Here is a 72,089-nt window from a genome sequence, read left to right on the forward strand (position 1 = left end):
ACCCGTTCTCACTCCCAACTCATCAAATACCGCCGTTTGGTCAGTGCCCTTTGGCATTGGAAATTGACACGCGGAGGCACCCTAGTATCAGTCAGTATGTGACGAACCGGGCTTTCAACTAACTCCAATGTAAACCCACTCGCGGCTTTATTCAATGGTCAGAGCAATTGGCGTAGTATTAAAAGCGTCACAGTGCGGTAAGGGCGGGCGGGAGGGTATGGTGGATGGGTCAAACAAATAAGACTTTCATCCAGGAGACTGGTGTTCATGTCCCGTGTGAAACTAAAAGTAATATTGACTTATTTTGTCACGTTAGTCATTAGTCACGTGATCAGCAGTCCCGTGAGTCACGTGAGTCATTCAGTGAAGTTAACGTCAACCATGACCGTTTCCTAAGCCTACCTAATAATAAGTGGTTGTGTTGCCTGTGAAAGCAGAAGTTTATTTTGAAAGGACACTATGCATGTAACGAGCGTATATTGACACGCCGTCCCTGGTCCGTCCAAAAGTAACTTCATCGGCTTATGTTACGATGAACGCGTGGCAAGTCAGTCTGCATCTTCACATCGCGTCCAGTGCCCTGTGCCCTGGGGGAGAGGAAGAGACAGGCCCGGTTCCAGCATACAAAATATGCTCAAATCATAACATGGTAAACTGCAGCCCAGCAGGCAACAACAGCTGTCAGTGTGTCAGTGTGTTGACTTGACTATGACTTGCCCCAAACTGCATGTGATTATCATAAAGTTGGTATGTCTGTTAAGGGGAGACTCGTGGGTACCCATAGAACCCATTTTCATTCACATATCTTGAGGGTCAGAGGTCAAGGGACCCCTTTGAAAATGGCCACGCCAGTTTTTCCTCACCAAAATTTAGCATAAGTTTGGAGCGTTATTTAACCTCTTTCGCGACAAGCTAGTATGACATGGTTGGTACCAATGAATTCCTTAGGTTTTCTAGTTTCATATGATGTCAGTTGGCTTGAAAACTGAATCCGCTACAACCTCCAAAAAATTTATTGCGTTAACGCGTTAAAGAAATTAGTGGCGTTTAGAAGAATTTGCGTTAACGCGTTATTATCTCGTTAACTTTGACAGCCCTAATTACTATATTATTGTCACCTCTTTGCTTTTCTTCAATACTACTTTCATCCCTTTTCTTTGTCTCGTTCCGTCGTAACATATCAACACAGTGCTCCCTTTTTTACTTTCCCCCAATTTGCTTCTTCATTGTTGCTCCCTCTTTCCTCCCCTCCCGTCTTCTGTCTCTCCTTTCATCTCTCTCTCGTCTTTCCTTTCAGTGGCTCTTTTTCATCAAAGACTTATCTGATTTGATCAGGTTTGTTTTTACTGCGTCTTTTAACTTTTGGTGTCTCTGCATGAATCCCGGCCTCGGGACGGTCTTCAGAGGATGACGCAAGCATCATTTTCACTGAGAAAATATTGCCATTGCTTAATTATCGCTCTCTGAAAACTTCAAAAGACTCATAATATAGCGCCAGTTCTTCTCAGGGTTATATTTTATTTTGTCAACAGGTTACGACCCCAATGAGAAACTATACGCTGTTGAATGATTGCAATTACTGGAGTGATTTAAACACTCCCTCCCTTCATTATGAACCACTGATTCATGTTACGTCTCTGTCATTTTAAAGGCGAGTGGGCATCCCACCTCCCCTCCTCCGGGTCCTGCATGCGACAGCCCACAGAGCAGAGAGACAGGAAATGGAGCAGAGAGACGCGACAGCCCAGCACGAGACTGGAACCAAACCCACACACACGAACACATCTGCACCGATGCAACAAAACCACCAGGAAGCCCCGTTTGTTTTCTAACTTGTCGCCCCCAGAGATGATTTTCTGCTATGCTCACAACTGTCCAACATGCTGGGATACAGTTTTAGATAAGCTATAAATGATTTGGATCCCACATCAGGAAATATTTTGATCTCTAACTCTGTAGTCAACCCGATGGGAAGGCATATAAATACCACGACATTACAAAGATATTCTGCGTGTCGTGAGGGTGCAATTTAGGTTTTTTGCACATCATTTTTACGGTGATATCTGCAGTTAGGTTTAGTCAACAAAACCACTTAGTAAGATTTAGGAAAAACATCATGGTTGGGCTTAAAATAAGTACTTAAACTAAGTGAAGTATGTACCGAAACAACGTAACATAAGTAGTGAAAACACATCACTAACGTAACTTACAAAAACAAAAAAACGGTCTCCTGGTTGAAAGTCCTGTGTTTGTTACCATTACCATAATAACACTACTTTAGGAGCAACGGGAGTCAGACGGCGGCTGGCGGTACCACGGTTTTGCACTCTGCGGCTCACGTTACCGCAGTTTTATAAGCGTGTTGGAGAACTACAATGGCATTAAGGTAACGTAAAAACACTAAAGTCTCTCTCTAGAGCCAGTGTTTGGTTTGTCCGTTCTGGGCTACTGTAGAAACATGGTGGACTCCATGAAGAGGACCCGCTCCCTATGTAGATATGAAGGACTCATTCTAAGCAAACAAAAACACAACGATTCTTAGTTTCAGGTGATTATACACTAATGAAAACATAGTTATGAATACTATATTCCATTTCTGCTAACAAATCCCACAAAATGTCACACATTGTTCCTTTAAATATATTTCTCCAACACTGCGTCACTCCACCTTGAGACACTGCCAACCCACCTGAAAGAATCTCATTAGTATTGGTTTCAGCTTAGACTTGTCTGATGTGTGACAGTCTACACGCTGCTTCAGAGGCTTCTCAATGCCGACTATTTGGGGGGAAACAGTGCTGTGCAGGTACTAACAGGATCAGCATGGATTTTAACTCCACAAAAATAGCCCCGTCTAAATGAATCCAAGCTATTTCTGCCTCGCTTGTTAAATCTAGACAAAATGTGTCACTAAACTGCCATGCATGAACTTCATCAAAAGCTGCAGTATAGACACAGGTACTGCCCCTGAAACCTAAATCAGACCCCAGAACTGGATCACTAACCTCGGTCACTCACAGATTACTATACTATAGCTGGCCGGGGCTGACTGTGCACTGCATCCAGAACAAAGCGGAGAGACAGCGATAAAAGACAGAGAGGATAAAAGAGCAAGAGAGAAACCCGATTTTGAAAAAAAAACCTTCTAGTCATCGGCTCTGTGGAGCTGAAATCCCCTCTCTCAGCTCTCTGGCTGGTGAACAAGCAGGGAGCTACAATGGCCAGCAGATTCCCCCGGATTTGGAGCACAAAGGGTGGGCAGTCGTCCACCCAATAACCCTCAAAACCCCCACCGCCCTGCCACATGCATCCCTCCTCTTATCGCTCCATGCTCCATCCATCCATCCATCCATCCGCATGGCCTTCCATTCTATCTGACCGTCGGTGGCTGCTGTACTAACTGGCCAACTGAAACAATACATGTGTGAATGTGTGAGTGCACACTTACCCAATAAATCCTGGAGATTTTAGCCAGCTGTCACTGTCCTGCCAAACAAGTATGTCATAGTTGTGGTAATTGGAGTTTTGCTCCAGGCACAAACACACATTGTATTACTATGGTTGTGAGGACAATAACGGTGCCTGTCTTTATTCCTAAATCCTGATTCTAATTTTAACCATGAATTCACCCTAAATTACTTCACTTTGCAGAACTGTATATAAGGGTATTGATAAACACACTGGCTTTCCATTAGCTCTGAATATGTGTTTATAAAGTTTAAGTTCGGCCCTTGTACCGGGCTCATTAAAAGTTACCTGCTCTCGTCACACCTGGACCCAGCAGAGGAGCGCCCTTGACCCATTTCCAGTCCCCACCCTTAGCTTAAGAAACTCTTCACGTTTATTGCAGCCAGGTGTTTAGTGCACTTGAGTTTGGCATAATCATTAGGATGGTCTCAGACAATTAAACAATGAGACAATTAAGCTCAATTAATGACTAATGTCTAATGTCTCAGGCGCTGTTATGTTCCTGCCTGAAGCGAAGGTACGGACGCGGCAGCAGGTGGCTGAGTGTAGCACAGCGATGGAGCATCCACTTAGCCAAGTTACAACTACCAATTGTGTGTGTGTGTGTGTGTCTGTGCGTGTGTGTGTGTGTCTGCATTTCCATGAGACTCTAATCACCAGGAGTGTGCCACTGTCTGCCATGACAGTGATAGTAATTGCAGCAGCATTTTGGCTCCAGTGTTAATAGAAGTGTGATGAGCAGCCGGGCGGCCGTTGGGACTGATCGCCTCTTGAGAAATGGACATCAGCAGGCGTTTAATACGACTCAGCAGTGAAAAAACAATACGTAATTGGAGTTTTCATGTTTTATTTTTCTTACTTGCGATGAAAGCTCATCTGTGAGGAAAAGGTGGAGGAGGGCAACGGGTTTCCAAGAAGACAATGTGATGGATATATATAAAGGCAGAGGGACTACTGGTGCTTTGAGATGAAACTCGTGAGCTCGTGTTTACAACATGGGAAGTCGTGTACACAATATGCTTGACGTTCAAGTGGTCAACATTTTCCTCAGACATATTATAAAATTTTGAAGAAAAACAATATACAACTAAAATTACAATACAGTATATTAACTTATTATGTACCAAAAAATGAGCTTCCTTGGCCTCTGCCATTTCTGACAACGTCAACAAACACGTCACAAGTCGTAAACTTTCGAATTACGAGGTTGTGAATACCACAAGAGGGGGACGTTCATATGGACTCTTCTCGTGAACACGGTAAACACGACCCCATTTGAAGGCACCATATGTCTAATGCAGAAGAGCTTTTATTCAAGATAGAATCACAAAGCTGTGTTAGGAAGAGTGCATAATTTATAAATGAGAAAGGTAATCGGAGAGCTCAGAACTCCGTCAAAGCCGTTTCCATAAGTGAAAAATAATGTATGTAACCACCTAGCCCGGACGCACTGAAAGGCATATGAATGCTTCTGGTGTGTCATTTGTACGCCATGTAGTCTGTACTGACTGCAATGTAAATATGCTACGCTCAGAGCTAGTGACGTAGAATAAAAAGCGAGAAAGACGGTGGGCGGTAGGGCAGGTGGACGGGTTCAACAAACACAGGACTTTCAACCAGGTAACCATGTTCGTGTTATGTTGAAGTTACCTGACGTTGGTGACGTGTTTTCCGTACTTCTATTACGTTGTTTCCGTACATATTTTACTTAGTTTACGTACTTATTTTAAGCCCAACCATGATGTTTTTCCTAAACCTAACTAAGTGGAGCTTTGGGTAGTGACCGAAAGAATGAGATCGCGGATACAAGCTCCGGGAGCTCGGAGTAGAGCCGCTGCTCCTTTGCATCGAAAGGGGCCAGCTGAGGTGGTTCGGGCATCAGATCAGAATGCATCCTGGATGCTTCCCTTTAGAGGTTTTCTGGGCACTTACAACTGGGTAGACCCAGAACACGCTGGAGAGATTATATATCTCGTCTGGCCTGGGAAAACCACCAGGAAGAGCTGGAAAACGTTGCCGGGGAGAGTTACGTCTGGAATTCCCTGCTAAGCCTGTTACCGTAGTTTTGTTGGGTGGCGTAAAACTTACACATGAAAAGGCTAAAATGCGTCCTCATGACACCTCATGTCCTTGTAATGTCGTGCTATTTATTTGCCTTCCCATGAGATCACGTTGATCCGCCACATGATTGGGCTCCGCCCCAAAATTTAATGGGTTCTTCTGTGTCCCACGCTACTCCCTTCCACCACCAAGTTTCTTGAGAATCAGGCCAGTAGTTTTTCTGTAATCCTGACAAAAAGAGAAACCAACAAACCAAATTGAAAGTATAACCTCCATGGTGGAGGTAATGAATCACCCATAGAGTTACAAACAACACTTTATTTTGGGCTTTAAAGGACCATACTGCCCAACTGAGCTTCCCCGTAGGCTGGGGTCACCCTTAGAGACAGGATTAATGACTCAGAACAACTGAAAAGAACCAGTGTATGTACTGTAGATTAGACATCTAATCAGGATGGACCCTATCAGGTTTAACTGGGAAGAGATTTTGGGCTCAACCCAGAGTATCCTCTCAGGATGCCCCTGGAGGAGCTGCAGGACGTGGCGCAGTAGAGGGACATCTGGGCTGCTTTGCTTAGTCACAGTGATGGAAGATGGATAAATATATCGGAGGATGATTGCTGTGGTTTTGTATCTTTTAGCCCATTAAATATGAATCTATGGAGAACGGAACGTGCCAAAATAAAAAATAAATAATTGACAATAAGTATGCCATTAAAAGTACCAAAAATAATATTAAAATAAATGTAGGCATTAATTAATTGATAAAATGTGACTTAAATTGATATTTCTGTTTTAATTTACTTATTTATTTATTAACTTGTATGTTAATTCCTCTATCTATCTCCTCTATGTAATTTTCTCATTTATTTATTTATTTTTGCATACAGAATTAAATAACTACAGTACATACAATTTAATAATGAATAAATACATTTAAAAATAAATTTTAAATAAAAGCAAAAATAAATTAGTTAATTTAAAAATAAATTTTAAATAAATGCAAAAATAAATATATTTAAAAGTTAATAAAAAAATAAAAATAAATAAAAGACAAAATTAAATAGAAGAGTAGATAGATAGGGGAATGATGCAAAGGTGAATATATAAAGAAGCAAATTAAAACAGAAATATCAATTTATGTCACATTTTATCAATTAATTAATGTCTATATTTATTTTGATATTATTTTTGGTACATTTGATGGCATATTTATTTATTTATTTATTTTTCATTTTGGCAGGTTCCGTCCACTATGAATCATGTATAAAATACATCAAAAACAAACAAAAACAAATCACAAATTACAGGTGTTGAACGACCTTGGAGTTAGCCATTTGCTTCCATTTATTCCAGTAAACTATGAAAATCGTGTTTGTGTACATTGACAATGTGGTTTGTTTGTTTTGTTAGAGCTTTCAATCATATCATGCAATCTTCCTCAGCAGATGGAGCTTTCCATTTAAACGCTCCACCAAAGAATAGTATTCAGAGCAGTCTGTGAGCACAACTGCATTGTCACACAGAACCTGATAAAACTGTATTATTCGATTTTTAAGATACTTCGTAGATCATTTTTGCTGATACATGTTGTTTTTACCTGAGCGTCACGCAGCACTGATCCAGGAAATATTTTCACTGCTCACTCTTTGCTCAGAGATTTTATATAAACTAGTTTCATGCGGCTCCAAACATTCAATCAGTCCTAAACCCACCGGTTAACTCCGGCACGTCACACAATCTGTTATTACTCCAGTATTATAAATCAAAAAGTCGAAGGGTTCAAGCTGTTTATAGACATTTTTTACAATCAATCCCAACTTGTGTTTTTTACAACAGTTCTTTTCAAGGCTGTCTAAGTGGCGACGAGCTGCCCGACCTCTCATTCTCCTCCGTTGAGACGGCGTAAAGAGGATCAGCTGACCCACAAAAGGTTAAAAATCCGATTTTCTGCTCTCTTGTAAATGTAACTAGTGACTCACACCAGACTGCCTTCAAAGCTGGCTCCCACTTCCAAACAGTTTCTGGGCAAATGACCAATGCTATCAAAGAAAAAAGCTTTGATTCCCATGGCATATTTATTGATCATAACACTGCCTTTTGATATGTGCTGCTAGAAGGGGAGCGCTCCCCTGAATATCAATGAAGTCCCACTGACAGGCAGATAGAGTGGGAATATCATCAAGGGCCTTTTCATATTACGTATTTTTCTATTGCAGCCTGTTCTCTTCTGTTGTGTTCAATTCTGCCTCGCACTATTCGTTTTCTGCTCTGTTTTTCTCTCTCGCCTATTTCAATCTTTTCTCACCTTCGCTTCTTACCCCACTAATGTTTTGTGTGTAATCACAGAGCGTGCCACAGTCGAAGCAAAGGCAGCCAGAGTTTGTAGGAAACATAAAAACCTAATTCTCCCTGTTCTTTATTCAAAGGTTCAAATGCCTAAAGCCAAAAGACGCATCCTTTCTTTTTATCTTTGCATTATCATTCTGGTCTTCCACTAGATGTAAATGTAATATATGAAACTTACAGCCTTAGCAGGATCCCACTTGTATAATTACAGACACTTTTATCAAAATATATCTTTCTAAAGAGGTGATTCGACCTCCCTCTCCTTCTCTGAGGATCACTTTGTAAGATTACTTGAAGAGAAAAATCTATATACCTTTACAGTACATCGTGTTTCTCTGCTAAGATGTGGGAGTATTTTTCTTTGCAGATGCTGAGAAATTAAAATTCCCATCATTCCCAGGCTGACTGCTACATGTTTGATTACAGCTGTAAAATCTCGGTTATGCTTCAGCGCTGCCTGATGCATCGCATCCATATTCACAGTACAGAGCAGCCTCCTGCACATTATGGCCTTTTTACTACTGTTGCCAGTGCTTGTGTGCCAACTAATAAGTCTTGTTCAGGGTCAAATGCGTTTAGAAACTCAAAACAAAAGAAATAAGAGAAATAATGCTTTATACTGTACATATTTGATCCCTCAGATTGTTTGGCTTAAAGTGGCAATCCTAAGATTTTTTTTTATTTGCCACCCTATCAGCATGGCTCCAGAGGATGGCAATGTCAGACTTTGGTCCAGACTGAAATATCTCAACAACTGCGTGATGGATTGCCATGAAATTTGGTACAAACATTTATGGTCCCCCGAGGATGAGGCGTAATAACTTTGGTGATCCCCTGACTTTTCCTCTAGCGCCACCAGAAAGTCAAAGTTTTCACCTATGCTGGGAAATATCCCAACATCTACTTGATGGATTGCCACAAAGTTTTGTACAGACATTCGTGGTTCCCAGATAACAAGTCCTCCAAACTAAATTTCAAAATAGGCTACATTGTTTGTCCAGACACTCTAGAAAGACACACACGTAAGCGTTTTCTGATCTGGCGCCACTATCGTCTGTGCCCTCCTAAACTTTTACAAATCAGTGTTGGCAAATAAATAATTTTTTTTTGGTGTGACAATGCGATGGTTAAAGGAACACGGTGTTACATTTTGGGGATCTATTAGCAGAAATAGAATATAATGTGAATATAGTAGAATATAAACATGTTGCTCCGCCATGTTTCTACAGCAGCCCAGATTGGACAAACCAAACTCTGGCTCTAAAGAGGGACTGACTTCCGTTGCCCCTAAAGTAGTGTTATTATGGTAAGGATGGCCTCTGAGCGAGTCGAACGGCGTTACCGTGGTTTTGCACTTGGCGGCTCACATTACCGCAGTCTTGGAAAGGGAAGAGTGAGCGGAGGGGTACCCGGTTGGTTGCAATCTGCAACCACACCACTAGATGCCACCAAATCCTACACACTGTACCTTTAAGGTTTGGTTTGGTTAGGTTTAGGGCAAAAAAAAAACACTTGATTAGGTTCTGGTAAAAGCTCATGGTTTGGGTTAAAATAAGTACTTCGTTAAGATTAGTTAGTTTGGTTTATGACCAGATCAGCGTCAGCTAGAGGCCTACTTTGTTTTTAATGCTATTAGCAAATGTAAGCATGCCAACATGCTAAACTGAGATGATGGAAATGGTAAACAATATACATCAACATTGTCATCATTATATTTGTATGCTGACGTTAGCCTTTAGCTCAAAGCACCACTGTGTCTAAGCTTCCCAGAGCTGCTAACATGACTGCAGACTCTTGTTTTATTGTGTCTCCTTTAAGCTGACATTGTTGTGATGTTTTCTGCACTGCCCTCTCCAAAGATCACCTGTCAACTTCTTCCTTGGATTTTCTTTGTTTCTGCTGTATTTTCCTTTCTCTGTTGATCAATGTTTGCAATCGCTGCTCATGCTAACTTCCCACTTCTTATTCCAAACAAGCTGCTGTTGTTGTTGTTTCCTTAAACATGAAATTCTTCACTTGCTGTGCACCACAAAATATTATCCAGAAACACCTTCCTGATCCCAGGCCTTTAAATGTAAACGCTTGTATTACTGTGATCAGCTGCTGGTATCATCACAAACACCTGTTTGATATTACAAATAACCAGGATGGACTGTTACTGTGACTGATATCTTATATGTTCCTCCTATTTGCACTTGATGTTTGAAGGGCAACTTGGCTATTTGTTGTGATGAGCCGAGGCAAAGGGCCCTCCAACGTGTCCATTACTGCTGTAAAGTGATGTTTAAGATGTGAAAGAAATGGAATCTGTCTGCAGCCTTTCAGCAGTTTGATTTGTTGTTGTGTGCATACATACCTCTGCTTGTAACAGCAACTGGGAAATCAAATCTGTTGCAGTTTGTTCACCAATTCAGCGCTGAATGTGTCAGAAGGTTATTGTATTTTTAATTTAGGAATATCCTTGGTATTTGGTGGTTTAACACAGCATCAGTACCATAACTGTGAGTGTTTAATGTTAAGGGCTAAGCAATGCATTTTGTCCTCACTGGGTCCTAAAGGCGTACAAACCTGTGGGTGTGTTTGTGGTATGAAATAAGATCTGGGTAGTAGCATCGTTTGACATTTGGATCTGAGTGGCTGTCGTCAACATGAGGAAACTCATCTGATCTTGTCTTCACACACCTGCTTCCCCTTTTATTCAACGCTCTTCGTCTTTATCCGAGGATTTACTCTCCTGTACTTTCTCTTTCTCTATCCTCTTTGCCTTTTTCCACTTATCTTGTCTTTCCTTCCTCTACACAGTCTCTTTTACCATCAGAGCGATGTGTCAATTAGACCACATTGTTGTTAAACACAGGCGGCAACCTCTGGATCTGAAAAGTGAAGCCAATGCTGAAGTGTCTTAAACTTGCATTCTTTCTAATAGCCAGCAGGGGGCGACTCCGCTGGTTGCAAAAAGAAGTCTGATTGTATAGAAGTCTATGAGAAAATGAGCCTACTTCTCACTTGATTTATTACCTCAGTAAACATTGTAAACATGAGTTTATTATCTCGCTAGTTTCAAGTCTTCTTCAATACAGCATGATGTTCATTTAGTAAATTATGGTCCCATTTAGAGTCAAATAGACCATAAAGCAGGGTATTCTTTAGGGCGTGGCTACCTTGTGATTGACAGGACGCTACCACGGCGTTGTTCAGTCTGTGAGTTGTCCGTGTTTTCGTTTTAGAACTTTAACCCTTTCACAGTGTGTTTTCAATTCATGAAAGTTAATTGTAACATTTTGGTTGCCAAAAAACGTCTTATTCAGCATTCAGTTGTACTTAGCTCCACCCTCTTGTGTCACTTCTGGTTGCAAAAAAAACAAGATGGTGACGGCCGAAATGCCAAACTCAAGGCTTCAAAACAGCAGCAAAGAGACGAAACGCATGTGTTTTTTTGACAACAGTTTGGAATGAAAACGCTTATTATATTTATAATATTTTATTAGAAGGATATTGTTTTACTTTTGTACGGCACTTTTGTACGTCTGGTAGTCGCTTTCAGTCCATAATGGCGGAAGCATAGCTCTGCTGCTGGGTGCTGATGTTGCAATGGAACGAACAATTGACTTCTTGGCAATATACTGTACGTTCTTTGATGGCAGTCCACAAACAAATGGGTGACGCCACAGTGACTACGTACACTTCTTATATACAGTCTATGGTAAATCATCATATGTCAGCTACTGTACCTTAAGGAGCTATTAATATTATTATTATTTTGTCTAGTTTTAAAGGGAGTTTTAGTGTCATGTTGTGGTCTAAATGCTGTTTTAGAGGCTTGCCAGCTCTGAAAAGAAATAAGTTATAGCGAAACCTGAATACTTGTTATTTTTTGTGGCACAAACATCATAAACGTTAAAGTCAGTGAAAAATATAGGTATCAGTATTGGCCTTCAAAACCCAGTTGAGTTGACCTTTAACCTCGTCTCATATAATCCCTTCTCATCTCCCCCACTCTTCTCACGGGTGGATCAATAAATGCTATTTGCAATAATCCTGTTTGCTGCTCTACCAGATAGAAGGTTTACCACATTACCATCCTCACCAGAAGCACACAACATCCATGAATGCTAAATCTAGTCTGTCCTTAATTAGTCATTGAGGTGTAAGTCTGTATTTTTGTATACAGTAGCTCGTCGGGGATGGACAGTCTGACACATCCTCATGTTTACTTTGTGAAAACATCCTGTTTCTGTTTGTGTATGCTGGAGAGCCGAGAGCTGTTACTTGTGAGTCCCAATCAGAGTTGATTTCATCCTCAAGGCTTTTTACCAACATGGAAGCTGCTTCTCCTGTTGAAAACAGTCTATTGTTCTCAGAGCAGACTGTGTCCATTTCCTTACGCAGTTCACTTAAGATGGTTTCAGTCTTGTTGTCATTGGACAGTAAAGCTGCCACAGCACTGTCAATTATTCTGTCATCTTATTGGTCTACATCAAAGCAGCAACATCCGGTTGCGGTGAGGTTTCTAAGAGCTCAGTCTCTGACTTTTTGTGTGGCTTTAGGGCCATTTTTCCATCAAGAGTCTTCAGTCTGCAGGTTTTCATCCAGCTGATCACCTCTGCAGCTGATTTCACTGCTTAGTTATCTTCTACTTGAAGGAGTGCTTGTGTGTTTGGTTGGAATACCGACTATTGATCCTCAGTAGCACACAGTGGACAACCTTCTGGTCTGAAAAGTGAAGCCAATGCTGAAGTGTCTTAAACTTGCATTCTTTCTAATAGCCAGCAGGGGGCGACTCCTCTGGTTGCGAAAATAAGTCTGATTGTATAGAAGTCTATGAGACCCTACTTCTCACTTGATTTATTACCTCAGTAAACATTGTAAACATGAGTTTATGGTCTCAATTGCTAGTTTCAAGTCTTCTTCAATACAGCATGATGTTCATTTAGTAAATTATGGTCCCATTTAGAGTCAAATAGACCATAAAGCAGGGTATGTTTTAGGGCGTGGCTACCTTGTGATTGACAGGTCGCTACCACGGCGTTGTCCGGTCTGGGAGTTGTCCGCATTTTCATCTTACAAATTTAACCCTCTCACAGTGTGTTTTCAGTTCATGAAAGTAATTATAACCATTTTGGTCGCTTAAAAATGTCTTATTCAGCGTTCAGTTGTACTTAGATCCACCCTCTCATAGCTGGTGTGCAAATAACGAAAATGTCGATGGCCAAAATGCAGAATTTGAGGCTTCAAAATATCTATCTATCTATCTAGATATCTATCTATCTATCTAGATATAGATAATTGGTGCACGTCCCACCTGTCTGGTATTGGAAACATTTTGTCAGAACTTTCCGAATGCTTTGTGTGCTGTGTCACCTCAGTCTTTATTCTCATATCCATCGTTCTCTTTCACTCTATTTAACTCTAGTTTATTGAACTTTATTAAACCAGGCAGTTCAGAACAAACCCATCTGACTTTAATGGCCTCAAGAGAAGCAAATGATCCTTAACAGTGATTTTACTTTTTAATTTGATTATAATATGGAATGAGGACTGGGGAAAGGGATGGTGGAGTTACGACTTCACTTCATTTTCTGTCTTTCTTTTGCATCTCCTCCTCCTATTTCTTCCTCCCACACATAGTCGCTCCTCCTTTTTCTCACCCCTCTGCATCCTTCCCTCCCTACTCTTGTTCTCTTTTATATCTTGGCCTTTTCTCTCCTCCTCTTCATCCCCTTATCCTTTCCCCTCTTCTCCCTCTTGTGTCCTCTGTCACCTCCTTCGCCTCCTCTCACTTTTCCCCTTGTGTTTCCTTCCTCTTCTTCTTCTTCTTAACCATTTTACCATCAATCCTGTCTTCCACTCCTCCTCTCCCCCCTCGTAGGATCCCACCTTCACCTCCTCCTCATGCCTCCCTCCTCCTCCTCCTCCTCCTCCTCCTCCTCCTCCTCTACCTCCTCCTCCTCTGCCCGGCATGACGTGGGACCAGATCAAGGAACTGTGTTGCCGGGAGTAACGGGGATTGAGAGCGACGCGTTGGAATGCAACTCCAGCTGAGCCCCTGAGAACAGGAGGAGGAGGAGGAGGAGGAAGAAGAGGAGGAGGAAGGGGAGATTGAGAGCAAGTATTTCCACTTTATCCCTGTGAAGTGTTTCTCCCAAATCCCCTCTCTTATTCTCTCCTTTTCTTGTCCTATTCACCTCTTTATGTTTTCCCCTTCATCTCGTGTCTTTATGTCTTGTCTCTAGACGTTTTGGGCTGCGTCCCCTTTTGTTTACCCTCCTCTTGTCTCTGAAAAGAGGACTGTTTATTCTCCATCTTTTTTGCACCTCTGTCTATCTCCTCTCACACTTGTTCACCATGTCTCTCTCTCCTCATCTTTTAACCTTTATATTACATGCCTACAACTTCATTTTTCCTTTTCTTTACCAATCTCTACTTTCTTGTCTGACTTTGGAGCTCCTGTTTATCGGCCGTACACCCAGCCAGCCAGTCTGTTTGTCTGGCTGCTCGCAGTGTAAATGCCAGTGAAAGAGACAGAGGGAGAGCGAGGGCAAACACATGGAGATGCAGATGGACACACACTCAAACACACACACATTCCCTCGCTCCACCGTGCCACCGTACACACTCTCTCTCTCTCTCTCTCTCTCTCTCTCTCTCTCTACTTTATCAGCAGAATGAAAGTGCTTTCTGGCGGTATTTGAATGAGACAGAAAAGAGCCTTATTCAGCCCCTCTGCCCGGCTTTTATTAACACTGCGCGTCACTGAGGCAACATAAGCCTCCCCTCCCTCACACCCTCTGTCTGTCTACACACACACACACACACAGAGAGAGAAACAGAGGGAGGTCTCCTGTTCAGGTATGATGATGCCCCCTCCTTGCTTTCTCCCTCTCATCCCTCTTTCTCGTTGGCTCCTCCTCACTCAGGGGGCTTTTGTTACCTCATCCCCTCCTCTTCCTCCTCCTCCTCCTCCTCCTCCTCCTCTCCTTTTCCACCACACCTCCCTCCCTCCCCTCACTCTCTCTCCCTCTCCCTCGCTCTGTCTGTGTTTGCCTCTGCTGCTGAATGGAAATACGCACAGATGCGTAAAGGGGCGACCAAACTCCACACATCCACCGGTGGCAGCAGCAGCAGCATCACCACAGACCCCCTTCTCTCTCTTTTTTCTTTTTGGACAAGAGAACAGAGCAGGGGACACACTACTATTCTGGACAAATTGTTCAGAAGCGACCAGAAGCCCCAGCAGAATCCCGGATGAGCCCACCTGTTTGAAGCCGGATCCTGTTTGCTCGGATCACCCGGAGCTGGAGGACGCAGGGAGCTGGAGGGGGTTAACAGGAGGACCTGCGCGGTGTCCCGGCTCGGATGCATGGATGCTCCCTTCTTCTTCCTCTTCTTCATTTTTTTTTTCTCTCTCCACAAGCTGCAGTTGTTCGTCTGTGTGGCAATCCAGAAATAGCAGCAGCCCGTCTAGAGGTTGTGTGAGGAAGCGTCTGATGAGGTTTATTTGCGGTAGTTCTTATGTTTTCAGCCACGAATTTGCCCGGTTTTTGTGTGATTTCTTTTCTTTCTTTTCTGTCTCTTTTTCTCGTCGCCTCTATTTTGAGTTTTCCTGCTTTGATGCCACTTAGTCTGCCGGAGTCGCACTAATTAGCGTCCTGATTGACAGCTCGGTAATTGGATTTATTTCATATCCGCTCCTTGAAGTTGTGAAGCCTCTTAAGGCGCGACAGGAATGAGTTTTTCCCAGGCTTTATTCCTGTAGAAAAACAATAATAACATAACCTACTCGAGACTTGTAAAGATTTTATTTTAGTTTTAATGCAATCACTTGCCAAATACTCAATCTCCTTTATCCAAGTTATTCCTGGAGCTATATGAGGCCCCCAGAATGCAGCAGAGCAGAGCAGGATGTGTGTTTCAAGCAGATGAGAGGGATTATTTTATATTTCACAAATATATTGCACAAAACATAACCTTCACTCCCTTTTATTTGGTCTCTAATCAGTCTTAAAATCGACTTTTTTATGAAACAAGTGACCATATGTGGCAGAATGAGGAGGTTGTGACTCTCTCTGAAAGATTGGTTTGATAAAAATGTGTTTAATCTGGTTGAGTTTGCAGCATGTGGTTCCCATCCAAGAGGACAACAGGTGCCACAGAGCTCATTGGTGGAAGAGTTGACCCCTCCTCTTAAAGAGAGAAGAAAAAAATCCTAACAGTTGGATTTATACTGATACTAAACTTTGTGGCACAGGTTTGATCTTTTCACAGGAAAATAAAAGTTACGGCTGCTTTAAGACATTCAAACACTTTCGTTCTAATGCACAAGAAATGTTTGAATTTAATTTATTTAAATTATGCCGAGCGCATCTGGAGAGTATATGTTTCAAAATAAACAAAATTGGTTAAAAAATGTATAAAGATTTGAACTGTATTTCCAATACTTGCAGATACTTGCTGCCAAGGACGAAACTAAATCTCAACATATATTTCAAATAGACTTGTATGAATGCATTTGCAACTGGATGAGTGTTTCTGTTTCTTTCTTTCTTTTCAAGGTCTAGACATCCATGAGGGGAGAAGGTATGTGCATTAGAGATTACAACACTTCTTCTTCTTCTACTGTGCTAACAAGTGTGTTATTTGTGCCCTTGGAAAGCTGAGGGGTGGAGAAGTGATGTACCTGTACTTGAGGAGACGAAGAAGAGAAGAGTGTAATATGTGGTATGAATATGTAGGAATGGAACCTATGCTGTAACCCAATATCCAAAAGGGGACTTTATGTGGCCGCACCGTCTAAACATGGCAATGTGTGAAGGTTAACATGTCAAGATTCTTCAAATTCTTCATATACGAGGGTAGTTCTGTGTGATCCTCTCGAGCCAAGAGCTGCACAGCTGGAAGTCCAGCTGCATTGGAGATAGATAACACTAAAGGCGGATGCTGCACCTGTTGCCACACCTCAACACAGGGTGGTATCACTCATCCTCCCTCACTCCATCTGTCTTCTGGTCAAACCGTTGACCAGTCCTTGGCCCAGTATGATGCCGTGTACCCAGCATACAGGGCCCAGCTCTCCTTCACCTGCTGTTATCCTCTCTTCCAGTTTTGTAGGCCCCATGGGGTTTTTCATTTTAGTGTCTTTCCATCAATCATCTGACTTTGTGAGTGTTTGTGTGTCCTTGCTCTTAAAATCCAGTCTTCCCAATGCCCAGTGCGCTGTATGGCTTTTTATTCCTATCTGACTGTACTAATGGTTCATATAGGGATGGAAGCCATGCACCGCGCTGGAAGCACAGCGCGCTGGACCATGGACTCCTGTCACCTCACATAAACACTCACAACTATATGTTCAAGCACACACTCAAGAGCCCACATGCTCACAGAAGGCATTAAATGCGTGAACACATCCAGGAGAGCGTGAAGCGAAAACCTGTCACACGGAAATATGGAGGCACACTCACTGCACACATCAACACGTATGCAGTAGGTATGCATATGTATCGTGCTTTATGCATACACACACAATCAGGACCGAAGTGGTCCCATCAGGCCCCCGACTGCAGCGAGTCGGTCTGAAGCTGTGTGACTGTATCGGCTGACAGACGGCTCTCTGAAGTGAAACACACACATCTGCTCCAGAATCCTCCAACATGATCGATACGGATCACAACAGAGCAGAATGAAAATGAAATTGAACTGAAATGAAGCGAATCGATTCGGACTGAAGAGGCAGAACTCGTAGCGTTCATTCAGTCACGGTCTTTTACCCACTTAATTCTTATTCAGGGTCCCAGTGGGATGAGGAGGGTATCCCAGCATGCACTAGGTGGAAGGCAGTGAAACTCCCAAGGAAATGGCTGACTAAAGCCACATTATTCTCAAGTGTGGAGCCAGAGAGTGAGAGAGAGAGAGTCTGAGGTGACATAGTTGTGAGGAAACCCATGCAAATGAGATGTGAATCAAATCTTTTTGTTAACGAAGTGAGACTGAGACATTGTGATGCTCAAGATCCATAAAAAAATAAAATAATATATTCATGATACCTTCATAATGGAACAGAATCACATCAGTGAACAGGCTTGGGCACATTTTCTATGGAAAACAAGAGAAACATTGCACCTTTTATTTATCTATACAGTTTACAGGAACAGTGTACATTAATAAACATTTCTGTAAATGTGCCAGTTTTGGCCTTTTGGCTAATTTTCAACTGCAGTCCCTGGTTAGGTATAATGACAAAAGACACATAAAATACATTAAAACAAGAACGGTAATACTGTACATATCAAAGCACAAGTCATACAAACATAAAATGCTTTAAAACAAAGACAATACATAGAACGGAGCACTCTTCTTTACAGAGTATGGTTGCACACTTAATTGTCTTTTATCCATGATTTTAAATTAAGTTTAAATGAACGATATTTGTCACAGTCGGTTCCATGTGTGAGCTGCTCTCACTGAAAAACGCTGACTGTCCAGTCCTCCTCATTGGTATTATACAATCCTCTCTTTTACCTAATACACATTTAGGTAAATAGAATAGAAATAGAGACATAAATCTGTCACATCTGCTCCAGATGACCTGAAATCATATAGGTTGAAACTTACTGTAAAGTAACTCTTCTGCTTGTGATTATACTTATTTTCAGACCTGATGATTTTGCCTAATAGTTGTCCAGAGTTGGTTAACGGTTTCATGTTTTTGTGCACGCTGTAGCATCCATTCACCATCATACTAAAAATAAACTGTGCACAAGAATCCATAAATTACATTATTTTCTTATTTGTCTGAGGATTGCTTTATTTCAACACAATCATCGAGGCACACTGACTCTGTGATTCGTTCATATTACAGGAGAAAGTGACACAAATCACTGATACATATATATAAGAAATTAGAAGACTCTTCAGTCTGAATTGATTCGGACTGAAGAGGCAGAACTCGTAGCGTTCATTCGGTCACGGTCTTTTACCCACTTAATTCTTATTCAGGGTCCCAGTGGGATGAGGAGGGTATCCCAGCATGCACTGGGTGGAAGGAAGGCAGTGAAACTCCCAGGAAATGTCTGGATTCAGGGAATGAGAGTCTGAAGTCCTCCTGGCATAGCAAATGAGATGTGAATTTAATTTAATCAAATATTTTTGTTAATGAGGTGAGACTGATATATTGTGATGCTCAAGTTTCATAAAAAAAATAAAACAATATATTCTTAATATCTTCATAATAGAACAGAATCACATCAGAGATCAGGCTTGGGCACATTTTCCATTCAAAACAAGGGAAGCATTGCACTTTTACCTACTACACATTTACTTATAGGTAAAATAGAATAGAAATAGACAGAAATCTGTCACATCTGCTTCAGATGACCTGAAATCGCATATAGGTGGAAACTTACTGTCATGTTGTTGTCATGTTATTTTCAGACCTGGCTACTAAGCCTGGTGATTTTGTCAAGACTTGGCTAATGGTCTTGTGTTTCTGTGCAAAAGCTAAAATAAAATGTGCACAAGAATCCATAAATTATATAATTTTCTTGTCGGAGAATTGCTTTATTTCAACACAATCCTGTAGGCACACTGACTCTAGTTTATTTATATTACAAGAGAAAGTGACACAAATCACTGATATATATAATAAATTAAGAAGAGTACATCAGTAATGAAGTCATCATAAATTATAGTCACACGTTTGTTAGTTAACCTGTCACATGACAAGGGCTGCAACTAACAGTTATTTTCATTTTTGATTAATCTGTTGATTATTTTCTTGATTAATCGGTTAGTTATTTGGTCTATAAAATGGTGAAAAATGTCGGTCAGTGTTTCCCAAAGCCCAAGATGACGTCCTCAAATGTCTTTGTCCACAACTCAAAGATATTACTGTCATAGAGGAGTAAAGAAACCAGAAAATATTCACATTTATGTAGTTGCAATCAGAGAATGTCTACCTTTTCTTTCTTAAAACATTACTCAAACCTAGTAATCGATTATCAAAATAGTTGCTGATTAATTGAATATTTGACAACTAATCAATTAATCATTGCAGCTCTAAGCAGGACTGTGGCTCTGGCCTAGAGCTCTGTAAATTACATTACTGTTTTGCATTGTTTCAAGTTTATATATAACACCGTGCATAATAACATTTTTCTAAATCTGGTTTGGCCCTTTCAGGCCAGCTGTCTTTAATATTGTGGATCTAGAGACTGGATTGTTCCATTTGTTGAACTCATGTATGCCTCTGGCTAAATGCTTCAAATCTAAAAAATAAACTAACCCCTATTGTTGCCAGATGGTTGTGAAGCCGCCCGGCATAATGAGTTTCTCTTTTATGAAAAACCATGAATGTGGTTATTAATGTGTCACTGCAAAGCTGTCAAAGCTCAAGATGACACTTTAATATCGGGAGGAGCTGGAACAGAGACAATGGCCTCTCAGGAACACCTCACTGGTGACTTGTGGTACAATAGTTAAGCCTCATATATATAGAGCACAACATTGCCCCTCAGTGTCCATAATGTGATATTACATAAACACAGTTAATATATAAAGCTGCCTATCAGTTACAGTTTTTCTCATTCACTTTGGCTCGGTTCTGAATGGGAATTATTTATTTTCAAAACAATGAGCTCAGATCTCTGAACAATTAGTTTGTTATTCACAACAGATTTGAATTTCTCATTCAGTCAGACAAAATGCACGGGGTTTTGGCACATGTTTGCAAATGTGTAAATTGTCTACAATTTGCACAATAAAATAAGGGAACAGAGCTAGCACTGTGCTGCAAATCACTTAATTATATGAAAAAAGAAAACAGCAAAAAACAATAATAAAAAAAAACTACTGAACATTATTGATGCCTTAGAGCAGTGATTTTCAAAGTGGGGATCCAAGCCCCACCAGAAAGACCTCAGCAAATTGGAGAGAAGATGAGGGAAAATGCAAAAAAATAATACATATTTTAAAAATAATAATAATAATAATAATAATAATACATACAACTTGTAATAATATGTAACATATCATAATCGTATTTGCTAAGAACAGTTTTATTTTATTTAAAGGTGAAACACTGGCTGAAACTAAACCAAACCTGTGATCACTGATTATTGAATGTAATGTACGATGTTGTATTATGTGATTTTATGTATGATGTGCTATTCTGTATTTTTTTAAATTTATTTTCTTTTTCTTAAAAGCCTAACCAGGGACAAGGTCTGCAAATTAGCTATGGCTAGAAGTCCTATATACGTTGCATCGGTTAAACACAATGCCTATGTATTGTCCCTGTCAAATAAACGAATAAATAAATAAATATCTATTTATTTTTTATATTTGCTGTAGTATTGTCAGTAGGTTTTTAAGGGGGCCCTGGCCATGAGCTAATACTGTTTGGGGGGCCTTGGCATGGAAAAGTTTGGGAAACCCTGTCATAGAGATAATAGAAAAGACCCTTTAGCAATTTAATTTTATTATATATATATTTTTTTATATTTTATTAGGTTATAATTGTGCTCTATTTTCTTACGAGCCTACAACTGATGGTGTATCACTTGACATATAGGCTATTGTTGTACATTTTATTTTTCAAATCTAAAATGAAGGCTTTAGAAGCAGACTCTATGGCATGCCAATGTTTTTAGCCCCCTTGTTGTTGTTCCTTTTTGTCCCTCCATTTGTCTTTAGATAGTTCTCTTTTAATGCAAATTGTAGTGCTTTTAGTGTTTGTAAATTGTATTTTGTCTCTGTTTGTGTCTGTGTCTGCAACTTTGTGTTCTTGCTGCTGACCGTCTTGGCCAGGTCCCCCTTGGAAAAGAGGTCCTTAATCTCAATGGGACTAACCTGGTTAAATAAAGGTTAAATAAAATAAATGTTAAAAATGTTAAAAAAAAGAAGAAAAAAAAGTTGTTCTGCTTGGTGCAACCATAAATATAAAACTGTTTGGTATCTGTTATCTATATGTGCAACATTTAATAGCGTGGAAGAAGAAAGAGCGGACGTGACGTCAGAGTCCTACCTCCAAAACAACCCGGGTTGAGTTTCTCTTGTTATGAAAGCTGCAGAGAGAAATGTTGGATAACTGCTGTTTCTCTTCCCTTTTACTACACCATGTGGAGAGCTGAGGGACTTTTAGCCCGTTTAGTTTTTACCAGAACACATTTAAACTGAAAGAAAGTGATTTTTTATTGATATTAAAGGACATAAAGACAGACAGCGGCATGGCGAAGCGGAGAGAGAACGTAGAGACGGAGGCCCATACAAAGAGACCGAAGCAGGTGTTGAAGAAGAAGAGCAGCGGAGCTAAAGAGAGAGCGACGAAGAAGAAAGACGCAGGTAAGAAAGGCCAGGACACTCCCATCTGTCAAGCTATATACACACATACAGTTACATGCTCCCTGTTTTAATGCTGCATGTGGGAAGTTTGCATAAAACAAATTGAATGAATGGGAAAAACACATGTAGTTTACTAACTGGTGTTTGTCTGTGTGGGAATAACTGAGATTATAAAGTAAAGAGGGTCAGTTTACTCCTTCCAACAGCAGAGGGTGTCTACAGTAATGAACCCTGAGATTATGCATAAATTAAAGTTTTTTTTTCAGAAGAATGGGCCACACATGGATAATATATATATATATTAATATATATATATATATATATTAAAATATATATATATAAATATTTATATTTATAAATATATATATATTTATAAATATATATATATTTATATATATTTACAAATATATATATATATATCTGAGGTTGTGAATCATAGATGATTGTCTATGCAGACTAGAGTTATCAATGCATGGAATTGTTGTTGGTGATGTAGGTTCAGTGATCAGATATAATAAAATGAGATACTTTTCCATTATTATTATATAGTGTGATATGGGAAATATACATTAAAAACACACATGAAGAAAAAATTTATAAAACAGATGTTTAATGTAATAAATAATTAAAATTATGTTGTCACTTGTCATACATCAGATCAGACAAAACCCTTCATACATGTAAAACAAAAACTTCAATAACTAACTTTGTTTGGACTCAATCATTTGAACAATATTTTGTAAAATTAAAACATCACATACATAAAGTATATCATCACAATATGACTCCAGAGAGAATTAACCAATCTTATTATGACCTCAATATGAGGTTTTTGTAAGTGCTGATCTTCAAAGGTTAAAAACACATTTGCAGTGTTGTTTGATTTAAGTTGTGTTCATACATATTTTATTATTGTTGCCACCAAAAATAGACCAGAGTGCAGGTGCATGTGTGGGTGATATGGATGGTTACTGGAGTGGATCTGTTGGCCCCGATACACATCTGTGCTCCACTTCATCAAAACATGAGACCTGTTTTTGTAAGTGTGGGACCAGAGGACCATATCTGTCCTGAGTGTGTAAAGCATGCACCATGCATATGCATATTGCATGCATGCACATGCACAAATTCTTTTTTTTAATCTGCCTCGTAAACAAATGAGATTTTGGTTGAGATGATATGTAGCTTCGAGCTTGTGTTTCATACTTTTTATGTTTTATGACTAGTGATTCATAAACTGTGACTATAATTCCCATAAGTCTTTCTGCTTCCTGCTGTGAGGAAGACCCCAACCACCACCTCCACTGTACTGTTTGATTTCTTTTGATCGTATTTAGCTTTTAATCTTGTAAAAAATGATCTTTTCCTGTGGCCCCTCACCAGAAACTGAGATTTACGTTCATTTTCTACCGACACAGCGCCACTTTACTTTATTTTTTTTAACAAATTTCCTTTTAAATGTTACACAATATAAAATGCAGTGCAGAGGCTGATAGAGGACAGGTCGTCTATGTTGGTGATCTTATTTGTTTGTGGTGATCATACTTCTGTTTTGCATTAACGTGGTTGAGATTCATTGATGCAAAATATAACGGCTTTAAATCACAAAGATTTCAACTATATAAGGAGAGAAAAAAGATCAAACTCAATCCTTTTAAACTACTCAGTCTTAATCTTTACTCAAACTCTGTAGCTTAAAACAATTTTTTTCTGTCTATTCTTACAGGTAATGGCATCAAAGAGGAAGAGGAGAAGCTTGAGAGGAAGGTCAAACCCAAACCACGTTCTTCCACAAAACGAGCAGCAGGGAAAGCCTCCTCCAAATCACCCACAACTGCCACTGCTGTCAAAACCAGTAAATACTTTGTGTCGCCAGTGAAGGAGGAGCAGACTGACAGTGAAGATGACTTTGACATGGTGACCTCACCAGCACCTGTGGTTACGATGAACGCCATGAAAACAGAGAAAGAAGAAGAAGAGGAGGAGGACAGTGAGGAAGACGAAGATGACTGGGAGGAAGTTGAAGGTCAGTAAGAGATCAGTAGAAAAACAGTGTTAGCTTGTTGTGTGTGATAATACATTTCCGACTCTTTTTCATTTTCTATACAAGGGTTGGGAGGAAAGTGGGAAACGGAAGTGAGAAAATAATTGCGTGTGTCTGTGTTGATCAGAGCTTTCTGGGCCGCTGGGTCCAGTTGAACCACCAGAACCCGTCCTGCCCTCTCAGCCGGTTCAGATAGAGATTGAGACTCCAGAAGTCAGGAAAAAGTAAGTGAACATTTGTGTAATGTAAAAAAAAAAAAACAGTTAAAAAGTTAAGTCTGTAACGTTTTGTATTTCAATCGTGACCTGTTTTAGTATTTTGTTTAATTATTTTTGTTTCAGTAAAATCCATCTCAACTTAAATACAGTTCTATGTAGCGTCAGAAAATATCTTTAGTAGAGATGCATGATATATATTGATCCAATAAATTATCGGCCAATAATGGGAAATTTATGTTATTTATTATTCTGCTAATGAAATTATAGCCTATAAATAGAGACGATAAAAAAAAACACAGTCCGGCCAATGTTACTTGCAGACAGAAACAATCTCCAAACAGGCACCTTAGTTGCTTCTTTGACATAACCACCACTGTTTATTTAATTAGATTTATGATTTAGATAGAGGAGGTATTTTGCCAGCGTTAACGTTACAAGTTAGTACGGCTAAAACTTACACAATTTGGCAGAGTGGTGCTGTCTAGCCGCTCGTACTTGCCGAATCCAGAGAAGTAAAGAAGAGCCTTAGCCAGTATGTATTTACTTTAGATTTGTGTTTGAGTATACACTCTATGGAGAAACTGTCTGTTTTACTTTAATAATCATAACTTCTCGTCGGCCAGGCAGAAGAGGCAGGCGGAGTTTGAGACCTATCTGAGGCGGATGATGAATCGATACAAGAAGGATGTGCTGATAGACATACACAAGGTGAAAACACACAGGTTGTACCCAGATGTTTGAAGTCACCATAGCGGGATTTTGGTTTTGTTGCAAACCTCTGTTTGGACTCTCAGGTCCACCTGATGTGCCTGATAGCCGGCGGGATGTTCTGCAGCCGTCAGTGCAGTGAACCGGACCTGCTGGCCATCACTCTGTCACTGCTGCCCGCCCACTACGGCATGGTCGCCAAGGAACGCATCGACCAAAACTACATCTCTGGACTGCTCAAATGGTGTGGTGCATGTGATATATCACATGTGTAATCAACGTCACCTTTTCAGTTACTATAACCTTGGTATAATCTCCACTGTATCTTCTATTTCCATCTTCATCTCTCCCTCTTTCTTCTCCTTCAGGTTTAGAGCAACGTTCACCCTCAACTCCAGTCTTCCCTATGAGGAGCATCCGGACCCCCAGGCTCTGCTGGAGAGGCGGCTGGGCAGCCTGTCAGCCAGAAACCACCAGGAGATGACTCATGTTGGTATTTTGGCTTAAGACTAGTCCAACTAAATTAAGTGAAATTCCGCCTTTGATTGAACCTACAAGGTTAGAATAAATAATGATGCTCTTGTGTGTTTTGTGTTTCCTGCAGCTGTTCCTGTTGGTCCTGAGGTCTCTGCAGCTGTTCTGCCGACTGGTTCTTTCTTTGCAGCCGATTCCTCTCAAACCCCCGTCAGCCAAGGTACATCAATCTGTTATTGAGCCCTTTAGAGCAGACGTTCTCAATCCTTTTTCAGCTATGGACCCCTTACAAGATTGGAATCATTTGAGATAGCCTTAGCCTATTGTTCACGCTTCTATAGTCTTGGTAAAGTGAAAGAACAACACAAGAAAAATGTGTCAGAAAGATATTAGACATGTATTAAACATATTTGCAGATTTTAATATAGATTTGTTAGATTAGAATGTATCTTTGAACTATTATAGATTTAGAAATGAAAATATTATTTGTTGAACTAAAGTAAATAAAAGAAATATTTTTTATATCATAATAATAATTTAAATTAATGAATCTGAAAACTTTTCACAGTTCAGCATATGTCCGTTCATTACAGACTGATTACACAATATATCGTTGTCCTTTCTCCAGGGCAAAGGGGCTAAAACATCTACCGGTGCTCCAGGAAAGAGCAACACAAGTCTGGAAACCTCCGAGACCACCTCCCCTGAGCCGAAGGTCTCTCCCGGCACCAAGAGACCGGCCGGAGGGGGAAAGATGAAGGGAGGCCGAGGAGGAAAGAAAGCAAAGACGAAAGACCTAAAGGAGGATGAGGAGGTAAAGGAGAAGACTATAACATCAGGAGGTCAGAGGCCAAAGAACTCAAAACGCCGCAGCATCGCCTCAAAAGTCAGCTACAAGGACGAAAGTAACAGCGATGGCGAAAATGAGGAAGAGGGGCTTAGCGATGAAGAGGAGTTTCAGGCGACCAGTGAGGAAGACAGTGAGGATTCAGAGGCAGGGGCTGAATCCACAAAGGGGAGGAAGGGGAAAGGGAAGAGCAAAGCCAACAGCAAGAACACTGCAGCTCCGAAGAGAGGGAGTAGTGGAGGGAAAAAACAGGTAAAAGATGAGGATTTTGAGGAAGACGATGAAGGAAAAGGAACGACGAGCAACAAAACAAAGCGAAGGAGTGGGAAAAAGAAGGAGGGACCTGGTGCAGACGAGTGGTTGGAGGTGTTTCTGGAGAAAACTTCATCCTGGGTTTGCGTACATGTGGAGTGCGGCGTCGGGATGCCTCACCTCTGCTCCCGGAACGCAACGGCGCCGATGACGTACGTGGTGTCGGTGGACGACGACGGCTTCGTGAAGGACCTGGGAAGGAAGTACGACCCCACCTGGTTGACGTCGTCCAGGAAGAGGCGGGTGGACGAAGAGTGGTGGGAGGAAACGCTGGAGCCGTTCCTGGGACCCGAGGACGAGAGGGACCGAAAGGAGGACAAGGAGGTGAGACGGAGAGACGTGTAGACATTCAGACAGAGATCTTATCTTATCTGAACTTATTTTTATGGTTTAACACTCCTTCATACTTATTGATACCACCCATCTTCTCTCTGTGTTTCCCCATGTTGGCCACTCAGCTCCAGAGCAAGCTGATGAACAAACCCCTGCCGATCTCAATAGCCGAGTATAAGAACCACCCGCTCTACGCCTTAAAGAGACACATGCTGAAATATGAAGCTATCTACCCTTCAACAGCTGCTGTACTGGGGTACTGCAGGGGAGAGCCGGTGTACTCCAGGTAGGAAAACAGTCAGTAATGCCTTATTTGGCCAATGCCTCCATAAAAACCAGGAATTAACTAACCAGTTTGTTTTTTGTAAGCAAATTGGACATGTTTTTAATCACAGGGTGGATATGGATACACTGACTGTTAGGCCACCATGTGTTGAACTAAAACGTCACCTCTGTCCCAGTTTACCACTTGTATTTACACTTTGGTCCTGGTTATAAACGTGATAATGTTTTACTTCAGAAGTAGAGAAATCGCACCTGAATGCAGCACGGGTTTTGGTGTCTGGGAGGTTCGACCATCTCATTGTGGGGTTCCTGCATGTCTGAATTAACTGTGGCAGTGAGCACCGGTGAACACCAGGTGGTGCTATTTGATTAGTTAAACTGTCATGTGCTTGATGCTGTGGTGTTCGAATGTTAATAGTGATCTGCTAGCAGTAAATTACATCTGCTGTTGATGTTTGTTAGGCACTGTTTTCACTTACTTACAGATACAACCAAAATACAGCAAAAGTTAATCTGAAAAATAAACAATTTCTCAAGTTCAAGTTCAGTTTATTGATCACATACACAATAAACCGAAAGACATGTTTAAATTGTCTTTCTCTTCAGGGATTGTGTGCACACCCTCCACTCCAGAGACACTTGGCTGAAAGAGGCACAGACTGTCCGACTAGGAGAGGAGCCTTTTAAGGTGAGAGAGAGAATATTCTTTCTCAGATATGTTTGTTTCTCTTCTTTCTCTTCCATCCACCACTTCCCTTCTTTCAGTTTGTTTCTTTTGTTTCTCTTATTTCTGTTCCTCTCTAACTTAATTCCACTCTTGCCCAATCAGTCCAGCATTTTTTATTTGACCGATGTTAACCAAATAAGAGGAACAACTACAGGAACCTGAAAATGAAAACTTCACAATCCTTTCATTTTAAATGTAAATCAACACTCCAGTGACGTTCATACAACCACCATTCCTCCACTCTAGATTCTCTCCTGCTAACATGTGAAGTGGATGAGCTCTGGTTGATTTTGAGCTGTAAAATAACTTACAATCACTCATGTGATTTGTAGCCAAACAGTTGCATTGAGAGTTACAGAGAGAAAGGTTTTACCTCACTGTGTAGCATATTATTCAGTTTCAAGAGGAAGCATACATAGTTTTTTTCTGCCGTGTAGACAAAAGTCACTGTAGGTTTGTAGATTTAACTGAGATTCATTATATAGCAGGGCACATGTAGTATTGCCTCTGGATTTGAAACTCGAATGCATGACTTTGTTGATGATAAAATAGCATGAAAAACACATTTAACAAAGTTAAATTTGTGACTTTACAAAGCCAAGTTCTTGTCAGTGACTTGAAGAATTGTTTTCAACAGAATTTCTAGCTGAAGTTGCATTTCTGTAATGTGACATTTATTGAATGCTTTGGGGAGGAAAGATGCTATTAAATCTCAGTTTGTCTTAATTGGATCAATGAACTGATGGTTGTGACTAAAGGTATCTGGCAACAAGAGCCATAAACTGAATGAGTCTGCATTTTAATATTTCAGCCAGTGGTTAGACATTGCAGGAAAGCAAAAACACATACAATCATCTTATATACACTGACACAGACATGGTTTTGTGATTTTTAATCAGAGCTGCAACGATTAATTGATTGGTATTCAACTATTAAATTAATCGGCAACTATTTTGATAATCGATTAATCGGTTTGGATGCTTTTTTAAAGCTTCTTAAATGTGAATATTTTCTGGTTTCTTTACTCCTCTATGACAGTAAACTGAATATCTTTGAGTTGTGGACAAAACAAGACATTTGAAAACGTCATCTTGGGCTTTGGGAAACAACATTTTTCACCATTTTCTGACGATCGATTAATCGAGAAAATCGACAGATTAATCGACAATTAAAATAGTCGTCAGTTACAGCCCTTATTTTAGTAGACTAACTTGTCTGTGGTGACACACAGACTGTGGTCGGTCTCAAATCCCTGTGTTTGGTTGCTGTATGATTGAACTGAGTAGATAACGAGACAATGTGTATAAGCATGCCACCGTCTGTCTTTCAGATGGTGAGGGGCTTCTCTAATCGTTCCCGTAAAGCCAGGATGGCGTCTGAGCAGAAGGAACAGAACGACCTGGCTCTGTTTGGAGAATGGCAGACTGAAGAGTACCAGCCGCCAATAGCTGTGGATGGGAAGGTAGCAGAGAATGTTATTATTATACAGCCGATAAAATGGACCAAAATGTGAAGTCAAATGTGTGCAGTATTGTTTAAAAGTTGTCCGTTCCCTTCAGGTTCCCCGAAACGACTACGGTAACGTCTACCTGTTTAAGCCCTGTATGTTACCGGTGGGCTGTATTCACCTCAGGCTGCCAAACCTGAACCGCGTGGCCAGGAAGCTGGAAATGGACGCCGCCCCTGCTGTCACGGGCTTCGACTTCCATGGAGGATACTCGCACGCTGTGTAAGAAAACACTGAGAAACCTCCCGATGGGACGGGATTATAAATGGGAGCAGTACAGGAGCATGTCAGTGATTTGAGTCCCATTCCAGTCTCAGGGTTTAACAACTGCACTGCATGTATCTGAATTCTTGTTTTTTCTTTATTACTAGTGATTTAACAGTTGCTTTTATCTATAGTGGTATTTTTCTAACACACAGAATATTATTACATACATCGTTATTTACTATTAAACATCCTAAGAAGAGACTTGAACCGTGATCTTTGACAACAGGAAAGTTTCCACTTTTTCATTCTACTCCATTGTAAACATTTCCATGGTAGGATGTGAATATTTAAAACAATCAATTCAAACACCCCAAAGTCTGCACGTTGTACAATCTACTTACAAGACGTTAATAGTTTTCTCTACTCCTGAACTAAGAAAGAACAAAAAAGGAAGTTGTTACGAAAACGTGTTAAATGTAAAAATCTATATTTTCTTTGTGTTTCAGGACTGATGGTTACATTGTGTGTGAAGAGCACGAGGAGATTCTCAGAGCGGCCTGGGAGGAAGAACAAGAGCTTCAGAAACAGAAGGAGAAAGAGGTGTGTGCGTGTGTGTGTGTGCGTGTGTGTGTGTGAGAGACTGACTGATTGAGTAGAAGCAAATATCTTTTTTATGACCATGCAGTTCTGATGATTTTGTAGTTAAGGTGAGAACTTTAGTTATTAAAGGCCGGGTCGATAATGTTGAGAAACTAGCAAGAGTACACTAGATTATAAAAATGAGTCGAATGAACCGAAAAACCGAGCCCAGTGTTGCAAACTACTCTCCTTTACCAATGAAAGTAGCAGCACTAGCTCCAAAAGTCCCTAAATCTAGAGAGAAAATCAGCAACACTGACACTCCGTTGCTTCAGGCCTCCCTCCAAAGCCGCTCCCCCAACATTTATGATTATGAACATAAACAATGAACATGGCTATTGTTAGTACTCACAGCTGTCAAGCTAGCAGCTTGTGGAAGACTGGCAAAGAGTGCACGGGACAGGCCGTTCTTGGATGGGATTATTACAGTCCTGCGACAGCCACAGATACCAGATGTTTCTTTTGTTTTTTGTCAGAGCATTTGATTTATTGATTTGCTTTTGGGATATAATGAGAATTTCAACAAATATAACAAAAAATGTGCTGTAAAAAGCACTACCAACCTTTAAGATCCAGCTTACTTTCAAGTTAAAGCACAAGCATTTAAAACCTGGTCAGCACCAAAACACCACATCACCTTTTCTTCTCTTCCACCTTCCAGAAAAAAGAACAGCGGGTGATCTCCAACTGGACTCTGCTGGTGAAGGGGCTCCTGATCAGAGAGAGACTTAAACAGCGTTACGGAAAGAACAACCAGGGCCTTCTTAACGGAGAGGAGACTGGCGGGCTTTCGTCAGACGAGGAGGCGGTGGTTGAGGGTGGAAGTCCTTCGGCTAAGACGGCGTCTGAGACTCTGGCCATGTCCTGGCCCCAGAACAGACAGGCGGAGGAGGACGGAGGGAGCATCAGCGGACTGAAGAAGAAGAGGACGACAAAACGAGAAAAGAAAGGACAAGAGAAACATTTGTTCCCCTTTGAGAAAGCGTGATCAAAATCTACGCTCAAGTTTAGTTAAATCAAGGTTCACTACACTCTGCTCTCAAGAAAGAACTTGACTGACTTCAAAGGACTGACATCCTTTGAATGTAGGATAAAGTGCCTCAGGTGGGACAAATTTGGAATACATTTTTGCAAGTTTGGTCAACCCTGGAACCTTCTGCTGTAACATTACAAGCAGGAGAGGAAAGAGAGGAGGAAGGAGAGGAACTGATCTGCAGATCAATGCGTTTCTTCCATTGGTGATAATACATGCATTTAACCTGCACTTACATGCATTTAACCTGCACCGTCTCCACCATCACTGTGCACACTCCCATTAGCTCATGTACTCTATTCTTAGCCTTTTATATGAGAGCTTAGTAGAAATACAATACATGCCATGGACTGTATATATAAGGGGATGACGCGTCTCCACAGATTTTGACACAACAACTAACCATGATATCTCTAAACTACATTTATGATCAAATTGGCACATACCTCTGGCTGCGACTACTTCCCTCAGAGCATCTGTCAATCATGACGTCTCAGCCTCTTTTTATAGCAACAAATAGCTAATTAAAACCAAACGTATCACAAAAAAATAAAACTTGAACATACATCAGCGTGATGACTACTTAAAATGACAGAAATCATCTTTGGGAAAAATGTATTTGACGTGTACTTTGACTTTTTAGTCTGGCCCATGTCCCATCCACTAACATGGAGGGGACGGGATTTATGACCTTTACTGAAGCCAGCCACCAGCGATCCAGATGTTTTGGCTTCATTTTTTGGGGAGCTGTCATGTCGTCCATCTTTATATACAGTCTGTGGTTCATGCCAAGATGCCAGAGGGAAAAGGGTTGCCTTGGAGAAAACAAACTCAACATGACTGTAAGAACAGGGAAGTGTTCTTACTATTTCAGATGTGTGTTTAACATAAAGACACGCTGTGCTTTATTTGACCCGGACTGCTGCGATACACTCGGCCCTCTTGCAGTTATTCAGTGGGTTTGCTCCAAAACACGATCATTACAGTGCTGGTTTGAGCCCAGTGGGCATGTTTTCCCTTTCAGTTCAGCACACAAAACAGCATTTACAGCTTATGCCGACCTGAATTGACGGCATGTGTTGCAAATAAACATAATACCTCGTGTACCAACAACACTACAAACAATACAGACTGATAAACATATTTCCCATGTGGCTTGTAGTGGCTCCACCACCTGCTACTGTTTCATTTCATCTCAATCCATAGAAGCATGTTTCCCCAACCTCGCCACCATGTGACGGCCAACTGGACTACAGCCATTGTTACTGGCTGGACTGTACACTATGTAACCTGACTGACACTATGAAAACAGAAACTTGTACAGTTAAGTGAAAATGTTTCATCTCCTGGCAGTCACATTTTCAGGAACTAAAGTAGCATTAGCTCTGCTACTGTGCACTTTTGAGTCTACAGAATCATGTGAACCATGTAACCCTTCAGTTGAGGTTTAAACATGAAAATTGTAGTTCAGATTTAAATGATTTCTTAGCTCACACTCTCTCTGTTTTGATTTTGTCACAAATACACTTCCTCTTTTTATCTCTTTCTGTGTTAGGCTGCTACATCTACGGAGGGTTCACTTGTTCCTGCTGTATTCTGCATCAGCGCTCACATTCAGCCTCTTACTCATCTCTTTCACACTTCTGTCACTGTTTCACACCGTGTGTCTCTATACGTGTTTGTACACAGCAGATGGTGGCTAAAATGGTAAACTGTTTTTGTATGGAAGTATTTTTCAAAGAAATGTTGAAATACCAGTAAACAATTAAATAGATTTCATTATCTTAGTTTGCTTTTGCTACATTAATTGGAATTTTTTTTAAAACTTGCAACTACCGATTATTTTCATTGTTGATTAATCTGTTGATTATTTTCTCGATTAATCGATTAGTTGTGTGGTCTGTAAAATGTCAGAACATGATGAAAAGTATTAATCAGTGTTTCCCAAAGCCCAAGATGACGTCTTTAAATGTTTTGTTTTGTCCACAACTCAAAGATATTCAGTTTACTGTCATAAAGGAATAAAGAAATCAGAAGATATTCACATTTAAGAAGCTGGAATCAGAGAATTTTGACTTTTTTCCTTTACTCAAACCGATTAATCGATTATCAAAATAGTGGTGATTAATTTGAATAGTTGACAACTAATCGATTAATTATTGCAGCTCTAATCCGTGATTATACAAATGACCATTAGACTAGAAATAAAACTATTGCTACATGAATTTAAAATATTTAAATTAACACAATTACTTCCAGTAGAAATTTCACAATATCAGTGTAAACTAAAGAATATTTTGAAGTCATTTTGCATTAGTGACTACTTACTGATCTGTTGTGAATGATATGTTGTGTGCATAAGCACCAAACGTCAGCTGAGACTCTGATGTATCTTCCTCCTCAGCAATTCAAGACCAATTACCAGTATATTAACCCCGAGGGCCCGACCCTCTGCTTCTCTTCGGCGCTGCGGAGAAGCGCAGCAGAGGGTAATGCATTGTTTATAAAACCACCGGTCCTATACCTTCAGAGATAAAAACACTTTGAGTGCAATGCTTCCATCCAGCTGCAGAGCTGCAGCACCTGCTTCAGTCCAACCTGCGCCACATACAAGCAAGGAAAGTAACAACAAGAGCAGTTTAGACCTCCACATTTTGTGATAGTGTCTTAACTTCAATATATTCAGATACATTTGCTAAAAGAATTAAGTTGCTATACATGCGAGGTATTAATGTGATGGTTTATGATAAAGACATGGTGCCATACCTTAGAATAAATGTACATATACATCTCCGATATGTGGAATCATGGTGTTGTGATATGATTTGAATAACAAACGATGTAGGCAATGTAGTTAATTTAATTTCATTAAAGATGAGGATTTGTGTATTAATACGAAAACATTCCCTTAATTGCATCATACTTACTGTGATGTTTACCAGAGAGCCTAAACACACCTCAAGGTTAAACTGGGACATGGACCAGTGCTTTTCAAAATGGGGTCTGGGGACCCCCAGGACTCCTCGAGGGGGGGTCTAGGGGGGAATCATTTATTTATCATTTATTTTCACTATAATACCATCCATAAGTGACACAATGACAGGATGTATGGATATTTTGGTCATGGGTTTCATACACTTTCTGTAATAAAACATCTAAAGCAGATCAGATGGGGGACCCTGGGACAAAATCTTATCAAATCGGGGTCCATGGTCTAATATGTGTCAGTTTAGGGGTCCTTGATGTGAAAAGGTTTGAGAACCACTGACATAAAAAGTAAATATTATAGTACTTAAATAAATTATTACTATAATACAGAGCTTAAAACCCCCAAAATCAAAGACTGCAATGGGACTAAAACCTATGCAGCAAATATGTGTTAAAGGGATTTACAGTAGGTGTGTCATTTCATGAAGATAAATGTGACTTGTTTTGCAACATTCACACACTGATGAAAGATAATAGGATGTGTGCAGCATGGGGAAACCACATTGGGGAAGGAGAGAGTTTGCAAACACTTTTCCTTTTAGTTTTTGTCATGTAGATGTGTGAACACTTAAAGTACACTGGGAAATAAGAATTATCATAAAGTCATTAAAAACACCTGAAAACCTGCAACTAACATATGAAAAAGTAGTATACTTCAAGTTTATTTTATGAAGTATACTTACTGTAGGTAAAGTTCAAGAATGTTTCCCCCAAGTATACTTTTTGAGTACTGGAGAGACTAACATACATAACCAGAGGAAAAGCAGCAGAATTTGAAAATGTTTGGAAACCTTTGTTGTAGATTCTTGGACGTCAAGGGGCACAGTCAAATTGAAACTGCTGTGTGTTGCTGAGTGCTGTTGTTGAAATTGTTGTGTTGTTGTTTTTTTTGTTCTTCTTCTTTGAGGTATTTTTTTATTTTGTCTTATCTTTTATTTTCTTTGTTTTCTTTGTTAGATATGTCAAATACATGAAATGTCATGTCTCTCTTTCTTTGAAACTCTGACTCAACATTTCATCGTATAATTTAATTTTTAATATTGTTAGTCTGTCTGTATGTGTATATATGTATATATGTGTATATGTAAAATTCAATAAAAATATTGTTTAAAAAAAAGTGTACTACTGCTATTTGTACTGTACGAATGCTTCTTGGGACTAAATTGGCCCACTTTTTAGTTTGTAAAAGTATACTTTTTAGTATAAGTATACAGTATATACACTAAAGTTTGTAAGAAGCTAAAAGATGTTGCTCCATTCTTGTAATACTGCTGAAGTATTAATGAGTTGAAACTGCTGCATGTCCTAGAACAGAGAGAGAGGAGGCTGGCACCAGAACACGCGGACGTGACGTCATTGATAAGTACCTCTAACCGTCGATCTTCCGCCTCCAGCAGCCGAAGCGGACAGAGTCACTCCGATATCCCCACCACACACACACACACACAAAACACTCCTGGTTTGTCAACGCGGGGCCGAGCCGACGCTTCTCTGAGAGGTAAAGAACAACACCGACTTTAACAGGTGAGAATGAACGCAGTTAGTTTTATATATAAATGTGTCTGTTTTACTCCGGAGCTCCAGAGAGGCCTTGTTTACATCTCAATCCCCGGACTAGAGTGAGTTGAGAGGCGGCGGCTGGCGGCGGCACAGCGGGGGACAACGACAACCGGGGGTGGCTCTTATGTTGTAAAATCTTCTTAGAGAAGAAAACTTTTTTCTCAAAAAGCTTTTACTAGTCTTCTCTGATAATACTTAACACATTTAACTCGTCAAACTCGCTTCGTTACTTCGTTACTGACTATAACTGCCAGCATGCTAGCTAGGAAGCTAATCATGCTAACGGTGAATTAGACAACCCGTTCTGCGGGTTTTTAACGTCAGCACCGACATCAGACTGAAAATGCTGTTATGTCCAAGCAAGTTGTTTATTTTTGACGTTGCTTAATATCCTCCCTGAACCTCTCACTCTTCCCATCCCCCCTCCTCCCCTAAAAGACGTGGTGTTATCAACCCTGTGCTGCTGAGTCGCTGTGATACATTAGCCTTAGCAAGATGTGTGTCACCCAGTTGGCTGCTGCCTATTTTTAGCCTGGATCGGGCGGCATGCGAGAGCATTCAGTCTGTCTGTCGGCTGGCACGGCACCGGGGCAGCCGGCTCTGCCAGGCTTTCCCCCCGGCTAACCCTGTTTTTTTTGTATCCAGGTAGTTTATTTGCGAAGTTGCTGAATTTGATCCCCAGTGCCAGCAAACAGCTTTTATCCGCTGTCTCTTTGACCATCCATAGTGGATGCAAACATGTCAAAATACGCCTGCTTTAGGGCCTCTGTGGTGTCAAAGTTTGTATAATCGTCAGAGTAAGGCAAGGCAAGGCAAGGCAGCTTTATTTGTATAGCACATTTCAACAACAGGGCAATTCAAAGTGCTTTACAGAAACATTCAAGAACATTGCGACAAAATGCAAAAGAACATTAAGAAATAATTAAAACAGTTATAAAAACATTAAAACATTAAAACATTAAAGATTAGAAAATAAAAACAAGCTAAAAATAAAAGCTAGGATAGAAGCTAAAATTGCATAAAACTCAAAAGAGTAAAAGTTATAGTGCAGTGTCAGATCATTATCTGGTTTAATAAAAGGCACCCGCAAACAGGAAAGTTTTAAGCTTTGTTTTAAAATAAGTGAGAGTTGGAGCGGTCCTGCAGGTTTCTGGGAGCTTGTTCCAGATATTTGGTGCATAAAAACTGAATGCTGCTTCTGCATGTTTAGTTGTGACTCTGGGGACACTAATCAGACCTGATCCAGATGACCTGAGAGGTCTGGATGGTTCATAACACAGCAGAAGATCAGAAATGTATTTTGGCCCTATACCATTTAGTGCTTTGTAAACCAGCAGCAGTATTTTGAAATCAATTCTCTGAGAGACAGGCAGCCAGTGTAGAGACCTCAGAACTGGACTGATGTGATCCACTTTCTTGGTCTTAGTGAGGACTCTAGCAGCAGCGTTCTGAATCAGCTGCAGCTGTCTGATCGATTTTTTAGGAAGACCGGTACGATACGATACAACTTTATTGTCAGTTTGCGCTGAAATTAATTTTGCATCCATAGGCAGCTCAGTTTGAGAAAAAGTACACATACAATAGACATACTGTTACCATAGACAGACAGACAAGTAAGACCCATCAGACAAAAAACAAAACACATCACAATTATTCATACATAATTTACATGCCCTTAGCAGCTCGTTAATATTATTTAGCAACAAGATGGACTGATGGAAAAAAGCGTCGATGCATGTTCAGTACACTCTGAACTATACCGTTCAAAGTTATGGGATTCGTTAACCCATGTTACACAGTGCAAAACAAGTTCATCCACATTCAAAAACACAATAGGACAGTGATAAAACTGTAAAGTAGGGGAACCTACATTCTGACAAGGACAATTTGGCATGCCAAAGGAAATTAAATTTGACTTTCTGCAATGCAGTTTTACATTCAAAGGAATTTGATTGCTCTGTCAAAGGGCTGGGTGATGTTAGGGTAAAACAAGGCAATAAATATCACACGATCTGCTTTATCCGTGTCTAGTTAGCTGCCAAGCTTAAACACATTCTCAAGTATTTTGGTCTGCCAGCAAACAGCTTTTATCCGCTGTCTCTTGACCATCCATAGTGGATGCAAACATGTCAAAATAGGCTTACTCAGGGCCTCTGTGGTGTCAAAGTTTGTATAATCTTCAGAGTATACTCTGAACTATGCAGTTCAAAGTTATGGGATTCTTTAACCCATGTTACACAGTGCAAAGACAAGGGGAAAACACAAGTTCATCCACATTCAAAGAACACTGCAGGGCAGTGATAAAACTGTAAAGTAGGGGAACCACATTCTGACAAGGACATACAGTACAAATTGGCATGCCAAAGGAAATTAAAATTGACTTTCTGCAATGCAGTTTTACATTCAAAGGAATTTGATTGCTCTTTCAAAGGGCTGGGTGATGTTGGGGTAAACAAGGCAATAAATATCACACAATCTGCTTTATCCGTGTCTAGTTAGCTGCCAAGGTGATGTTCAGTACTGTGGTCATTTTTAAACACATTCTCAAGTATTCTGGTCTTCGTAGGAGAAATCTGTGTAAAAAATGTGTATCATCCCTCACATTTTGGTGCTCTATTAAAAAGATCCCCAAAATGATTACATTTGTAGACAAAAAAACATGTAAATAGGCTTTGAAATTAACCTTTTTCACTGCCTGTCACTGTGTCAGGCAAGTATTTATTTTTGTCTGCCACTCAGAAATTTTATCTGCCACTTTTGAAATCTATGCGCAAAATGAAGGAATAACATTTTAGATCATTCGTTGTTAGATATATTTTACAGTAAATACATGCATGGTAAATGCCAATGTTCAAATTACACCGTAGCTTCCGACTGCATGACTGTGCTGCCCACCGACGTAGCATTATCAAGAAAAAAATAGGGTGCACCCCTCAGGTTTAGTAGTAGTGGTGCCACACTTTTGAGTGTTTTTTTTTTTCTAGGCCATTGCTCTTGTCCCAAACAAACTGAAACAAGATACAGCGTGTTTATATCATTGTGCCATTTTGCATGTGTAACAGTCAGAAAGCATCAATACAGAGGAATCAATATTCACAGAGGCATGTCATGCCAAGGAATCGGACATCACATCTCTAGCGTTTTCCCTGCTTGCCAAAGTGGCGGATGGCCTGACGATTTTACCTGTCACTGCCAACTATTTACCCGCATTTGGTGGGTGGTGAGTGCTAATTTCAGACCCTGCATGTAAAGATGTGTTTGCCTACCCTATGCAGTCATTTATATTATCAATCCAGTCATGCATTACTGCTTGGCTGCTGTGTGCTTGCAGTTATTTCTTAATTGAAGTTGAGACAGGCTTTCTTTTCCTGTTGTGTTCAATCTTACTTTTTAGTTTGTCACCAAGTTAACTACAGTTTACGGTTTGTCTGTTTCCCTCATCCCCAAGGCTACAGCATCTTCAGCTAATCCTCTAAACCGTGTTTTAAGCCGTAACTCATGTCTTGTTTTCCGCACGTGTTCATCAGAGCTACAGTGAAGTAGGATCGAAAAATACAGGATAAAAGAACAAGAGTTGATTTAAAATCCTGTTTTTGTGAAGTTTTATCCAAAGCTAGAGGTAGACATGGGGAGCAGAAGTAGAGTCACAGAAAGAGATGCAATCAGACAAAAATGAGGATCGTTTGGAGGGAAGTAAGGAGGAAGATTTTTTTGAGTCAAATGGTGAGGAGGGTAGGTTTAGCTGAGATCTGATCGACTGTGCAGGCTGGGAGGGACCTTGGACTTAATCCAGTCACATCCCATGGTCTTTAGATCATGGCTAGCTTGTCTTCTAGCCTGCAAAGACAATTAACAATTTGTCAACAGTTCACGCTTTCTAGTAAATAAACCAAATTCAGGAGCTACTTTCACTGTTAAAAGTACAATCTAACTTGGTTTATTGAGTGTGTCTATTTCCTGTAAAATGTTCTTGGAGCAACTGTATGTTCGTATATTGAGAGCAACTTAAAACCACAATCAAATTCCTTGTATGTGTACATACATACTTTGCCAATAAAGCTGATTCTGAAATGACATAATCTGTAATAAAAGGTCAACTGCTAGATAGAAAAGGCAGATGAAGCAGGCACAGTCAAAAGATAGCAACATCTGGCTGGTAGCTTAGTCACTTGTGTAGCCCTGCTGCAGAATATATTATGCAAAGAAAATATGTTTAAGAAGGGTCAAATTTAGAATTTGCGATGAAATTTGAGTGATTGTTTTTTTAATATCGATTGCAAAATTATGACAGAATCTATTGCATGGTTGATATTTTCCCCTGAAAAGGTGTGTAATCTGTGGGCAGAACAGGAAAAAATGTTGTCACCCTCCACACAGTGGCTGGTGGTTTCTAAGCACCACTGGCAGTTTCTAAGCACCACTGGCAATATATATATATACCCATATATATATATATATATATATATATATATTATATATATATATATATAAGGTCAACTGGTCAATATATATATATATATATATATATATATATATATATATATATGGGTATATATATATATATATATATATATATATATATATATATATATATATATGGGTATATATATATATATATATATATATATATATATATATATATATATATATGGGATATATATATATATATATATGGGTATATATATATATATATATATATATATATATATATATATATATATATGTATATATATATATATATAATATATATATATATACTTAATATATGTATATATATATATATATGTATATATATATATATATATATATATATATTATATATATATATATATATATATATATATATATATATACATAATATATATATATATATGTATATGTATATATATATATATATATATATGTATATGTGTGTGTGTGTAAACGTAGATTTTAATTGAACTGATTGGCCATATTGTGTAATTGTAAAACAGACTACATACAGACAGCTTTTGTTTTAGCTTGTTTGTCACATGTTAGCGCAGTTGTGCTTGTGTAAAACATAGCAGTTATCGATGAGAGATTGCAGACAGAGAAGATTGAAATCTAGTTTTTCTACATGTTTACATGTTTTTGGTTGTTGAACAGGTTGGTTTCATTATGTCACCTTGGGCTTTAGGAAACTGTGATGGGTATTTGATGGGGGCAGCGACGTACATGAAACCTGTCTTGGCGGAGGTCTGCGCTCTCCGAGTGCACTTCTAGTTGTCTTATGTCACACGTTGGGATAAGTATAGAAAATAAATTCTAAAAGTTTGGGAAAGTTACAGAAAATATGGGCAGAATGTGGGGAAAACATTTTTGTCAGCCCCAATTAGACATATAGTCTAATCTTGCAGGAGACTCACTCTGACATATTAAGATTGAGATTTTATTGATTTGTTTTATTTTATTTTATTTAAGGGATTAATCAACAACTTTGATCACTTATGCATGTTTTTTTCTTGTTTTTTCCCACTTTCCCCATCTGTTTCCTTTATTACTATACTTCTTCCTCTCCTCCTCCTCTTCAGTCTTTTTTTCTCTTCAGATCACCCTGTAACCAGCTTTCCAAATGAGTGACGGGGAGTGTGACTTCTTCTGCTTCTTCCGCTGCTGCTGAGCGCGCTCTCTACGCGCCTCAGGCAGACAGGAAGGCAGGGTGTCTCTGAACAGTGACACAAGCAGGTGGAAAGGTGACGCAGGGAGAAACGGGGAGGCTGATCTTCAAACGAGCCATTTAAGCCAATAGAACCATTTGGAGCCGACAGGTAGCCGGACAGTCTACCTGTCCGTGTGATTGATTCAATCGACTGGATGTCTGTGGACATGAACAGCCAGGCGTCGGACAGCAATGAGGAAGACTTTGGGGTGAATTCTGAAGAAGAGGACGATGAGGACGATGGAGGAGAAGAGGAGGATCAGGGCGACATTGCAGGCTACTATGAGGGCGTGGCCGGCGACGTGGAGCAACAGGGCGCCGACTCCTTTGACCCAGAGGAGTACCTGTTCACCTGTCTGACCTACAAAGAGAGTCAGAGGGTGTTAATAGAGGAGGTTAACACTGTGGCTGCTGCACTGAAGGTGAGCCTGTGTGATGCTGCACTCTCATAATCCTAAAAATGACATCAAATATTCTCATTGTAGTATTTGCAGGATCTGAAATTAGCATTTGGCAAGAACAAGGTGCTGATAAAATGTGTCTTTAAAGTCGGATAAATGGGAAAGGGTCACTGTCACATTTTGTTCATAGCCTTCAGACAGACCTTACTTTCAGACTTTGTCCATACACTTGTATTTAATATGACCATGAGTAAAGCAGTTCATAGCAAAATAAGGCTTTTAGCTGAGTGTATTGCACAAAACAGTAATAAGAACCATGCTGATGTAATATTACTTAAAGGGATAGTTTGGGTATTTTGAAGTGGGGTTGTATCCATAGTAGGTGTATTACTTACGGTAGATGATGACGATCGGTGTGCCTCCAGCATCGAGAAACAGAGAGAAGCACCGACACCGGAGCAAAGCAGTACAGTGGTGTGGATGGAGCCGGCAGAAAAAACGTGTTTTAGCCACCTTAAAGAAAGGCACAGGTGTAAATAATAACAATTAATTGATTAATAATCAATTTAGCTGCTGTCATTTCAGGGTGTTATATTGTGCATGCTGGCTCACTGTCATTGGTTATATGAATACAGTGGAACCATCATTAACGGTATCCGTAACACTGCTTTTCCTACTATTTATTCAGGATAACTTTGCTGAGTCTGCACACTGTTTTGCATCAACACCTTACTTCACACCTGTACACAAGTTAACCTAATCACACCTGTGAGCTACTCAGCACAACTACAGTCTCCTGTTAGCAGAACTGAGCAGTTCCCAGAGGAGCAGTCATGTGTTTTGTCGATGGCAGTTGGTTAAAGAAGGGAATAATTTTACCGGATTTGAATCCTTGACTAATAGGAGCCATAGATGTTTGGCCTGTAGGTGATATGTTAAAGTAACCCTAGATGTCTTCCTTATAGAGTTATCATCCTGCCTCATCTAATATTAACTGTACAGTAACAGCTGTAAGAATACATCAAGTAAACAGCAGGTACATTAGTGCCTGAACTACAATTCAGTTTTCTAGGCTGATAATTATTCAAGGCAAAGGGATGTTAATGGAGGTGGTGCAGCTTTTTGTTTTGAAACAATGTCTTGTATGTATAGAAAACAATTTTTTTTATTTTTTTCATGATTGCTGAATCCTTTAGTCTATACAACAATATCACAAAGGTGTCCAAAGTGATGCCTTCAAACAGCTTATTTTGTCTTGCCAGTGATCAATAAATCAAAAACTATTCAATTTACAAAAGTATAAGACAGAATCAAATCCCGAATCGCGGACCGTTTTTGGGTCAAATTATTGATTTTTTTTAAAAGTAAGTAGCCCTGTAATAAGCGGGATAATGTACAGTTAACGGTTCATTGTTGTGAAAGATACCCCTTCAGGGCGATGCAAGATACGTGTCGACACAACCAGGATACGCTGCGGTATCGCCCTGTCGGGGATTCTTTCACAACAATGACCAGCTCGCTGTACATTATCCTTTACTTACAGCAGGGCCAGAATTATGAAGCATATCCTTCTGGTGGAGGAAGTAGAGCCATCTTATTTTCCATTAAAGTGAAAAACAGGCAAACTGTGGATTTGAGAGCTGTGCATCATTACAGATTAACTGACTTTCAAGACAGCAGAGTCACTCGTGTGTCACTGAATCAACATTTCATTTCAGCGATCTCTGTCTCTTTTCTCTCTCAGGTTTTACCAGCGGTAGCAAAACTGATCCTGGTGCATTTGCACTGGCAGGTTTCACAAATACTGGACAGGTATGTCTCTTCTGCAGCTCCCCACTTCTTCCCTTTTCATTTTCATTCTGGCAGTCTTTCTTTTTCATCACCCCCCTCTCGTCTTCTTTATTTCAGCCTCCCTCCCCCCTTATTTTCATCTTTTTTATTCTCAATTCTCTCTTCTCTATTACTTCTGTATTTCCTTCTCCTCGCTCTCTTTACCTTATTACCTTTCCATGATTTTTTTCATTTTCTTTCTCTCTGCCTCTCATTCTTTTGCACTGCAGTTCTATATTTTTCTGCCTCTCGTCTTTGTATGACCCTTGGTTCTGTCCATGTTCTCCACAGATATAAGTCCAACTCGTCTCTGCTGTTGTCGGACGCTCTGGTCCAGCCCAGCAGCACCTGCAGATCAGTCACTGTGAGTAACAGGCCTCATAACTCGCACTCGATGTTAGTGGAATATTAATATTCATTAGCCATGTAAACAGCATAGTAAGAATATTGTGTTTTTCAGAATAAGGGCAAAAAACGGAATATTTTGTGCATGTAAACGTAATCACTGATTCGCTGCTTTTCCCAAATTCACAGCAGAGTAACTCTAAGGACAAATTGTCATCTGGATGCAATAATGCAGCAGATAATCCATTAGTAGTGGAATTTTGAAATGCCCTAAATGATTAGTTGATTGACAAAAGAATCAATGGCATTTTTGGTTATTGATTTAAACATTTAAATCATTTATTAGGATAATGTACCAAACATCCCCTGGTTACATCTTCTCAAATGGGAGGATTTGCTGCTGTTCTCAGTTTCTTATCATTAGAATCGAAGAATTTCAGTGTAGGCAGAGAAAAAAAGCAGTATTTTTTAGAACATAACTGTGGTAACATGAGATGGCAATATAGGATTATTTGTTATTTATATGCTAAGCAATCAGTTGATTTAATTTTGGAAAATGGTAGATTAATCTGTAATCTGTGTAACACTTGCGGCACTAATTTCGATTTATCCTTACAGTGAAATTCAGATGAGTAGCATGACCTTTTTATCAAACAAATCAGTGGTTTTAGCTCTCTTACTAGCTCTCCAGTGCAGTCTGTGTTTGACGGCGTGTTCACGATTTCTGTTTGTGTGTTTCAGGCCCCTCAGTCCCTCCAGTGTGGTGTGTGTCTACAGGTCGTACGGAGAGACTCCCTGCTGGCGCTGCCCTGCCAGCACTCCTTCTGCAAAGCATGCTGGGAGCAGCACTGCACGGTCCTGGTCAAAGATGGCATCGGAGTGGGTGAGCAGAGTGTGTTTGTGTGTGTCTGTGTAGTCATCAAAGCTGGTATTAGAGAGGGTGAGTCACACTTTGTTTGATGTGAGCTCCAAAGTGTCTGTTCGTGTATCTGTATTTATGCGCTTGTCCGCTCAGAGTTTCATCGCAGTTTCAACCTTTGAACCTTTTGGAAGTTAATTTAGCCTGTGCTTTCCTGCCAGACCAGCAGGGTTTGCAGTCTGGTATTTAATTTAACAAGGTGAGCTTAATCAGTCACTTAATGACAGAAAACACTATAGATCCTGGCTGGATGTTTGTGCACAGGTCCATGTTTGTTTACACGTTAGTGTGTGTGTAAAATCCAAGAGTGGCTCGTGACTTTGAAGATAAAGGAGGTTTAACATGAGGTTTTGATGACTCCCATCTGGTGTAAAATGTACCTGGCAGGCAGTCTCCTCCTACCTATGATTATTAGTCTGCTTGTGTCAGCAGGAGAGCAGATGGAAGTGTGGGTGTGTACACGTATCAGTTTTTAAAGAATAACTTTGGTATTTTTCAACCCTATTCCCATGTTCCCATGTTTTGTAAGTGTCTAATGGGGACAACACTTTTTGAAATTGGTCCAGTATTTAGGGAGAACACTGCGGCCTTCAGCTGCTGAACGAGCTGTAATGTAATGTAATTTGGGGTAACCTTGCACAGTCAGTTTACATCCACTAAAGTGCAAAAACAAGCACTTTTAATGAACGTAAACTGACAGTGTCGGGTTGCCCCAAATGATTACATTACAGCTCGTTTAGCAGCTGCAGCGTTCTCCCTCAATACTGGACCAATTTCAAAAAAGTGTTGTCCCCATTAGTCACTAAGACACAAAAACATGGAACAATAGGGTCCAGGTTGGAAAATACCAAAGTTATCCTTTAAGTTTTGTACAGTATACTGTATGTGTGTGGTAAAGTGCATAGAGTTCACCAGACTCCCTGTACTTGTATGTGGGAGCACAAGTACTTTTGTATGTGTGCATATTGGTATGTAGTAACCCAGTGTGTGTCCCTGTGCTACTTTTTAACAGTCTCTCTGATAAAGTCAGTCCACGTAACCAAGTCCTTCTGAGCCTGATAAGTGTTTCTCTATCAGCTGTACGAAGGACACATCTATGATGAAAGATGACCCTGATCCAGTTTCTGGGTCACTGTAACACTAGAAACCAGCTCGCTCAAACCAAATGCAACTGGAGGAAGTTTCTCAGTCACAAAGTTAAAATAATGGGTATAGTTTATTGGTGCAGCCTTTGTAGGGCAGTGTTTGTACATGTTGCCTCTCTCACTACACCTTGTCAGTGATTCAGGACTCTTTGTAATTAATGAATGTGTGTTTGTGTTCAGGTATCTCATGTATGGCTCAGGAGTGTTCCCTGCAGATGCCAGAAGACTTTGTCATGCCGTTGCTGCCAGGAGAGGAGCTGAAGGACAAATACAGACGCTACCTCTTCAGAGACTACGTCGAGGTGTGTGTGTGTTTGTGTCTGTTTGTTCAGATCCTGCGTCAAGGTCTGCGTTTACAGCAAATGAGACGTCAGAGGCATGTGGAAAGGGAGTGAGAAGTCTCAGTAAGACCTTGTGTGTGTGTGTGTGTTTTTTTTCAACAAGTAAATCTTTGCTTCACTCAGCATTAAATCTGAATCATCTCTCTCTATTTTATCACTCCCTTCACTGTCTGTCCCAATAGCTTGGTTTCCATTTAAATATTATATCTCAAATTAGACATTTGTGTTTCCTTAAAGGATCATTCACTCAAATTACAAAGAATAACATTCAGTTTTACCAAGGTTTTGAGACAACTGTGTCTTGAGATTTCTGCCTCCAATTGAGGTGAATGGGAACTGCAGGTTTGCGGTGGCGCTAATGGCGTTCATTGCATACTTAAAAAGTAACAATTCTGATTTATCAACGAACCGGATAGTTGTAATTGCATATTGCCTTCGAATAGCGCACAACTGAGAGAGAGGTAGAGAGAGAGAGAGAGGGAGCTACTGGTACAATTATGAACGCTTTTATTTTTACAGTCTATGGAACACACTCATTTCTGGCAAAAGAATGTCATGATTGAAAATATGACAGACATCCCTTTGTTCATAATGGTGGATATAGCTCCTGTAATAGGTTTTGTGCTCATGATTTGATCAGTTTGGATGACTTGCGCATCTCCAGTCTGAGTTCTCTGCACTCATTCAAGCAGCCCGGCAGAAAGGAGCGACAAATAGGCCGAGAGAGCGCACAGATCAAGACAGAGCAAAATCAGACAGAAAGATCCCTGAATATTATTAATATCAATTTTGAACTTGAACACATCATCACAGTTCAATCTCCCAGCAAGTTTTATCCAGGGATTGACAATTCTCATGGTCATTATTGTCATGATGCATCTGTTCATTTTGTTCATATGTTACTTTTTTTTTTAATTCATTTTTTAAGTTTATTTACCACAGGTGGATACCAGAAGTTTTTACAAAGCAAAAGTATTTAAAGCAAACAGCAGAAGAACAAAAAGAAAAGGAGTTATTCGTATTGGGGTTGGGAAAATCTGGTTGAGAGGGTGTTGAAAGGAATCCATTCTAGACCAGGTGTTATTGTATTGTTCATGTGTTGCTTAAGGTTCGTCTCTCTCTCCATCCCACAGAGTCACTTCCAGTTGCAATTGTGTCCAGGTGCAGACTGTCCCATTGTCATCAAGGTGCAGGAGCCTCGGGCGCGCAGGGTGCAGTGTAGCCGCTGCAGTGAAGTATTCTGGTAAGACACACACAAAAACAGCATGCTGATGTCATCTTTAACACTAACAATTACACAAAAACTACAGTATTGATAAGTTTTACTATTGCTTGACTATGGTCAGAATTTGTTGCCTGCCTGCCATCATTGATACAGGGTTGTATTCATTCATCTCACTGATTGAACATTATTGTTTATTTGTTAAAGTAAAGCAGTTACAGTTATTTGCCATTTCCTTTTTTAAAACTTTTTTTACCATTATTTGTCCTGAGTGCTTTATTTTGTCTCTTTTTCTGTTTCAGTTTTAAATGCCGTCAGATGTACCACGCACCCACAGACTGTGCAACAATCCGGAAATGGCTGACCAAATGTGCAGATGACTCGGAGACGGCTAACTACATCAGCGCACACACTAAAGATGTATGATGGATCTATACATGTACACATACACACACATACAGTCATGCACATACACAAGCACCGGTGTGTCAACATACTTGCACAGATGCTGTCTTTTTGTACACATGGACAAAGATGATCAGGTTTCACATAGAGACACAGTTTGAAAACACATAAAAATACATGTTACTTATTAGGGTTGGGCACAACCGGTGATTGTCGATATATTCCGCCTGCACCCTAATCTGTAATAAAGAGCTATAACTTGTCATTTATCCTAATCTGATCATATTTGTTTGTGTATTTCTCCTCTAGTGTCCGAAGTGCAATATCTGCATTGAGAAGAACGGAGGGTGCAATCACATGGTGAGTCAGAGATAAAAATCACCCTTTCCTAGAACACAGGAAATGCTAAAAATATAGTCAGACTCTCAGAACTGAAGCCCTCAACTTTGGTAGTTTGACATTTGGTTAGATCACTCCTTATCAGATATGTTAGCTGGTATGTGCATCTTTTATTATACAGTTTCTAAAGCTGTATGTATGAGAAAGGCCCTGTTCAGACCAGGCATTAACATGCATCTTGGGTGATCTGATCTCAAGTGGACAGGTCTAAGTACAGGTGTGAATGCACCCAAGACACATTTGATCCGATTAGACCACATTGGGAGGTGGTCTGGGCCGCATATGGCCACATTATTTTAGCAGTGTGTATGCGAATGTATCCTGGACCACATTGAATGACTGCCAAGTCAACTGACTTGTGTGTGTGTTACTCACTGAGAGAGGTGATCCACAACAGCTTGTATAGCTGAGGGTTATGTTGCGCCTATGCTTAAGGTAATAAAAAACGTCAAAAACAGCAGCGCATTACAGCTTCTCTCATTCCGCTCTGACCTTGCACAATAAAAGCCTTAGACATATACACTCAACAAAATAGCTTAATATGCCCACTCGCCCGCCCGCTCTCATCCCTGGCCACTGCCACAAAGGCGGCGGCAGTGTCGGCGGTACGGAGGTCCACGGGGTCCGCCGGTAGACAATAACCATATATTTTTATTTTCATCAAATGTACCCGAATTCACGAATATGTAGGATATTACTACCGCTGTCTCCCACTGGTTAAAAACCACAACGCATTTGTTTTTTGCAAACAGAAATGATACGTGTTTATTAGATCGGTGAAGTGAGGTCCGATCAAAAGTGGTCACACGAGATGCATTCAAATACCAGGTGTGAACTGACAGGTTAAGAGCTGTCCACTTGTGATCGGATCACCCAGGACTCATGTTATTGCCAGGTCTGAACAGGACCAAAGCCGTTGTGGTAAATCAAGGACTAAATGGGTTTGTTTGAAAACATTCAGCTGCTGATTTGCTCAGATTCATTCATAGTGTGACTTACGTGGTTGTTTTGTCGGGTTTCTGGTTCATTAATTTGACTTCCTTCTGTGTCTTTGTTTATTTCAGCAATGCTCCAAGTGTAAACACGGTAAGTAGTTTCACATCTCCAGTGAAGCATGAACTCACTGTTCTGGGAGGCCATTTATATCCACCTTGTCCGTGGCAGTGGCATGATGTGTCACACAAAAAGTAGTCATCAATCATAATCACGAGACGAGATTGACTAAACTTCCAAGAAATTCTTAGTGAAAGTTGACGAATTAGAGCAAAAGTGTTGTTTATCTTCTTTTTTTGCACCTTTTGTCTAATGGTGACAGCTGAAGTTCATAAAAGAGCATGGTTGAGTACCCAGAATATATATATAAAAAAAACTAAAGAACTTCTGAAACTAGTTTGAGGAATGTTTTTTGTTTTGTGTCCATATCTGGTAATTTAGACTGACAGTAGACTTGAGAAGGGAGCTGACCCTTTAGACTGCACTATGATACAAAGTGTCACTTACTGTGCATGCTGTGTAAATATGTGTGTTTTGTGTCTCCTGAAAGACTTCTGCTGGATGTGTCTTGGTGACTGGAAGACTCACGGCAGTGAATACTACGAGTGCAGCCGCTACAAAGAAAACCCTGATATAGTCAACCAGAGCCAGCAGGCTCAGGCCAGAGAGGCCCTCAAGAAATACCTCTTCTACTTTGAGAGGGTGAGATTTTTATTTATACTTTGCTTGAAAAACATAAAATTAAAAAAAAAATTCTTCCTGGATAAAAGTAAAGGGTACAAACCTTTGCAGATGTGTTTATTTCCTCCCCTCTGGACACAAACACAAAAAACTTTTCTACCTTTTACATTCTTTCTTTTGTTGTTGTCTCTACCCAAATGCTGAGACTCTGAATCTGTGGAGACTGGGTGGGATTCAAAGTCTCAAAACCCTGCTTCAGATAAACTACAGGAACAGATGAAAGATTATTTTATTTTTGGGATTTGAGGGAGATTAGTGCATAACACATTTCGTCCTGCACTCTTGCATAAAAGCTTTAGGGACATTTGTGTCCAAAGCCATTCTAAAGGACCAAAATATCATAGAACACTGTCTGAAGCTTGTAACTAGAACATTTTATTAACACAGACAAGTTTCTATAACTCTAGATCTACAGGAGAAACATTTGTTCTGTATTTTATTTCATTCTTTATATTTCATTTATCTTTACCCCACCAGTGGGAGAATCACAACAAGTCTCTGCAGTTGGAGGCTCAGACGTACCAGAGGATCCAGGAGAAGATCCAGGAGAGAGTGATGAACAACCTGGGAACCTGGATTGACTGGCAGTACCTGCATAACGCTGCAAAGCTACTGGCTAAGGTACTGGCACACTGAAATCTGACTGTATGTGTGTGTGTTCTAGATGCAGATGTAGTAAGAAGCATTAGTGATGGGAGGGAGAAGGTAAATACAGAAAGAGACTAAGAGATTTTCAGGAAACTGTGCATACAGTTGAACTTAGAGTCAATGTTTAAATACGTTACCTGACAAGTTTGTTTACATTTAATTCAGTTAAATTTACTGTCCGAGTGGAAAGGAAGAGAGAGCAGTGAGCCTGATGGCTAACTTTTAGCCGCTAACATAGAGCGAGCCTGCAGTGTCAGCATATCAATGCAGACATGCAACTCACTGATAACAAAGTGTTACTAAATGTTACTCATTCATCATCACTATTTAAGGGAATTTAGATCACTGGAATGAAAAGCTTTGTTTATCAACATTGTCACACCTCTTTCATGTTGTCAAAAGTTCTGGGAAAAAGATATAAGAAAAAGATTGTCTTTCTTTTTCCCGATTTTATGATTTCAAAAGAGTGTTTTGAAATCAGTGTTTTTGTTTGTAATTTTGTTAACGAAAACTATGACGAAATATGTTGGACAATAACTTGTGTTTCCATGCCTGAGACGAAATGTCATTAAACACTAACGGTGAGGGTATCAAACATGCCATATCGTTGAGGAAAAAAGACGAGAACAAAATGTCTCTTTATTTTTTTGTCACCTTTCACCTTCTCTTTCCCTCTCTGTTGTTCCCTCTCTGTCTAAAACACACACACACAACGTTGGCGGCGGCGCTCAGTCTGTCTGTCCTTCTTGTCTCAATCCTGACAATTGTGCTACTATAATGCATAAAGTTGGCGGTTTGCAGGTCGGGTTCGGGTGGTTGAGTTACGCATATTTTTACATGTTGGGTGGGCGGATTGGCTCTCATATCGGACCGTTGCGCGTGACTGAACCGCACGTCATTAATGAGCGCAGTCAGGAGGACTCCAACTAACAAAGCTGCATTCTTCATCATTCAACATGTGCTTTACATCAGATAATTATAGGATAAAATTTTATGTGAAATAAGTTTTACAAAAATGAGAGAAATGTTCGATGTAATCTGATGACTAAACAGGACTCTGATTGACAAAAAAAAAATAGCTGACAAAATTTAAGAGAGAAAAATGACTCAAATGACTTTTCAGTGACTAAAACTGGACTAAAACGTTTTGAGTTGTCGTCGACTAAAACTATGATGGATAAAAATGACTAAAACTCTAATCTAAAATAGCTTCCAAAATTAAAAAAGAATAGTGAAGATCTGTCCTGTAATGTGTGCGTGTCATGACTTAAAATATGGCGTGCATTCTTCTAAGGTTTAATATTATTAATTTAGTCTGTAGTAGATCTGTACCAGTGAAGTGGTGGAATCAGTGGAAGATCATGTCGATAAATTATCACGGTGCCTTTCGTTATTTTGACACAGTCTGACTTTGAGTGAACATTTTCCAAACTTTGTGTCTTGTTTTTGTTTCCAGTGTCGCTACACACTGCAGTATACGTACCCTTACGCCTATTACATGGAGTCCGGCCCACGCAAGAAACTGGTGAGAAACGAGCATCTCTCCACGCCCGTCCTTTACTGCAGAACACACATTATAAAATAATGTAGTAACTATATTAAGGGTGTTAACTGTCTTTTTATCTGTCCTTCTCTGCAGTTTGAGTACCAGCAGGCCCAGCTAGAAGCAGAAATAGAAAACCTGTCATGGAAGGTGGAGCGGGCCGACACCTACGAGAGGGGAGTGGTGAGTGGCGAGGGGGAGCTCACCGCCAGTGACAGAGGGGTAAGAGCTATTGAATGGATTGTCGTGATATTTAATAGACATTCGTGTCTCCCTCAGGATGATTTGTAATCACTTTGGTGATTCTCTGACTGTTCATCTAGCACCATCATCAGGTCAAAAATGTAATTTGCCCAATACTTTGGTTTATGACTAAATATCTGCAAAACGAATGACGTTCCCATCAGCCTTAGCTGCCCTTTGTTTTCAGCGCTAATTAGCAAATGTTAGCATGCTAACACACTAAACTAAGATGATGAACATGGTAAATGTTATACCAGCTAAATATCAGTATGTTAACATTGTTATTGTGAGTATGTTAGCATGCAGAGATTAGCATGTAGCTCTAAGCACCGCTGTTACGTGGCTGTAGTTTATATTTTTAAGTAAAGATTTGAGGAAGAAGGAGAGCATAGCCGAGGTCCACGATTTCTTTTGGAAGTGTGTTTTAACAATAATAACTGATGTTTTGTCCGTTGTTTTTACAGGATCTGGAGAATCAGATGCACATTGCTGAGCAGAGGCGACGCACGCTGCTGAAGGATTTCCACGACACCTGAAGCTCCAATCGCGACTGCAAAGCACCAGCATCTCCCTCCTTACTTCCTTGTCTCCTACTTTTGCTTCCTTCCATGACCATCCCTCGGTGCAGTCATACTGACCCCTCCTTTTGCTTGTCTACATTCGCTTCTTTCTTTCTGTCTTTCCCTCCTCTCACTCCCACAATGCTGCAGGATCACAGAATGGCACGATTGTATCTCCCCTTCCTCTCCTCATCCTCACCTTCACCTCGTTTACATGTTTTGGCTCCAGAGCATCACGTTCACCGTGGTTACAGCTTTTCAGATCTGATCATAAAGGTCCAATTTTGAGGTCTTGTCATGTGTCTAAAAAACAGTGGGTATTCCACATTAAGCATTTAGACACTGACACGAGCTGCTAAAAGCAACATGTTGCCTGTTAAAAAGACTTGGAGCTGTTAAGTTATTCCTGTGATCATGTTGGAATAATCATTAGAGACAAATGGTAAAATGATGGTGAAGCTTTTGTTGTTAAGCAGACAAGGAAGATGTAGGAGATGGAATACATTTTCTTTAAGGAGACTGTGCTGATTGTGGATCTGTATTTGGTGGTTTCACATAGACTGTAATGACTAGAGGGCCCTTGCTGGCAGTTGTACCTGTAGTACTGGTTTTGCCTGAACACGTGCAAAGTATATTTTCTGAGCACATTTAAATTTCAGTTACCACTCCTAAACTGCAAATGGTTAATTAACATAAATAAATAAGAATTTGATTTCAGCAAAGACGATGGAGTAGTTGTGGAGTGTGATACTTCCAGATGAAACGTGTCACTCTCACTGTCCTGGCTTTGTTTTCAACAAACTTTATAATCAACCAAGACAGATGCAACTTCACGGACCAATGAAGAATTTTCAGTTGCATATTATTGGTGGCTTCAAATGAAACTCGTGAGCTTGTGTTTACGACATGGAAAATCCTGTACACAATATGCTTGGCATTCAAGAGGTTAAGCCGTGAAGAACACCACTGCTAAACAACGACAATATTAACGTTACTTTCAGCGTCTAAAAGGCAGAGGCTAACAATTTAGCAAGCGGGTAACATAATGCAGTAAATGCAAAGGCATAATGGCAGAGGGAAAAGATGAGTCCGTTGGGAACATCAGCATTTTCCTCAGACCTATTAAAGCAATATAAGACTAAAATTACAGTATATTAACTTATTATGCAATGAAAAATAAACTTCCATGGTCTGACAACTTCATCAAACACGTCACAAGTCGTAAACTCTGAGCTTTCAGAAACTTTCCACTTACGAGGTCGGGCATTCATATCAACTCTTCTCGTGAACACGGTAAACACGACCCCATTTTCAGGCACCATGTGGAGACCTTTCATTGTAAAGGTGCTTCTTTTTTTGATATTCTGCCATAAATGTGGTGTGTTTACTGTGGGAAAATGGTAACCTCACAGTCTCGCATACTTCTTGAAATAAACAAAATACAGTATTTTCCTACGTATGATGCATGTTCATGTAAACAAAGCGCTAAAGAATAAGTTTAATGTGCTTTTTTTTTTTTTTTGATTTGTTGCCAGTATTTCACAATAAACACACCTTCCCCCTTTGTGTTTGTACCTAACCAGACCTACTACAGCTACTACTGCCAGCCAATAGTTGCTCGTCATCATGGTCAAACTACTGAATTACTTTGTCCCATTATTGTCTCTTTACTCTCATACTGATGTTGTTGCTTGCTTGTGTTCAGCTATTGTAGATCCAAACCATTGTGAGCCAGATCTTCTCCATAAAACATTTGCACCTCCACTGATCAGATGAAGTTAAGTGTAATCTCGGCCCATACATGCACACGACAGCACCCACCCAGCGACATTGACATAGCATCTGCATGCACATATTGACACACTCATGCTCAAACACTCCGCTGCAGAAAATGAACAGTTAATTTGTCTCCTTCCCCCATCTCGTGCCATCTTCTCTTTCTTTACTCTCATCCCCTCACTTTAATTTCTCTTTTCTCCCTGCTCACATTGTTCACTTGTCTTCTGGAAAATGGCTGTTGATAGATAGATCGTTTAAAAAAAAAAATGGGGGAAAAAATACAAAAAAATTGTTGTAATTTTCAACGGTTGTACATTAATACAGAAATAGAGTTACTGAGCGTTTTTAAAACCGGACCCCGTCTCTCGTGTGTTCATTATACACACATGCACATACACAAACAGAAGATCAAACCCTTTTAAACTGAATATTATTTCAAATAAAATGATGGCTGTAACTAACGATTATTTTATATATTGTTGATTAATCGATTAGTTGTTTGGTCTTTAAAATAGTGAAAAATGTCAATCAGTGTTTCTCAAAGCCCAAGATGACGTCCTAAAATGTCTTTGTTTTTTCCACAACTCAAAGATATTCCGTTTACTGGCATAGAGGAGTAAAGAAACCAGAAAACATTCACATTTAAAAAGCTGGAATCAGAATTGACTTTTTTTTTCGTAAAAAAAAAATAGTCAAACCGATTTAAAAAATGTTTTGAAAATAATTGGTAATTTAACAGTTTCACAAAACTGTTGATTAATTGTTGCAGCTCTAATTTAAATCAATACGAGTCAAGTAAAGTTAATTAGTCCAAAACTGTAACAGGGTGTTTGTCTTAAGTGGTGTTTTTTACTCTTATTACAAGATGAAAAGTGAGTTAATGAGACTTGGAGAGAATATTTTTTACCCACTTAACAGAAGGTTCATATGACACTTAAAGAGTTTCAACTCCTAAATTTGAGCAATAACATCTTCCAACAACAACACATAGTAACTGATTTTGCAGAATAAACTAACTTTTGGAGATAAGAATGCAGCTGAGATGTGCAGTATATATACAACCTGTTTTGTAGACATGCTTCACTGCCCTTGATCATCATTACTGCAGTATAATGTTGGTATGAGGGTTCACTCTTAGGAGAAATGACAGGGATACATGCAATATCGAATCACTTTTTGTAAGTATAGTCCATATTATGATTACATATTGATTATTAAAATGTTTTCCATTGTGCTGCCCAGCCCTCTAACATAATGTGCATTCATTGATTCTATTGGGATTGGCGCTGCGGTGTTGACACATGCTGCAGAAACCCAGGCCACCTCTGGCATTATCAGATTGGCACCTATTTTCTCATAGGGTGTCTACCACAGCCTAATATAGTTAAGTGTAATTGCGTGCCAAGATGGTATCAACTGCACTGCCCGATCTCAAATGTGTGACCCAGTTTCACCTTCACACAGTAATGTGGAGTGTGGGGAGGATTGCACCCTCAAGTGTTTATTCCAAGGCAGGACAGGAAGGCACTTTCTATTATAAAACAGCTCTATGGGCTTTTAGGAAGCCACTGTAAAATGGGATGTGTTCATATAAATTGGGACACACTTTATATTTCGGATCTCCATGAAATCCACCAACTTGTTTCCAAATAAAAGCCCAGAATACAGTATCATATAGTTTGTGAAGATGTAAACTATTAAAATCACAGTAGCATGATCTATGATACACCAGTTTGATTTTAACAGTGGTGGAGAGTAACTTAGTAGATATACTCAAGTACTGTACTTCAGTGATTTCTCAAAGTGGGGCCCGGGGACCCCCCAGGGGTCCGTGGCACTCCGTCAGGGGGTCCGCGAATTAATTTGCTGTCTTGCTACTGGTCATTTTCTAAAAGAAAAGATCAATTACTTGAAAAGTATTAAAGGTTGAAAAGTTTTAGAATACAAATAGTTCCAATGGTACCAAGTACAAATGGTAGTAGCATAGGCTTAATTGGTGTTACGATTATGAGGGGGTCATAGGACAATTTTCTCCCCTGTAAGGGGTCCCTGGCCCCAAAAAGTTTGATAATCCCTGCTGTACTTAATTACAATTTTATGTATTTGTACTTTACTTGAATTTTTTTCCATTTTATGCTACTTTATACTAAATGTAGTATACATTCTAAAATTAGTCATTCGGCATAATGAGTACTTTTATTTTGATGCTTGTGCAAGTAAGTGAAATTTTGAATGCAGGACTTAAACTATGACGCAAAGCATGCTGGGATATTGAGTTCCTTTATGTATGTTATAAAATACTATTTTTTTCATAGATATAAAACAGTTTTTTAAAAATATGTATAATTATTAAGTATGTATATATAATATAATGTAGTATATTATAAATATAGAATATTATACATATATAAATATAATATAGTATAATTATTAAGTATGTATATAATTATTAAGTATGTATATATTTATATAATTATTAAGTTTGTATATATAATATTTGTATTATTATATATTTGTTTTGTTTTATTATGTATGAATTTCTTCACATATTATTAAAAAAACGAGGGGGCGGGTCGGCCGGATGTGACGTCCGTGCCGGAAACGCTATCAGACGGTGATAATGCACGTGTCTACAGCTACTGCAAAAGGAGTTGCTTTAAGAGCATGAACGCTCAGCTCTGGATGGCAGAGAGGCCTGAAATCAGAAAGAAAGGGACGCTTTAACCGCTCATAACGAAACTTATCTGTTCAGTTTCTGTTCTTACCGTTAACGGACGGTCAGACAGACGACAGGACTCCCTGGCGGCGCGCGGAGTAGAACGACGGTCGGGACGTTAACTGACGGTTGGGTCATTAACTAACGGTTGGGACGTTAACTGACGGTTGGGTCATTAACTGACGGTTTGGTCATTAACTGACGGTTGGGTCATTAACTGACGGTTGGGACGTTAACTGACCGAGAGACGTTGAGCAACACAGACAGACAGGAGTCGAAGGAAGAAAGTTGCTTTCGCTGTTAAGTTGTAGTTGAACACTGAAAGACAGGTGTTTTAGACGTCATGGCGGACTACCTGATCAGCGGACAGACCGGTTACATCCCTGATGATGGGCTGTCGGGACAGCAGCTGTTCAACGGAGGAGACGGGCTCACATACAAGTAAAGACACCATGATCACTGCTCTGCCCTCAGAATAACCAGGCTAAACCGGGCTAAGCAGCGTGCTAACCGGGCTAACCATGACAACAGCCAACCAACGGCTGGTTGTGTAATGTAGCTAGCGAAGTGTGCTAACAGTTTCACTGCTCGAGCAGCATGTGCCTCCAGCAGTCAGCCATGTGTTAGGGACAGACAATAACAGTTTCATTACTGTTTAATGCTTTCTCTATTGAACACATGCTCAGTAACAAAGGTACAAACGGGTACATTGACAATTGAATAAAACAAGACAAAACAAACATTTACCTATACATTTCATAATGCCAAAGTTTGTTATAAACATATTATATTCATTTAATACTACTAATAAAAGTCTTAATGGCGTTTTTGTTTTTAACATTGAGTAAAATGGTGCTATATCATTAATAAAATGCAGGAGAGTTGGAAAGTTTTTTTCTTACGAATATTACATTTTCTTGTGATTAATATTATTATATATATTATATTATTATGAATATTACATTTTCCAAAAATAATGAATAATTGTATGATATATGGCATGTTATTTCCAAACTTATCTTGAATAAAATATATCATTACATCAAACATATTTATTCCAACATTCATCTTCTTTTGTAGAAAGTTGGCTTTATCAATCCAGAACATTCTTGTGTATATATATATATATATGTATTTACATATATGTATTTATATATATATATATATATGTATTTATATGTATTTATATATATATATATATATATATATATGTATTTATATGTATTTATATATATATATATATATATATATGTATTTATATGTATTTATATATATATATATATATGTATTTATATATATGTATTTATATATATATATATGTATTTATATATATATATATATGTATTTATATATATATATATATGTATTTATATATATATATGTATTTATATATATATATATGTATTTATATATATATATATGTATATATATATGTATATATATATGTATATATATATATATATATATGTATATGTATATATGTATTTATATATATATATATGTATTTATATATATATATGTATTTATATATATATATATGTATTTATATATATATATATGTATATATATATGTATATATATATGTATATATATATGTATATATATGTATATGTATATATGTATTTATATATATATATATGTATTTATATATATATATGTATTTATATATATATATGTATTTATATATATATATATGTATTTATATATATATATATATTTATATATATATATATATATATATGTATTTATATATATATATATATATGTATTTATATATATATATATATATATATATATGTATTTATATATATATATGTATGTATATATATATATATATATGTATTTATATATATGTATATATACATACAGTGACCATTTTTTCTTATGAATATTACATTTTCTTGTTTATATTATTATATATATTATATTATTTTTATTATGAACATTACATTTTCCAAAAATAATGAACAATTGTATGATATACGGCATGTTATTTCCAATCTTATCTTGACTAAAATATCATTAAATCAAAAATAATTATTTCAACATTCGTCTTCTTTTGTAGAAAGTTGGCTCCATCAATCCAGAACATTCTTGTACATGTACAGTGACAAAATAGATGGGAAATATTCTCTTTTTCAAGTCCACAGAAATCATACTTATAATCAATATCCAGCTTGAATCTTTCTTACACAAGTTTTAAATAAATGCTATGTAATATCTTAAAAGACACTTCCTTAAGTTTTGTTATTGATACAGTATTTATCACAAATTTTCCAAGCTTTCTCCCAATGTATATCCTCAAATAATGAAGACCAAAAACATCTAGATGGAGGGACAGAAACATAACTCAGTGTGTTCCTAATATTTTTGTTAGAGCGTTTCTCTTTCAGTATATTATTACCTCTAATATAAATATTTGCACACTATCTTCTGTTAAAAGGTTGATCAACAGTACCAGGGTTTCGTAGAAGTATAAGGACACTTTCTGGCATAGCATCGCAAACAACATAATACTCCTTTGGTTTTACATTTTGAGTTTATGAAGAAATCCTTTATAAGATAATAAATAACCTTTTTTATTAAGTAATTGGCCAACTGTCAGTATTCCATTATTAAACCATGTGTGATTTCTTTTCTTTTTTTGATATTGAATATCTTCATTGTTCCATATGAAATACCTATTGAGTGAAACGTTATGTTTGTAAGCTAATAACCATGCTGTCAGTGCTTACCTATGAAAATTTGCTGGGATTTTATCACCAGAGAATTCATTACTGATTAATCAATCCATTACTTACTAAATTAAACATTTACAATCCCCTTTTTTTTTTTTTTTTAAAGGAATAGTCCCTAGAATGACAAAAACAAAACAAAAAGATTTCCCATAATGCAACCAATAGCATTTTAATTATGACTGACGGGGTTTAACACACTTTAAAATTGTTGGTGTCCCCCAAAGTGATCACTCATTTACATTAGAAGTCACCAGAACCCAAAATGGTGTCTTAACTTTTAATTTCTTAATACATATTTGATAATAGTTGGAAGCACACCGATATCCTACTTGTATTTTAGCCGTCAGTGAAGTTTTATGACTTTGAACTTGCACCTGCAGACAGTTAATTGTTTTCACCTTTTAAATTCCATTTTTCCAGTCTAAAGAGAATGCTGATAAGCAAAGTACCTGTCTTAAAAAAGTGAAAACACTTGTGTAGTCTGAATAACAGCCTCTTGGACATGAAAAGGGGAACACATTCCTTCTGTACACACACCGGTCCTAAATTTAGGTCCTGGCTTACACAGTCCTGTCTTGTTGTTGTTCTGCTACTTGGTAGTACTCTATACAACAAAGCACAAATAGTAGTGTAATGTATTGACTAGATGCTGCCACCTTTTCATGTCCTTTTATGTCACAGATTAGGGCTGCAACTAAAATAACAGATTATTTTCATTATCAGTTAATGTGTCTATTAATTTCTTGATTAATCGATTAGTTGTTGGGTCTATAAAATGGTAAATAATATCGATCAGTGTTTCCCAAAGCCCAAGATGACGTCCTCAAATATCTTGTTTTGTCCACAACTCAAAGATATTCAGTTTACTGCCATAGAGGAGTAAAGAAACCAGAAAATATTCACATTTAAAAAGCTGGATTCTCAAATATTGCTCAAACCGATAAATCAATTATCAAAATAGTTGGAGATTAATTTAATAGTTGACAACTAATCGATTGGTTGCAGCTTTAATGATTGCAGAGTTAATGATTCTTGTAGAGAAATATTTCTTACCCCCTTAACAGGAAGTTCATATGACACTTGAAGACTCTTTTTGGTCTCATCATCACATGGGCCTCACTGCTACTCATACGCCACATAATCGACATTCCTTCTTTACAAAAGCGTATTCACACACGCGTGTACAGTAACTTGACACCCTTTGAAGATTTCCAAGAAGCAAGCTCATATGTATGTCCTGTTCGGAGTAGTAAAGTCACATTATTCCTTGAATATATTTTTGATTTTCTATTTGAACTAGAAAATGTGTGTGCAGTGCATGTGTGTTAGTGTAGCTCTTAAGGTTTTAGTTCTCAGTTTTTGAATGTGAAGTTCCAGATTATGGATTAAATCTTTCATGTTTGATTGTTTGATGCGGGTTCAAAGCTGTTAGGATGGACAAGTCTTGTAAGGAGCCGCTCTAACCTCATCTTTCCTGTCTCCCCCTTCAGCGACTTCCTGATTCTGCCGGGCTACATCGAATTCACATCGGAACAAGTGGTGAGTCCTGATGAAGGACAAATATTTACCAACACATAAAATCCGATTAGCGCTGCTGTTGTGGTATTAAACTAATCTGAATGTGGGATGATGTCCGGGATGGGAGAGCGTGAGGGTGAGGATTATCAGTCGTGTGCCTGAATTAGGCTCACAATGCATCCACGAGCCAGATCAGTAAATTATGGCCTCCCATTGTGACATTTATGGCATAATGGTAAACTCAGAGACCCCAGAACTGGTCCGAAAACGCCTAAAGTTAACTTTTGAGTATCATAATGGTAATATGTTACCAGTAGTTTCTCAGTGTGTTAAAATGTCCATGTGTGCCACATCTCCTCCCTGATGTCTTTTGTCCAGGACCTGACCTCGGCGCTTACCAAACAAATCACCATGAAAACTCCCTTCGTCTCCTCTCCCATGGACACCGTCACAGAAGCCAACCTGGCCATCGCTATGGCAGTAAGTAGTACGAGAAAAATCCTTGGATTATTAGATTGTTTGTTGTTCCTGTTATCACGTTAGAACACTGATGTATTGTCTCCTCCCAGCTAACGGGTGGCATCGGCTTCATCCACCACAACTGCACCCCAGAGTTCCAGGCCAATGAAGTCCGCAAAGTCAAGGTAGTGATGATGACTCTCTGCATTTTCTCTTTACACTCCTTCATCCCCTTTTTCTGCTATTTAATTTTGTCTTACATGATCATTTTCTTAACTTTTTTCTTCATTGTTTTGATGTTTCATTTTTCTGTCTTCTCACGTCAGCTTCTCTTTGTCTTTCTCTATTTTTATTTGCTGCTCTCAGTTTGAAAGAAGTGTGAGGTAGAAGTGTGTTATTTCTCTGCATCCCTTGCTCCTCTGCTCTAGAGTGTAGGCAGTGAAACATTATTTATCCAGCCCTCCCTATTGAAACCCTTACATCCTTTCCACTGCTGTTACCCTCCCGTTCTTTCCCATGCTGGCTCTTAGATCCACGTCCCATTTATATTTATTTTTGTTCTACGCCATCCTTCTCCTAACCATCTTTATTCTTACACACCCCTTCTTATCCTCACCTCCTTCCTTCCCTCTCCCCCTCTAGCGTTATGAGCAGGGCTTCATCACGGACCCCGTGGTGATGAGCCCCAACGAGCGAGTTCGGGACGTCTTCCAGGCCAAGGCTCGCCACGGTTTCTGCGGAATCCCCATCACAGATAACGGCAAAATGGGCGGCAAGCTTGTGGGCATCATTTCCTCCAGAGACATTGACTTCCTGAAGGAGGAAGACCACAACCTGCCACTGAGCGAGGTTAGACACAAGTCATTAGCCATTAGTAACTAGAAGTAATATGGTGTTGGATGCAGAAGCTTTTGGAATTGATGAATCAAGATTTTATGATGCATTTTGATATTTTAATTGGAAACATTAGAGTAGTATTCAATAGCTATGAATTTAAGTTAGAGCATGATCAATACTGATTTTATTAGACAATTGAGTAATATTGTTGTAAATATATAAATTACATTTTGCAAACTTTACTGGAAAGTATTTTGATTAACTACAAATAACACATTAATATATATATAAGTAATAATAACTACTTCATAACATTGCGCCTTCAGCTTTGACCCTCTTGCTCATATATCCGCTGCAAAGAGGATTGTAGGTCAGAAAAACATGCTGGCTTTCATACTGCAAAATGCGACCAGATGTAGTAGGACATCCTGGTATTTTTAGCATACTGCCTTTACCATACTATCTATTGGGACATACTAAATCTTTTTGTGGCATACTAAATAGTATGGTAGTATGGGTATTGGAACGAACAGATAGATGATAGATTTTTCACTATTAAAGTGTCACATCTTAAAATGCTAAAACCCCTGAAATACTGCAAGTTTCTACATTCCCTGAAACCTCTCCACTGGGTTTTGATGCTTCCTTTATTCATGCTCTGTTTGTAAACATCTTGACAGGTGATGACAAAGCGAGAGGATCTAGTGGTCGCTCCTGCTGGAGTGACGCTGAAAGAAGCCAATGAAATCCTCCAGAGGAGCAAGAAAGGTGAGGAGGGTGCTAAATTTGACTCGCATGATTTTTACATTATCACTCCAGTTGAATATATGCCATAAAACTGATTAAAAATGCAACCAGGTGTGACCGTCTGTACATGTTTAACTTCTCTGATTCGTCATGCAGGTAAGCTGCCGATAGTGAATGAAGAGGGCTCCCTGGTGTCCATCATCGCACGCACAGACTTGAAGAAGAACAGAGACTTCCCCCTGGCCTCCAAAGACTCGCGCAAACAGCTGCTGTGCGGCGCCTCCATCGGCACCCACAACGACGACAAGTACCGACTGGACCTGTTGATGCAGAGCGGGGTGGATGTGGTTGTACTGGTAAGGAGGACTTCAGTACAGGTTTTAGAGACTCTTGATTCCCATGGAGACCAGGGGGAATTACATCTGTCTACTGAGATCAATTTTAGACTTTGTGGTGCAGATTAGGGAGCTTTATTACTGAGGAATCGGTACAGGGACTTTGGTGGAGAACAGACTGGAAGTGAGCTCTTTCACAGTTTTATTTTATGGGCTTACTGGGTTTACTTACTGTGGCAGCAGTGGTGTGCATATTCACTGTGGTATTCAAGTGCAGGACGGTCTAGATATCAAAATACATAAAGCAGACTGCACTCAATTTGCTTCCACAGAGTGTGTCAATGAGTGGTAATCATTTTAATGAAGATCTACATGTTATGAAAAACGTTATCTCTCAACTATGGGAGCAAATTTAATGGTGTGCAGTTCATTTGCTCTGGATTCACTACATTTGACTTGGGTTTTAGCCAGGTTGTCTGAAAGCTGTGAAGTGTAAATTTTGTAGTCCTTTATCTAACCAGGCAGCCTCATTGAGATAATATCTCTTTTCCAAGAGAGACCTGAGAACAGGAAACATTCACAGGAACGTAATCAGCAAACCAGAAACAATACAACTACACAATAAAGAGGAATTAATAACAGTTATAAAAAAAGAAATCAGATTATAAAGCTTCAAAAATCTCCAAGGATAATGCAGGACTCTAGTTTGAGGGCAGTTTGCATTTCATTTAAAAGGTGAATAGTATCTGAAACCGGTTCTGCCAACATTAGTGCGTACACGGGGGATTTCCAAGGTTGAGTAGTTACTGGATTATGAAATGTAGTTACTATATTTAAATGACAGAAGAGATGTGACGTAGTTTGGAAGCTTCAGCAGTAGAGCTTTATAAATGAATAACATGAGATGGCTATTTCCTCGTGACTGTAAGGAGGTCCATCCAACCTTGTGATACAGAGAACAATGAGTCCGAGATTTGTGATAAAGCGTACGCCGCTATATAAATAAATAACAATGTCGTGTTCCTTCTGTACCTCCAGGACTCGTCTCAGGGCAACTCAATCTACCAGATCAACATGATCAAATATATCAAAGAAAAGCATCCAGGCCTGCAGGTCATCGGAGGCAATGGTAACTATACTTTTCTTTACGTAATACCTAATAAGTTAGAGAGGCACACATTGAGAGAATGTTGTCAGCTCTAACGGCTCTCTGTCTCCCTCTTTCTGCTGCAGTGGTGACTGCAGCTCAGGCCAAGAACCTGATAGATGCCGGAGTGGACGGGCTGAGAGTGGGGATGGGCAGCGGCTCCATCTGCATAACACAGGAAGGTGAGTGACTGGCAAATTCAGATTGCTGAATGCTCCCACCCACAAAACAGCCATCAACCATTCTGGAGCTGTGGTTTGGCAATAGAAAGCGACCGGGATCAGAAGGGATCTAAATTAGCGTTGGTTTGGTTCAACAATTTGTTGTTTTACCCCGTGTAGTGTCTCTTAGTGGAAGAGAACCGAGGCTCAGATGGAAAGACGAGCATGTTCGAATAATTTTGTCTTCTTTCTTATAGTCTATGATGTGCTCTGTGGTTCGGGTGCAGTGTCATTTCTGATCCCAGGAGTTTGTCTCTGGCGCCTCCTGCCTGATTACATTTGCAAGTCATGGTTGTTAAAGAACACAAGCTATGATTGGTCTGTGTTCAGTGTGTAGTCTGACATTTCTCTCAACCAAGTCACGTCAGGCAGTATGATCGCCTGATCTGACTTTGTGACCATCTGGAAAGAATATCTGTAGTTGGTTAAATTGTGCAGTTAGGGTTGTTACAGCTAAGTTTGGATTTTAAACTCTTAAGTTGTCATTGGGATACATTTAGCTGTGATTTGTGTGGCATAGTTAAGAAGTATACATTCGATATTGTTTCTTGTTGTCTCTTCATCTTGTCCCAAGATTCCTCTCAAATCATCAGCACTATTTTTTCTTGTTCATTTTCTTTAACTTACGGTTTTCTTCATTTTTGTTTGTCATCTTAATCTTGTTGTCTTCCCACCTGCCTCCTCCTCTTCTTTCTCTTCCTTTCTCTCTGCTTCCTCCATCTTAAATTCTCTCCCCTACCTCCCACCCTGGTGTTTATATGGTGTGTGAGTGTGAGTGTGTGTGTCCATGTCCAGCTGCCCCCAGTGTACCACCAGCAATAAAGCTCCACAGCCCCAAAACCCCAACCACTGTTATGGGGTACTGCAGTAAGTTTCCCCGCCCCCTTTTGGCCTGCGCTGGGCTCCCAGTGGCTCTAAAATCACAGTGTGCCCGCCCTCCCCACTTCACAGCCTGCTGCATCGATTGGTTAACAGCTTTGCATCGGTAGACGTGGTAGACGTAGTTGTCGTAGTTTTTTTGTTTGTTTAAGAGCTGGTTTGGGGTGTTTTGAGGTTTTGGGGTTTTGCTTGTTCCTGTGTCTTCACTAATCTGTCAGTCATCCTAAGTGAATCTTCCTCCACCCACTGTACTGACCTTTTGGTCTCCGGTCTTGATGATGTCATCAGATTGAGACACTATAGAGACAGAGCGCAATTAAGTCCCGCCCACACCGGAGGGGAAAACAACTCATCGCTCTCCGTTGACTTTGTATTGCGGGAAGGTGCCTCTTTGTCACTTACGTCTGCTAGCAAATAACAGAAAAAAGCCTAAAAGCTGCTGTGTGGTGGGATGCACCACCAACAGGGCAAAGAACCCAGAAATACGTTTTTATAATCTGCCGAACGGAAAAACTGAGGATACAGGCAATAAGACGTGAGGCATTAGCAGGAAGACTGGGAAAACGTAACAATTTACGGTGCTGGAAATCAATTTATCTTTGTCTTGACTTTGTTTAGTTTAGCTACTGAGGCTTTTACTGCTAAATCAAAGCAGCTTGATTCGTCATCACACCAGGCAGGTGGTGGTTACTTAGTAACGGTAGGCGCGACAGTAGCGCAACCTCCCAAGCACCTTGGATAAAAGGATTCAAAGCGACACGGCTGGAGTTTTCCACGCATTTTTAGACGCAGCATGTGATCGGCCCCTTAGGGTGCTAAAATAATCCTTTGCCTGTAGCTAGCTGAAAACATTTGATTTCAGCATGTCAGTTTGTTAGCGTTTCAGTTCTTGGTTGCACATTGTTTCCCCTCTGGTGGGTGTAGTTTTCAGAGAATGACGCGTTGCGCTCTGTGTTCTATCCATTTGTGTCCTGTGGTTGCCTATGGATACCATTGGTCAGATAGTGGCTGGTTTAAGGTCAAACCCTCTGTGTGCTGCTTCTGTTGTGTTTTATTGGCCCTCCCGTCATTGTGTCAGTTGTAGACAACAACTCTCATCCATTTCTAACACTCACTCCTAACATATGGCACTGGAACGAGCTCAATAATGTAGCTGGCAGCCACAGGGTGTCTCTGTCTAGCAAGGTGGTGAACCTGCTGAGGTGTGTGGAACCAGGCAGGTTATATTTCAGCTGGCACCTTCGCTTCATTATTAATCATCGACGAGGCGGCTTTGATGAATGTATCTTCGTTTGTGCCATGTTCTAATTTCCTCACTTTCTAATAGTCAACACAGTATCATCAGTCCACAAGTGCTGCCAACTGTGATTGTTGCACCAAAAGTGACATACCTTTGAATTGTAGCATGTTTGTATGAGAGGCCGTATTGATTGTTGATCTTGAAGAAGGCATGAGGGTCGAAATGTCATCTGAATACAAGATAAATGCATATGGAGCTACAGTGTGTGGCACTTTTGTTCTACTTTCATGTTTACATCCAGTGATCAGCACCTCATTACATCCCTTGGTGTGCGTTACTTCTTTAGTATTTTATTCATGAGAGGACGTTTCAGCGCTCACCTGCTATCTGTAGTCTGAGCAGCATCTGGGCTGAGAAAATAGATTTTTTTATTATTTCCTTGTATGTGTGTCCCATTTTGCTTTGATAATATATTTTCTGAAATGATGTACAGAACAGTAAAAACATGTCTGTTAGCTTGAACATATGGTGCTGCACAGTTTATAATACACTGTATGTCATAACACATTTCCCTAAAGAAAGAAAAAGTAGCAGCACACTCGCCTCCAACAGAAATGTTGTAAACTATAATTTAGAAGCCAAAATTATTGCTCTAGTTCAATATTAATGTTATATTTTCATGAAATCAAACCCATTTTTTGTTTTTATTATTTTATTGATGGTTGGTATTTTTTAAGCAAAAAGATAAAAAGTTGCAAACAAAATCCCGCACGCTGTCTAACTTGTAAAAGTACATTTGTTTGCGACGTTTCAGGAGCAGACGATCAGGCAAATGATTTGTAACAATGACAAGCCATCTTAAATAGGGAGCGGCTGCAACCAAGCACACATTTCATACCTCAAGTGCAATAGGAAGCGAGGCATAAATACCAAACATCATTTGAAAACACTCTGCGTAGTAACAATCACAAATGTGGCCCAAAAAGCTTACATTAAATGGGTAGGTTAGTATAAGAAATGATTGCACCAAAGGCTAAAAAATAAACTTTCCCAAATATTGTAGGGATACATATACAGGGCAAATGAATAATCTGCATCAATACATAGAAAATACAGCAAGGCCTCACAAATAACCAATAGGCAAACACTTCTAAAATTTAAAGATATCTAAAATAACAATAATAAATTCTGCCTCTATCCTATCAAGACCACATACATAAAATGAAGTAGGTCCTCCCTATGAATAGACCCCCCAACAGTTGATTGCGATCAAAAAATGCACATTTTTAGCAGGTTACATTAGTGGATGAACCTGATTTAACATATAGAAAAAGTTAATAACACATTTACTTATAATCCTCCACAATACTGATTATAACTTTGACGTAACTTTTTTGCAACATTTCCTCTCTTAGATCACGGCTTTCAATACATAGCAGGATAATTGGGGCTACTAGTTTGGGAAGTACCAGGCAGCCCTTAGTTCACATGAAGCAAAACAACTCAGGATGTTTCTCTTTGGTGAGCGTTGGTTTCCCTTACTTGATTGTGTAAAAGATTAGTGGAGTTGAATATAGGCAGGATATATTATGTGAAACTGGTTTGGAGTCTTGGTGTGGTGCGTGGGATTTGTCTGCTGATGTGACAAATTTAACTTCCTCATTCTCACTTTTCTTTAACTAACATGACACCAGAAAGAGACACGTTCTCAGCCTGTCTGCGCCTTCACTGTGTGACAATGTCTTACATTTTGTTTAACATCACTTAGTTGGATCACTGGGAGTTTCCACCATGCATGATTTTTCTTAATGTCAGTTTATCAAATTATCAGCCAGCTGATGATTCTTGGTTCCAAAGCTCATCTTATGTTGAAGCCATGTTCCTGTAAACATAATGATATGACAGAATAATTGGCTGGTAAAGATGAAAAAGTCAGCGTTTTGTGTGGTGAGCTGTGTTAGCATTTTGCGAGCTTTGGTTGTGTATTCTCTGGTAGGTTAAGGGGTCGTTATTATGACAAGTCCTGAACTACATGATACTAGAAACATGTCGATAAATGACTAAATTCAACAGCTGTACACATTTTCTCACATCATTTAATCCTCCGTCTCTCTTCTTCTCTTCAGTGCTTGCGTGCGGCAGACCTCAGGCCACCGCTGTCTATAAGGTATCGGAGTACGCCAGACGCTTCGGTGTGCCGGTCATCGCTGACGGCGGCATCCAGACTGTCGGGCACATTGCCAAAGCCCTGGCACTGGGAGCATCCACAGGTATGGATAGATGGGTGTTTCAGAGTCGGAGTGAAAGTCTATTAATATTTAAATGATGGATGAGACATACACTAAATTCAGATTTGACTACAAGATCTATAGTAAATAAAGATTTGTTTTTATGTGGTCATCTGTCGTGCTTTTTTCTAATCCATGTTACAGAGACGATTATAATTTGAACTGTAGATTTTTAGATTTGGATTATGTCGTTTACTTCCCTCCGTGTGAAACCGGATCTATGCTGGGGGGAAAAAGCGGCCTAAAAAAACAGCTTATTGCCTACTTTCACTCAGTCCAAGCCTTCCAGTAGTTGTCTTTCATTTTCAGTCTTCTAACTTCCACATACTAACCTCTCTCTCTCTCTCTCTCTCTCTCTCTCTGTGTCCAGTGATGATGGGCTCTCTGCTGGCTGCCACCAGTGAAGCTCCCGGTGAATATTTCTTCTCTGACGGCATCAGGCTAAAGAAATACCGCGGCATGGGCTCCGTGGACGCCATGGACAAAAACCTGGGCTCCCAGACCAGATACTTCAGGTACAAAAACACTCAATCTGGGCTAGCGGACTTTGTCATTCAAGTTGATCAGAGTTTAAGGTTGGGTAACAGCTCCCTAGTGGTACCTGTATATCTGCAGGTTAAATCCTAACAAAGCAAAAGTCTCGCTCTTACCCCAAAAGAGAACAACATGACACAATATAGCCTCGTCTCACCACAATGTCACTAGAGACGACAATTTGCCAGTGTTTCCCAGATGACAACACTTCCTCCTCATTCGGTTTTCAGTGGTTTTCAGAACATAAGACATTACTCCATTGTGGTCAAGAATGATGAGCCGACTAGAAAATGACAGAGTCGCAGACATTTTACACAATTATACTTCAATTAAATCTTTATTTTGGGTGGAAAGTAAATATCACAACACTCTCAAAAGGGAGAGTATTCAAAAGAAAAAATGCTTTAATTTATTCACTTTATTATAGTCACACAGTGGCAGTACACATTGTATGGGATTATCTGCTATAAAAGTCTTTCTATGCCACTAACGCAGTCATATCACTAACAATTTGTTTTTCTCCTCTCCCTTCACAGTGAATGTGATAAAATTAAAGTTGCTCAGGGTGTTTCTGGAGCGGTGCAGGACAAAGGCTCCATCCACAAGTTTGTTCCCTACTTACTGGCTGGCATTCAGCACTCCTGTCAGGACATCGGATCCAAGAGCCTCACCCAGCTCAGGTAAAAACGCACACACAGGCAGACATACTACACTGACCGTTTTTTTTAATTCTTTCAACTTACTATACTGACATTGTTCGACATACTAATGTATATACTTTTTTCGACTTTTTTAAATTTGTTCGACATACTGTCCTATGACTTTTGTTTTTGAAGTACTTTACTAACTTTAATAATTTTTTTAACATGCTATACTATCACTTTTATTTTCGACATACTATCACTTTAATTTTTTTTAACATTCTATACTATCGCTTTTTTCGACATACTATAGTGTGACTTTTTAAATTTTTTCGACATGCTATACTATCGCTTTTTACATTTTCTTCAACATGCTATATTATGCCTTTTTAAAAAAAATGTTTCGATTGCAATACTATGACTTTTTATTTTGACATGCTATACTACCAGCTTTTTTATTTTTTCGACACACTATACTATCGCTTTTTCAACATACTTTAT

At 39.4% G+C, this 72,089-nt stretch overlaps 3 protein-coding genes across 5 annotated transcripts in view; all 3 read left to right on the forward strand.

Annotated features, from left to right (window-relative positions):
• Positions 1-21,876: 21,876 nt before the first annotated feature.
• xpc (xeroderma pigmentosum, complementation group C) lies at positions 21,877-31,954 on the forward strand. Of its 2 annotated transcripts, none has more exons than XM_074644689.1 (14): positions 21,877-22,212; positions 23,939-24,238; positions 24,384-24,480; positions 25,098-25,182; positions 25,269-25,426; positions 25,551-25,671; positions 25,787-25,876; positions 26,285-27,139; positions 27,274-27,434; positions 28,040-28,121; positions 29,491-29,622; positions 29,720-29,889; positions 30,381-30,474; positions 31,175-31,954. In XM_074644689.1, exons 1-14 carry the CDS (start codon positions 22,098-22,100, stop codon positions 31,499-31,501), a joined length of 2,787 nt encoding a protein of 928 aa, XP_074500790.1. In that variant the 5' UTR covers positions 21,877-22,097; the 3' UTR covers positions 31,502-31,954. The 2 variants fall into 2 exon arrangements, with proteins under 2 accessions (XP_074500790.1, XP_074500791.1); XM_074644690.1 differs by having other exon boundaries at positions 30,381-30,482; positions 31,182-31,396.
• A 3,945-nt stretch (positions 31,955-35,899) lies between these two features.
• arih2 (ariadne homolog 2 (Drosophila)) lies at positions 35,900-55,644 on the forward strand. Its single transcript, XM_074644695.1, has 15 exons — positions 35,900-36,058; positions 41,647-42,196; positions 43,920-43,987; positions 44,297-44,369; positions 45,092-45,233; positions 46,595-46,716; positions 47,889-47,998; positions 48,280-48,397; positions 48,692-48,742; positions 49,846-49,867; positions 50,325-50,476; positions 50,993-51,136; positions 52,620-52,688; positions 52,803-52,928; positions 53,414-55,644. The coding sequence occupies exons 2-15, from the start codon at positions 41,930-41,932 to the stop codon at positions 53,483-53,485; spliced, it is 1,536 nt and encodes a 511-aa protein (XP_074500796.1). The 5' UTR covers positions 35,900-36,058; positions 41,647-41,929; the 3' UTR covers positions 53,486-55,644.
• A 2,236-nt stretch (positions 55,645-57,880) lies between these two features.
• The window catches only part of impdh2 (IMP (inosine 5'-monophosphate) dehydrogenase 2), a 15,418-nt gene continuing 1,209 nt past the window's right edge, over positions 57,881-72,089 (forward strand). Inside the window, exons 1-13 of one of the 2 annotated variants that reach the window (XM_074644697.1) lie at positions 57,887-58,445; positions 62,233-62,281; positions 62,639-62,740; positions 62,830-62,904; positions 63,362-63,568; positions 64,237-64,324; positions 64,460-64,659; positions 65,677-65,767; positions 65,872-65,967; positions 66,802-66,873; positions 70,252-70,395; positions 70,784-70,928; positions 71,484-71,627. In XM_074644697.1, coding sequence (XP_074500798.1) covers positions 58,348-58,445; positions 62,233-62,281; positions 62,639-62,740; positions 62,830-62,904; positions 63,362-63,568; positions 64,237-64,324; positions 64,460-64,659; positions 65,677-65,767; positions 65,872-65,967; positions 66,802-66,873; positions 70,252-70,395; positions 70,784-70,928; positions 71,484-71,627 — 1,511 coding nt within the window. In that variant the 5' untranslated portion in view covers positions 57,887-58,347. Of the gene's footprint in view, positions 58,446-62,232; positions 62,282-62,638; positions 62,741-62,829; positions 62,905-63,361; positions 63,569-64,236; positions 64,325-64,459; positions 64,660-65,676; positions 65,768-65,871; positions 65,968-66,801; positions 66,874-70,251; positions 70,396-70,783; positions 70,929-71,483; positions 71,628-72,089 lie in introns of both variants that reach the window. The other variant, XM_074644696.1, reaches the window with a different exon arrangement.

The sequence above is a fragment of the Sebastes fasciatus genome, chromosome 8 (genome assembly GCF_043250625.1).
Source record: "Sebastes fasciatus isolate fSebFas1 chromosome 8, fSebFas1.pri, whole genome shotgun sequence".
NCBI lineage: Eukaryota > Metazoa > Chordata > Actinopteri > Perciformes > Sebastidae > Sebastes > Sebastes fasciatus.

Excerpts from the sequence above, each read along its gene's own strand:
- xpc (XM_074644689.1), top strand. The coding sequence starts at position 22,098 with ATGGCGAAGCGGAGAGAGAACGTAGAGACGGAGGCCCATACAAAGAGA. Across the intron at positions 25,183-25,268 it reads TGCTGATAGACATACACAAG|GTCCACCTGATGTGCCTGAT; the intron begins GTGAAAACACAC and ends TTGGACTCTCAG. Across the intron at positions 30,475-31,174 it reads AGAAACAGAAGGAGAAAGAG|AAAAAAGAACAGCGGGTGAT; the intron begins GTGTGTGCGTGT and ends TCCACCTTCCAG.
- arih2 (XM_074644695.1), top strand. The coding sequence starts at position 41,930 with ATGTCTGTGGACATGAACAGCCAGGCGTCGGACAGCAATGAGGAAGAC. Across the intron at positions 48,743-49,845 it reads ACGGAGGGTGCAATCACATG|CAATGCTCCAAGTGTAAACA; the intron begins GTGAGTCAGAGA and ends TGTTTATTTCAG. Across the intron at positions 49,868-50,324 it reads ATGCTCCAAGTGTAAACACG|ACTTCTGCTGGATGTGTCTT; the intron begins GTAAGTAGTTTC and ends GTCTCCTGAAAG.